The sequence below is a fragment of the Clytia hemisphaerica genome, unplaced genomic scaffold (assembly GCF_902728285.1).
Source record: "Clytia hemisphaerica strain Z4C2 unplaced genomic scaffold, Clytia hemisphaerica genome assembly, whole genome shotgun sequence".
Classification (NCBI taxonomy): Eukaryota; Metazoa; Cnidaria; class Hydrozoa; order Leptothecata; family Clytiidae; genus Clytia; species Clytia hemisphaerica.
Window position 1 is genome coordinate 449,783 of NW_027103260.1, and position 70,895 is coordinate 520,677.

Below are 70,895 nucleotides of genomic sequence, written 5' to 3' on the forward strand. Positions count from 1 at the left end.
TAAATAAGTCAATTTATAAGAGATTTTCTAATTGATTGCATTAATTTAATACCTCTTTTTTACGTGTTTTTTACACTTTCCGAAAAGTGAATTTTGAGTTTAAAAGGTCATAAGTAGAGAACTAGTAGGTCAAATTTAAAAAGTGATAGCTCAAATTTTAAGTTAGGATATCTACTTTTTAAATACCAAAACTCCGAGCACTTTGGGACATTTGTTCGGCCTCAAGACGCCGAGAAAGGTCCGAACTTTTTCGTGGGTCACCCGGTAGTAGATCGTAGATGCAGCCTTTCTAATTCAGATTTATTTGCGTGGGCAAAAAATTCTGGGTTCTATAGTACAGTAAGCACTTTTACGTCGGCAATAGCCAAATTTACGTCGGCAATAGCCAAATTTACGTCAGCATTTGTGTCAGCAATAGCCCAATGCCAACGCAAATTAAAATGGCTGAGATGTAGTAGTGTGCTAAGTGACAAAGACTTTTTAGGAGTTAATTTAGGTATCAATTTGACTTTTTAAAACATATACCTCTAATTAATCGTGCAGGCATTTTTCACAGATAATTTTGATGTGTATTTCACAGGTTTCCATGTAGTCCTTCTTACAAAATTTTCTTAAATTGAAGTATAGAGTTAAGCTCAAGAACTACCTCTCACTTTCCATAGGCAACATTTGTCTTTCTCTTTCATGTTTTAATTTTACTTAAGGTTAAGAAATTTGGGATAGAACAGGATAAAAATATATTTCAATCAATGGGTAGATTAACCTTGGCAGGATTGAAAGCGTGCAATTGGACACAGGCATAAATATTGACTTGCAGTCTATGGAGTTAGGCGGGTGATTAGGAGGATCTCACAGGTTGAATTGAAGTTAACAGTAAACTTCTTTATTCTTTGACTATTTTCTTTTCTTTCATACTGTAACTTGGTTTATAATTTTGTCATCCCTCATCCAATTCAATACCCTTTTTTAGAGCTAAAAATAATAGACATGTTGAAACTATGGGGAAGTTTTATATATAGGAAAACAAAAGTGAACAATATTCTTCAAAAGAACTGAATAAGAATGCCAAAAACAAGACCACCGAGAACACAGGTTCAGTTTGTGAGAGAAAAATGATTAGTACTAAGCCAACTAATACTTATATGTAACAGCTCAGAAGGTTATTATGTACAAAAAATGGTATTTGCAGCCACAAAATGTACACTTTTTCTTAAAATAACACTGTATTGTGTCAGATTGTGTTTGTTTTGCATTAGGCTTTGCAAATATTCATGTTTCGAAAACAAAACCCAATCCTGGAATGTGTAAATTGATAAATTAGTGATTGAAGCCACATTTTAAGTCCATTGAAAACCCTGCATTCACAGTTTAAACCCATAAGTATCTTTATCAGACCTTAAACTACCAATTTCAAGAAAAACGATTAAAAAATATTGAAGTCTTAAAGCAGGACAGCACATATAAGCCAACCCGTTGAGTGAGCCACAGTGACATACAGCCACAAAACCTGCCCTCACTTTGCCATCTTATATTTCAAGACTGAATCACTCAACTTCAAAGGGAGCCACATTTTTGGAAAGCTCATCAATTTCCTTATTTTATGGAACACAGCAGCCACAAGAATGTCAACGCTGTGGGCTAAAAAGTGACTGTGATTGAAAACCTCACTTTTTGGGGTTCTATTTTTGAATGCAATCAGTATTGTTCCAATCTTTCCTTTCTTAAGGGGGATGACACGTCCTTCTGAGGGTCAGAAACTTTCCTGAAAAAGGGGGATAGCAAGGAGGGGGTTGTTTAAGATGGGGGTTGATGAGTCCCAGGAAGGAATAAATACACCTGCTCCGCCACAAGAAAGTTTCAGGTTTGTACAAAATTGTTAGTCCACAGGTTTTGATATTATAGTAATAATCATGGGAATTAGGGTCTAACATCCAATTGAAACATTGTTTAATACTACCATTTTTTTATGATAGATGTTTAATAACGAAAATTAACAAAATTAGATGAGAAAACAATGACATGATGAACAATAACAATAAACTTGCAAACAAAAATTCTAAAGACAGGACAAGGTCCCCAACAACTCCAAAAGCAACAGGTATTTTCTCTTTTTATTAAATCAAGCTATATAAAGGGTGCACTGTTTTGAACAAAATTCCTATTGTACTGTATAAAGGCAATTCAAAACCAGTTACTAAAAAATATTCTAGCCAAATAACATTTCAAAAGTGTTCTTGCTGTTTCTTCACCACCAGGGTTGAAATTGTAATTATCTTTCAAAAAAGGGCACAGGAAATATAAATTACAGGTTCTAAATTATGCAAATTTACTTTAAAATTTTGCATTTGTGCTAAAAATGTCTTCCGCATCTCAAAAAGGAATGTAAACTGCCATAATTTGTCCAAAGATCCTGAAAAATACTGGAACGAGACTTGTTGTTAACAAGGCTTTCTTTTTTGTTGAAAAGATATCTAAGATAATTGTGACTTTTTTGAGACAGATTTCTTTTTGCTATTGTTTCCCTGGAGCCCCATCAGAAATGGGCTTTTCCAGAAAAAAACCGTGCACCCCATGTTGAGGAGGTCCAACCTTTTGTGACCTACCCCCTTGGAATTCCAGGCAATTTTAGGATTATACTCCTCTGGAATTCCGAATTTTTACAAATTTTCAATCATTCCCCTTGGAATTCCGCTTATTTTTGACGGATTTTCGTCTACCCTTATGGAATTCCACTGCATTTCAAACCTTACCCCCTTGGAACGAAAAATGGACCTCCTCAACAGGGGGTGCACGATTTTTTTCTGGAAAAGCCCAATGTGAAACCTCAAATCAATCAACCTTTCCCATTATAGCTAGAAATAATGATAATAAACATTATACTAGCTATGACATAAAGGGGTAAGATGTTGAAAATGGTTGAAATATTGTCCAAAAAATGAATTTTTATTTTTGGTTACACTTCTCATGGATTTTTAAGTTAAACTTATTTCTTATTTGCAATATATATTGGACAGGAAAATTTGCAAATTTTATTTATTATGACTTCAGTGAGTAACTAGTGACCTCCCTTTACCCTGGCCTCCACTTGTTACATACGGTTTATAGTCGTTTTGAATAAAGCAACGTACAATTCATTTATTATTTTTCATTTCAGCCATAACAACCTATTGCGCAGTTAGTCTTGATAGTAAGATCTTTTAGCTTTGTTTATTCAAGCTCTTTGTTTATTTTGTATTATTATAGTGTCTAGTGAAGTTATTTTTCAGTTTTAACAGCTTATTCAGATCACCTAAAATGGAGCCATTTTCATTTTAAAGCCCTGAGTTCTAATCTGAATGAAGGGTTTTATCACAACATACAACCTGACCTTTAAAAAATAATGAGTGACATTAAAGTTGGCACATGCTTCAGGTTAATTGATTGACCCTCCAGTCAGCCCTAATAATTTAAAAAGAAATCTAATCAGTCTATACTTTTGTTTTCTCTTTTAGAAAGAGGGAAAAAAGGGAAGTCTGTGGAAAATACTGCTGGTGATGTATCAGATGAATTAGAAAATATTGAAAGTTGTGTGAACGTCCGCGGTGAAAATGATGAATTGAAAATTAATCAAACTTATCTACAAAGTGTATAATAACTTTTTTGTCTAAATCTACTAAGATTCTTATATTTTATTTCCCCCCTAGTAGGCAATGTGCTCAACCTCCTATTTTCTAAGAAGCCGCCTCGGACCTACGTCAGGGTGAAATTCAGTTATTTTTTTCTCACGTTTTGCCAAAAAGCTATAGAAGATTCTTCTCGAGCTAAAAACCAATTAAAACATGTTTCTCTGCTGTTAAAAATTATTTCAAGGAAAATATTTTTCATCCAATAGAGTCTGAACTTTTTAACTGAAAATATAATACCCATTTTAGAACCATTCACCGCAACCACCAAAAGATCGCCCAAAAGAGTCTATTTTGATACGGAGACCTCTTCCTTCTTCAAAGTACAAACAAAGTAAACCAAAAGAAAAGTAAGTTATGATATAAACAATCTCAAAGCCATTTTATATTTTTTGGACCTACCTGTAGGTGCTATAAATTAACATTAGTTCATTCATTTGTTCGTTCATCTGTCTGTTACCAGCTTTTCTCGATATTGGCTCATTGGCTTTTTTTGATTCTCACATTCGCACAAAGATGCAAATTGGCCGAAGAAAAAAAACTTCTGGCCAAAAATGCTGGAAATATGCAAGAAAATCCGCATCATTTTTTCAAAACTTTTCACACGTAGATGTGTATTAGCAATGCCCGGAAAACATGACCTAGTCTGAATTTTGAGGAAAATTCTTTTCCAACCAAAAATGCTGCAAATATGCTGAAAATTGCTGTTTTTTTTTAGTTTTCATTGGACTTTTTCCTTATATTTCTTCTTTTTTTCACACAAAAACATTATTGATAACAGTATCCATGATTCAATCGTCAATTTTTGGTAATTTCTTGAATCTCTCGAACTGCAGTTATTTGTTGTCATTTTCTCCTTATTTCTATCTAACCTCCATCATCAGGTAGATCCAATCAGCATCCAGCTTGTTTTTTATTCATAGTTTTTAACTTTTTTCTCTAAAAGATTAGTAAACTTTGTGAATTTATCCCATCAACCACCACCTATGTTCAGCAGATGCTTTGGTCGAATTTGATTTAAATTTGAAACATACTTAACTATGTTACTTATATTATTCTTTCTCAGGGTGTTCATTGCAAAACAAGTACAATCAGAAGAATCATTAGATATTTCTGAACTTATTAATTCTGAACCTTGTGAGTAAAAAAAACATTTTGCTGGGACCAATGAGTGCAGGGTAGGGAAATGATCCCTACTTTTCTATATTTATATCACTTTAACTTTTTTTAAATAGTTAGTAGCACACTGTTTTCCCTCTTCACTTTTTACCAGAACCTTATTTCAGCAAATAGGAGGGGCGGGGACTTGCTTCACTTTACCTTTGTCCAGCCATCACACTATAATAGTTAAAACATATATATGGTCGATTATGCTAAAATGGTTCAAGAAAGCCTTAATTTTACCTACTATTTGCTATAAATTTACCATCATATTCTCGTTTCATTTTACTTGATTCTAGTAGTGGACACTGCAGAAGTTAAACCCTTCAATATACTTGGTTCCTTCAATGACTTCAAACAGCAAGCAGCTAGAGAGCGTCAAATTCAACTTCTCAGTGCGAAAAGTAGTTTCAATGCAACTGCCAATAAAAAGGATAACAAAGAAAAGACTTTCAAAACAACTGATGACAGCAAAAATGTAAGGCTTCTTCATGTTGTTAACCAAAACTAGGTTTCTTGTGATGACCTGTAGTTTGATATTGATGATTGCAATTATTGCATGGTAAATCATCAATCTGCCAGACTTTTGGATTAACTTTGTTTTCTCAACTTCAGTTGAGCTAGAATCTGAGAATGTCTGTGTGTGTGTGTGTGTCTGTCTGTGTGTGTGTCTGTCACCAAAACTTTGGGGCAGGCTGGAGACTTCAAAAATGGTCCGATTGGGTTGAAATTTTGCACACTTGATCCTTGGGCAAATCCCCGGGGGTGTTTTTTTCATTTTTTCAAAATTTTAATTTTTGGGGCCTGGGGACGAGTTTTTCGCCAAAACGAGGCTAAAACTTTGGGGCAGGCTGGAGACTTCAAAAATGGTCCCATTTGGCTGAAATTTTGCGCACTTGATCCTTGGGCAAATCCCTGGGGGTGTTTTTTTCATTTTTTCAAAATTTTAATTTTTGGGGCCTGGGGACGAGTTTTTCGCCAAAACGAGGCTAAAACTTTGGGGCAGGCTGGAGACTTCAAAAATGGTCCGATTTGGCTGAAATTTTGCGCACTTGATCCTTGGGCAAATCCCTGGGGGTGTTTTTTTCATTTTTTCAAAATTTTAATTTTTGGGGCCTGGGACGAGTTTTTCGCCAAAACGAGGCTTAAACTTTGGGGCAGGCTGGAGACTTCAAAAATGGTCCGATTTGGCTGAAATTTTGCGCACTTGATCCTTGGGCAAATCCCTGGGAGTGGTTTTTTCATTTTTTCAAAATTTTAATTTTTGGGGCCTGGGGACGAGTTTTTCGCCAAAACGAGGCTAAAACTTTGGGGCAGGCTGGAGACTTCAAAAATGGTCCGATTTGGCTGAAATTTTGCGCACTTGATCCTTGGGCAAATCCCTGGGAGTGTTTTTTTCATTTTTTCAATTTTAAAACTATAACCTTTTCTGTCCCTCAATTTATCGAAATTGAACCTTTCTATTTAATTTCATCCCCTATTCCCTAGTCCCATTGATTTCAATTGTTTGTTATTTTTATATAGAAAAATACGAAATTTAAAGGCGCATGAAAACTGAATTAAGGTATATTTTAAACTAAGTGGTGTATATGAAGTATTTGTAGCCGCATTGCTTATTAGTTTTTTATATATTTTTTTCTTCAGATCAACCAGAGCAATGCTTTACGTCATTGGGAAAAACAAATGGCATCTAGAAGAAAACAACAGCAACATCTTGCTAGTAAAGTTTTATATCATTTAGAGCTTTGATGATTTCTACAGTGTTCAAACTTCTTCTGTCTCAGACGGATTTTCGTCTTCGCGAAGTAAATAAAGAGGGATTTCTGTTTTAAAATTTAGTATAAGTCTCCGAAATTTCAAGATTATATTCTAAAATTGCTATGTAAAATCCGTTTTCGGTCTCAGACGAAAAACTTTGATTCGACCAATGTTTCTAACCTTTCAACTTTAGTTTTGGATTTTTGATTTACTCCCAATCAGAAATTTTGATCCATTCACAGAGACCTGAAACATGTGTTTATTTTTATTGTTTTAGAGAAAATGGGTACATCACAAGAAGCATTGATTATGAACCAAAGTGATTCTTATAGATCAGTCCAAGAGGAAAGGTAACTTTGATTTTCATAGGTTTCATGTTTTCAACTTTCCATGAAACTGAAGGGAAAATAACTATTACTTCACCATTTTGACTTTTTGCTAAATTTTCATTTTTAGAACTTTGATTGATCGTTCAATGCCATTGAAAGATTATGGTAAAGGGTGTAAGTGATTTTGATTTTTGTGTGAATTTGATTTACCAAATCAGTGGATCTCACCCGATTTCACAAGTCATTGGTGGTTTCACCCAATATTGTGAGATTTCTTTTTGCCAAAATTAGAATAAGGTATCGACTATGCATTTCGTACAGGAGGGCTCAATTCCTATCTAGTGTGATTCTGGATGATTTACCTCTCCGGGCAATTATTTTCCATCAGATATAGACTGCAAGGAATATTTTCTTTGTCATTGGAGTGTTCCTATAATGATTTTTGTCTGTTCAGATATGCATAAGGTTAAAATTTCTCCTTCTTCCTATTTATAAACATCATTACAAAATATTCCACCATTATAGATCGAGTTGGAAGTGAATTTTGGAAACAAGCTGAAGAAATTGGTGGCAATCAAGGAGTTAGGTAATGTTTTTTCTAATGATGATAATATTTAAGAATCTTTGTTCAATTTCTATGCTCCTTGGGCAGTGATACATGGGTTCTGTTTGTTGTTTTGTTGAAAATAAAAAACGTTAAAAAACTCTGTTCATTCACCATTTAAAATTGATTGCTATATCTTCCTTTCAGTGTAACACTCAGTGAAACAGAAAAGGGCAATGTTCCCTCTATCGAACATGTCGGTCATCCAGCCAACATCAAATCAGAGATGGGAAATACATGGTCAGCAACCCATCGAATGAAAAATGTACATTTCAACTGGTGGAATTCATCATATTTAAATGAGAGAAGAGAATATCTGAAAGATGTGATGGATGAATTAGATCCACATAAACCTGTAAGAGAACCTAGCTTCGAAATCCATCCTTCTCCATTCTCCTATTTCATGATATGCAACTTTGCAATTTCTTCCAAATTTCTTCCTGCTAATTTTTACAAAGGTTTATACCCGCGTATCTTAAACAGTGAAAAAAGCAACGTTTTGGTTGGACAAGATTATAAAAGTTACATTTATTGTCAATAAGAGATATCTCTCAAGTTGTTGCAATGGCACATATTTTGAAGTTAGGAAAATTTTTTCTTTGGTCAAAGGAATTGTTACCGCTCCTGATTTTGTTTATCTGTAACATGTGTATTTGTGTCTCGTTACAGTATATGGACGGCTTGGAAGTGATTGGTCATGGTTTACAACTACCACAGAATGTTCGAATGAACCAAGGAGATGCGCTGGCATGTTTCGGTAATAATGAGCACTTGGATGAAGACGTCATTGATGATGAAGAAGTTGTGGATGGGGACTTTCAAGATGATTGTGATGTGAGAAATATTGAAGGGGAACGACGGTAAATTGAAGGCTTTTTAATTTCACTATTCACTGAATACACCTTTCAACCCTTCAAAAAGCGTGAGTAGACCTGGGTTTGAGTTTACCAGTAAGGATTGCAATGATGTCTGAATTCTATGTTTATGAGTAAATCAACGCAATGACTTCAGACATTTGACATAAATCCTGGAGGCTGGGTTTCCCAGGAAAGATGTCAATATTTTTCGTCATCTCTTTCCTAAATTTTGTTAAATGGGGCTATGTGAATATGGTTTTTGTAACAATGAGCGAACGTTGGAACTTTTGATCTAACTGGACTTTGATAATAATACAATAAAGCTATAGCATTAATTTGTAATACATTGATTTTCATTATAGTGATCCACTTTCCTGTTACGATGACGTCATTCCAGAGCCTATCTTTGGTCCATCACTTCTCATTAATGGACAACCAGCTTCGTGGGAAGGCTCTCCTGTGGAAGATTGTAACAGGTTGGTATTTATTTAAAAAGTAGTAAAACTGCCAAAAGGGACATAGAAATAGGTATAGGAGAAATAGGTATAGGCCAGACCCGATCAATCGAACTTGTCGAACCAATCGAACAATCAAACTAATCGAACTCCATCGAACGATTAAAGTTCGATTAAAAAAATTAATCGAACTCTAAGATTTTTTAAAAGATTGTGAGTGTTCGATTAAATTCGATCAATCAATGGGTTTCAGTTCGATCAGTTCGATAAACCAATTTTGTTCGACAAGTTTGTGCTGCTCCGCCACCGTATATTATCTTCTTTTCAAAGCCAAATTCGGAATGTAAGTCGGGAAATTACTTCCGATAACGGATTACACACTTTCCCTGTATCCTTTTAGCGCCAGAGGCGGTTTGTTGGGGTGTAGTATTCCGCCACTCGGCCGCGCGCGAAATCGCAACAGATGGGCTACGGACTTTATTCCGGATAGACAAATATCCAGGTACAATAAACGTCAAGCTGTTAAGTCCGGGAACTGTCGAAATGGCAATCGCGTGCCAGGACAAAGTTTTTGCAAACGAGGGTAGATAAGAGGATTTAATATCATGGAACTAATCGAACTTTTTACTGACCGAACTAATCGAACTGCTATTGCTTCAAAAATTGCGAGTGTTCGATTAGGTTCGATTAATTTTTTTAATCGAACCTTAATCGTTTGATGGAGTTCGATTAGTTCGACTGTTCGATTGGCTCGACAAGTTCGATTGATCGGGTCTGGTATAGGAGAGCATGTTTTTATGATAATTTACAGTGCTGCTAGCTGTGGTTTTCGGATGATGGGTATTTATCTCTTTAAAACCTATTTTTGGGAAATTTTCCTATTGTACTTATCTTGGAAATGAATTATGCCATATATTTTTAGCACCGCCTCAAAGCTCTTCCCAATCTTGTCTGACTTTTTAAATTATGTCCGTAATAGAAAGTATTCGCAGCCCAAATTATTGTGCTGTGAAAAAATACCAGTTAAGACAGCCGACTTTTGTGCTCCCCTTCCTTTACTTGTTAGATTAGGCTGAATGCTGGCAAACAACATTTTCGCATGGAATGTATTAAAAAAGTCGTTTTCAACGACTTGACAATGTTATAAATTAAAAGTCATTGTATTGATTTAGCAAGATGTTGTTGTAATGATTTTAGACTTTTCTTCGCAATTAGAAAAGAAGAGTAGAAAGTCTGGTGTCTACATTATCGCGGTTGAAAAAGAGTTCCAGAAGATTGCTTTCCGCGGGAATTAATTTTCGCGTTTTTGCTGTATATGGGATACATTTCTTTGCTTTGATGAAAAATGGTCAAATTTGTAACTCTTGCTTTTCTATTTGCGAATAAAAGTCTAATATACTAGAATTAAGACTGTTTATATATCTTCAAACCAAAAACTTCATCTTATTCGTATATCTGTTGTTTTTTTTCAGTCAAGTTGGCGTCGAGACAAGATTGTCATTTGAAGCGAACATCGGTGAATTGGGTGAATCGGTTATAGCGCTGACTAATGATGGAACAACTGTACTCAAGTTCTCATGGAAGGTAAGGATGAGATATTCCTTTTTGCTATATTTTTCACCCATGAGATACCCATCATACAACCTATAGTACTTTCTGCTGCACTAATTTGTCAAAAGGAAAAAAAAGTAAATCCCCCGGTAGGTACTAGGGTTGCGAGCTGACGGGGAGGGGGGGTGCCGCCCGACTTTCGAATTATGGACCCTTACCGGGACTAAAAAGGAGAAAACAAAGGAAAATTTTGTGAACTTTACGAACCTTATCGGGACAAATTTGACCAAAATTCGATCTTTCCGTAATAAAAAGTACTGCCCCCCCCCCCCGGAGGTAAATCCATTGACGCAAGGATTGAAAAAAGATGAAATGCACTCAACTTTATTATGATGTAATTCATTCTCAAATTAAAAAAGAACTAGCCGTATGCGCAGCGTGTCCCAATCCAGTGAATCACTACACATCTACATCTAAAAAATTCTAACGGAAGAAAGATAGCCTCCGATTGATGATTAGATTTTGATTTTAGGAAATAAAGGAATAAAAAGATAACACTGCATTGTAATTTTTAACCACAATTAAATAAATGGCTTGGCAAAAGTATATTTCAGATCTTCTTAGCCATCGCGTGGTTGGACATTCGAGGGTGACTTTGAAAGACTTTTGAAAGTGATAGGGAGCTATGGCGCGCCAAAGCGGAAATAAATACTATCTTTCATTTCGCGGCACCATCTTTCATTTCGCGGCACTATCTTTCATTTCGCGACACTATCTTTCATCTCGCGACACTATCTTTCATCTCGCGACACTATCTTTCATTTCGCGACACTATCTTTCATTTCGCGACACTATCTTTCATTTTCGCGACACTATTTTTTTCATCTCGCGACACATCTCGCGACACTATCTTTCATCTCGCGACACTATCTTTTATTTCACGACACATTTCGCGACACTATCTTTATTAAAACGACACTATCTTTTTTAAAACGATACTATCTTTTTTTAAACGATACTATCTTTCCAAAAAAACATTATCTTAATTGAAACGATACTATCTTTTTTACGGGATACTATCTTTTTTTATGGAAGCCGAGAAGTGCCATCGACAAAAAATATTTCATTTTAGAAAAATAAATTTAAATCTATAAAAAAAATATTTAGTTTTAGAAAAAAGTATTCAATCTTAGTAACAAAAATTAAAATTAGAAAAGTTATCAAGTTAGAGAAAAAAATTTAATTTTAGAAAAAAAAATTCATACATTTCTTGAAGAGTTATTTAGTTAAGAACATTGAGTAGTTATGCTTATAAAAAGGGTAATAAAAAGAGTTTGTTATGTAGATTAATTTTTGTTACCGAAATCTAACTCAACCGTTACCTATGATATGATACTCTACTTTTTTATGCAAAAAATCAGAAAACATTTTACCTACTGTACTATATTCAATATTGAGCAAATCCTCGTTTTTGGCCCAAATTTGCCCAAAATAATTTTTTTTTCTTCAACAAAATTTGGTTCTGTCAACTTTGCATTATTTGTGGATTGACATCTATGTGCAAAAAATCATCTGATGGTCTTCACAAAGTCACAAATCCAGGAAGCATAGAAACGAAAGTTGCAAGTGTGCACGGGAGGAATCGGGCCAAAAAAGTTTTTCTCTTTTAGAATTTTTTTTTCGAATCGGGCAAAAAAAATTTCTCTTTTTTCTCTAAAACTAAATTTGTCTCTAAATGTAATTTTTTTTTTTAAATGAAATATTTTTTGTCGATGGCACTTCTCGACTTCCACAATAAAGATAGTATCCTGTAAAAAAGATAGTATCGTTTCAATTAAGATAATGTTTTTTTGGGAAAATAGTGTCGCGAAATGAAAGATATTGTCGCGAAATGAAAGGTAGTTTCACGAAATGAAAGATAATGTCGTGAAATGAAAGATAGTGTCGCGAAATGGAAGATAGTATTTATTTCCGCTTTGGCGCGCCATAGGGAGCCGCTATTGTTAACAGAAAGTTTTAAAGAGCATCTGAATAAGAATTCTTTAAAATGACAAAATAAAATTGGGAAGAAGGTTGATTTTAACCCATCAAGCTCCAAACTTGGTGAATAGAAAATAGTATCTTGGGGTCTCAATGTTAGTCTAGTGGTAGGAAATCTGAAAATATGATGGTTCAACGCCATGAAGAGGAGGCTTTGTAGAGCTTTGTTAGATTTTCGAAAACTTTTTACAAAACGTTGTAAACACACACGTTTAAGCGTATTAATATATAGATTGAATGATTGATTGATTATAAAAGTTTGATTATTCTCGCTTGCTTTATTTATCGAGAATGGCTGCTTTTCCGGTCCACGATGACCAGAACTTCTAAACCCAGGGCTTTACTTGAGCAAATCTTCTCGCACTCTTTTGTAAAAATTTTTACATAATTTGTTTAATAGTAACTACTTTAGTGAATTAGTGAAATAAAGATTTACGAAACTACAGTACAGTCAACTCAATCGAATTCGAACTTCTATTATTCGAATCTTTTTATAATTCGAACTAATGTATTGGTCCCCTCAGCTGGAAAGTGGTTTTGTACTCTCTGTAATTCGAATCTTTCTCTAATTCGAAGAACATATTCGGTCCCATGAAGATCGAATTAGAGAGAGAGTCACCTGTATGTTTTCATCGCTCTGGTGCATCGAAATGGTTGTAAAGTTGCCACCAAAGTATCATCACTTTGCACAAGTTTTGTTTACCAACCTGTGATATTTTTTTTTCAAATGATATATAATTTATTTATCATCTCTCTCTATATATAGAAACTTCCAAAGTATGATCCGTTTGGTTTGAAGAAAGGAAAACCCCTTGAACGATTCTACTTCGATATCAGAGATGGTAAGGTCTTTGCGTTGGTGATATGCTATTGGTTAAAGTATGTTTCGTTGTCCACCCTGAGAGTAAGTAAACAGGGAGCAGATAAAGATCAGAAAACTACTTTGTGTAGGCTAATTCTTCATCAATTTAACTATCATATAACTTATGATATCATATTTTATGATCTGCCCCAAACTCTATTCACAAAATCAAATTATAACATGTAATAGAGAATTCAACATGTAATAAATGTTTCATACCTTGTGTGGTGAAATCAATAGCTTCTTTTATATGACGTAACAAATTTGTGAGTAATTCATTTTGAATTTGACCCACAGCTTAAAAAAAATTGTCGAAATTTGTTTAGTGAAATAAATCTATTTTGGACAGAAATCCCTGCAACAACACCGACTTACTAATTTCCAGTAACCCTTGTCAATCTTACTACATCATTCCTTGGGGGGGGTGGTACTTAAACAAAAATGGGTGCTGGGTATGTGCGGACGGTAAGGGTCGGTTTTTTCACCTTCCAAAGTCTCTCTAAGGATCGGAAAAATCAGAAAGTTTTCTCTCGAAGGGTCAGGAAATTTTTTTGATTTCGAGAGAAAAATTGTAAAAAAGTCTCTCCCTAAGGGTACCACTATTTTCAAAAATCGAAGAAAATTTTTCAAAAAATCTCTCTAAGGGTCACCTTTTCGGCAAAAATCAGTCTCTCTAAAGGTCGGTTTTCGGAGGTCTCGTCCGCACATTCCTCTCATCTGCCAACCCTAGTACCCCCCCCCCCCCCCGGAACTTCAATACATAAAATTATTATTGTGGACCTCAGACACTTTCGCTTCAAAATTTGTAACGGTCTCTTGGGATTGGGAAAACATTAAATGCTCAGTTGTCGAAGCAGTTTAAATCGAAAAACGAGTTGATTTTAGGTATCTTGAGAAGAAGGTATTCTCGTACATTTCTTAGTTTCCCACGTTTGCTGGGACATCTCTTTCCAAATGAACAGGCTCAATTTGCAATCCTCAGGACGTCAGAACGCATAAATAGTAGTGAGGTCATTGCCCTGACCAGACGATTGCTAAGCGCCTTCAAAAGCAACTAAAAACATATGTATCAGAACCAGAGGTTAATCCAAGGCCATTCCGATAGAGGTTGCATTTTATTTAGTGAAAAAAGTGATTTTCTTTTTCACCACAGAATTGGTTATTTATCAGTCTTCCCTATCTTTTTCTCTAGGAATTATTCTACCTGGCCAAACGATCAGTATTCCGGCGGTGTTTAAGTCTTCCAACGCTGGTATCTTCACTGAACAATGGTGCTTGGAAACACATCCTACATTGTGTGCTGGACGACGCTTGCTGGTCACCTTACACGGTGTTGCAACCCAACTGACCAATATGGACGAGCACAGAAGAATTCTAGAGGTAAGTTAGACAGGAGACCCGTCCTGTATTTTTATAATCTGATGTATACAGGACGGGTATGACCTGTGAGGCACAAATCTGCCTCAAAATATTTACAGTGGGTAATTCGAATTTAGCGCTGTCCTCACTTACTAAAATAAAAACCAAGTTTCGGAAGTTGCGCTTTCTCTAAGAATGTGTGAGTCACACATTGGTCACTGACCAGCAAAAGAATAACAAAATTAGGATCTAGGAAATTCAAACTGTCAGCCCATACCATGCTATATATTTCGTATATAAAATTAGAAATCATAGCATGGATCTCCAGGCTAGAGGTAAGTGGGAACAACAATAGTCGACTAATCTAAGGTGTCAGAGCCACAAAACAGGGATTCCTGGTTCGAATTCCTGCTACTAAAAGTTCTAAATTACTGAAAAGTTTCGATTACAAAGTAAAATTCTGCGACCGCAGTCGGAGGCGACTCGGAGGCTCCTCTTTCGATAGTTATCAACCCGAAGGTAGTGGAGGGCGCCACTCTTTCTCCCTGAATTGCTCCACTTACCCTTGATCCTTCTCTTTATTGCTGAGCATCAAGCCAAATCAAGCAGAGAGGCATCAAGTACCAATTTGGGAATCTTTAGTATGGCCTGGCTGGGGGTTGAACCCACAAACTTGCGCACCGTAGCCGGATGCTCTACCACTGCACTACGGTCGCTTTACACAATATATTTTACAGCGGGAGTTCTGCTAACCCTACTTTTCATTCTTATTTGTGAGATTGCTAGGTTTAGCCACGTTCTTTTTAATTTACACATTACGACATTTGAACCCGACTTGGATATCAAAGGTCGAATACAATTCCCCTCCAATAGGAATTTGACCAACGCCTTTAGAGCTGTAGATTTAAGGCGAGCGCCGTACCGCCACCGAAGTAAAAGATAGAGAAAGCTGCGATAGCGCTATTAAAAGAAAGAAAGCACCCCTGTTAGGTTATTTGCGTAAGGAAAAGTTCTATAAAAAGATAAACTGTTATAAAATAAAATTTCGATTCAATCTTATGTAAGATTGTTGTTGAAGTTGTTGAAGAATGACGTCATTTTAAAAATGCTTCTAAAGTAATATCATAGTTGATTTATTATTCTGGAGACGACTTTTAATTGCGGTTTTGCAAAAGAAAAACATTTCCAGACTTTTTTCAGAGAGCTCTAGGTCAAAGTGATTTTGTGACTTAAATTCACGTGTTAGCATTACATAATATCGGATTACTAATACAAGGTTGTAAATTTTTTTCAAAAAAGTTTGACTAGGTCACAGAGAGATGTTTTTATAAGAAATTACAGATTCTTGAACATAGAAATTGTGCATTGGGGCATGCACTTTAGACAAAGTATCGAAGCTTTTTAAAGTAAATCGACAATAGTCACAATAGTGTGTGCTAAAAAGTTGTTTTACATGCGGCTCTTCGGAAAAGGGATTTTTTAATTTGAGGTCAAACTTCTTGAATATGAGAACTCATTCGTGTTCTTATAACAAAAACTATAAAAAGAACAACAGAGGGAGAAACCCTATTGGTAACTTTTAAGGTTACCATAGCAATACCATTTCATTGACGATTGAGTTAAGCTTTCCTTCAATCTTAACTTGCATAAATTACATTGTTGAATAGCTTTTTTCAAATTATGGAAGTTGGTTATGATTATCTCTCTCTACTTTATTTCTCATATTTAGTTTCTTGTATTCTTTGCTCGAAGACACATTTAAAGAGCTTCATTCTTAACTCTGAATACGTGTCGAATGTGTCTGGAGACAGGCTTGTTAAATTTTACGGATTTCCTATTAGAAACATTTTGAGAGTCGTAGCTTATCGAAGTTTTGCGTTTAGTACTTTAGCTCTAGTTACTGTTAGTATAATAGCATTCTATCAGTAATAACAGCAAGTTAGTTTTACTTTAGGTGTACAAACTTTCGCGAGCAGAAACTTTCGCGATTTTCGCGAATTCCGGCTCTTTTCGCGAACAGTAAATGTCTTTAAAAATTCTAGGAAGGGTCATTCGCGAAAGTTTATGTCCGCGAAAAATTCTTGACAAAATAGAAAATCTGTTAAACTTCAAACTTTGATTAAAATGTAGCTTTTATGGCTTTTTTTAGCCTGCTAAAAGACTAACTAGCTGGGCCAATATGTAAGTCAAAGGATAAATGTTTCAAGCCAAACCTAGAACTATTTGTCCTTCTAAGCTATTTTTTCATGTGAAAATTCTCAATTTTACGTCTTGATTCGCGAAAGTTTATGCTCGCGAAAAATATCTTTCCGTTAAATTCGCAAAAGTAAATGTCGTGAATTTCGCGATTTTTCTTCCTCGTGAAAGTTTCTGTTCGCGAAAGTTTGTACGCCTGAAGTAATTGAAGATTTCTGGCATTTTTTATTAAGAACTCTAGTAGGTTTGTGTAAATAAAACTCTGGGGGGGGGCAGCTGGGCAAAAGGACCGACGGGTATGTGCGGGTCCTAAGGGTACCTTTTCCAATATGTTTAAAAAAATGTCGGAAAAACTAAAGATGCACTGTAAGGGTAGAAATCTCAGAAAATTCTTGAAAAATCGAGATATTTTGCCCAAAAATGCTAGAATTTTGACCATTTTTTGCACGAAAGGGATCGAAAATTTGGGGGAAAATGCACTCTAAGGGTATGATTTTCACTGATTTTTTGCTGCACTGTAAGGGTGCAATTTTAAAAGCCAATTTTTGGCCCGCACATACCGTCAGTCTGCAAACCCAGTGCCCCCCGGGATAAAACTGAACTTTTTTATATTTGTCACAAATATTTATTTTAAAATAGAATATTGAAATATTAAACTACAGTTATTAAAACAAAGAAACTTTGATTTTCTCCATAATGTATCCATAACTTCATATAAACTTTTTTTTTTCAGGAGGAATATGTACGCCGCCAAAACATCCAGATGGCGGCCAGGATTGTCCAGGAGATGGTCAGGGGTGTAAGCACGCCACCGAGGAGCCCGTCTCCACCACCCCTATTAACGGTAATGTTCAAAATCATTGTAATTTTAATCAGTTTTTGGAAATCCATGGCGAAAAACCTCTGTTATATTCACTTTTTGAACCAAATGCAACCGTACAGTGTTGAATATGGTAGAAGATCGACTGAAATCGTCAGCTCAAATCGTTGATTATTAAAAAATTCGTTGTATTGATGTCAAATCAAGCATTGTACATTCTCGTACTCAGTATAGTATCGGCTTTTCACTGAAAGAAGGAATTTCAGCAAAAGATTTGGGAATAACCCCGACCCTAGCGTTAGAAAATGATAGCTTTTGATGTTAAGCCCTCTATTCTCGAAATGCAAAATAGAAAAACTATTGTCTAGACTAGAATTTCACCAATTTTTACTCCTTAGGAAGAAGAAGAATTCAATGAGAGAAATCTGAACGTAAGATATTTAAACTTTTGTAAAATTTTTACAATTGCATTTATTCATACTTGATTTTTGACTCAAATATTCCACGTCATGGCTTTCTATTTTGTCCCATATGAGACCACCCATAAAAAAGCACTCGAGATATTTTCACTGTTGATTGCCCTAAGATCTCTTCGAATTGTTGTGAATGTCAGTGCAATGTGCAAAACAACAACATAGAGTTGTGGTGACTCGACAACATCCTCTCCTTCCATTGTTGTGGTCTTGTACCTTTTTCACACAATCAACGAAACATGTGCAAAGATTAACTGATTGTTTTCCTAACAAAAGCACCTTCAATGAACACGCTTACTAGTCTCGAATTTTTCCATATTTTTGAGGTTTTTTCTTCCGGTGCAGTGATTCCTGACTTTAGGTTAGAGCCTATTTTCACTAGTGAAGGGTCTTATCTTGTCTGTTCTTCTAACCAATGATATATGCTACAAAGCTAACACGAGCCTTTATTTCTAGAATACTTATACCCCTGCTTCTTACCCCTGTTTCCCATTTTAGTTACATTACAACAAGTCGGCTGCTGAAGACATGAAGAAGTTCTTCGTTGAACTCAATCCCCGTGAGAATTGGGATCTTTCCATCATGACCATGCTCAAAGTATGTTTTTGTTTTTGACGTACCTTCCTCCCTACCCTCCTCATCTCTATTCTTTGACTGTGTTTTGCGTCTCACTTTGACGAAAGCTTAATAAGCCTCTATATGGTTTGAGGCCGGGTAACTCGGTAGAGCGTACACCTTTCAACCCAAAAAGTTGTGGGTTTGATTCCCGGTCACCGTCAACTCGGCGAATGAGTAGTTTGGATTGGGTAATCTGATATCTAGGTGGTGAGTTACTGGGATCTGAGAGTAGGTGTAGCGCTCCACCTCAGCATTTGATCTCCCAGGGCTAGCGCAAACAGAAAAAGGAGATAGACTGCCTCACTTCCAGCTCTTCCGACAACCAATATTTCCTTACTTATATGGTTTGATTAGATCTTGTTTCTCCCGGCGACTTCATTCATTCATTCATTCATTCATTCATACATTCATTCTAAGAATATCGAGAACCTTGAGGAAGCGGATGTTATAAATGACGGCGAAGAAGAGAAGGATGTAGAAGAGACAAAAGAAGAAGCACTAAACCGTTTAAACAAAGAGCTGGTTTCATTTAACCATCCTGTACGCAAACCTGCTCATCGAAATACCTATGATAAGTGGTAAGCTCAACTATGAAGTTTAAACAATTCTGAAAGGGCTAGATAGGAATCTTCAATCTTTCACAGACGTAAGAAAATTGTGAAGCTCTAAGATTAGCACCATAAAGCTTTTTTTAAGCTCGATGAGATCTACTCTACGAAGCGAGGGGATGTGCCGATAAGGCAAGTTTCGAAATAATGACTCGTGAGAGTAGAAAATAAATTTATCGTTATCGTATTCTGTTACCCTCAAAAAGCACAAATTTGGCGTAAAAGCTATCAATTGCAAGAAACACTATTAGATCTATCAGGGTGCTAGCCTTCTGCGATGACTCTCTTTTTCTCTTTCTTTGTATGCTCTTTAATTCTTCCAACATTCACATTAAATTTTATACTGCGTGAAGCATTTTGGAGTATTCTAGACTTTGTTATGGTCGAGAAGGAAAAGGAATGGGATTTATTCATTGTTCAATTTGACATTTTTATCTTACTAGCTATAAGGTGATCTGTGAAGCAGTCGACAGATTCGTGTTACAGACCATGACCTCAAGACACCAACTTGGAATGCCTGAAAAAGAAATATACGTCAAACAAGAAAGTATGCTTTTAACCGAGTCACTTCTTGAAGCAAACCAAAATGGATTCTTTTTTTTTTGAAGTTTTGGTCTGGAAGTCTTCGAGTTAGTAGGGGAAGGAATTTGTAATAGTAATGATATGACATTGAAATTGTGGGCAAATAATAAGGATCTCTCCTTGAAAGAGGTAAAAAAGAAGGACATCTTAGCTTAATTTCGTGAAATTAGGGATTAATACCCCGACTTCAAACTCTCAAGACTTGTTTTCATTTTTTCAGTACCCGTCCACAGAGGGAAAAGCAGAAAAGTAGTGGATACACAGAAGAATACACGTAACGATGCCAAGAGTCCAAACAAAAAGAAAGAGGACGCTGGAAAAGCCAGAACACCCAATGCTAAAGAGAAAAAACAAGGTAAAGTGGGAGCAATTCTCCAGTGTATGATCTCATTTGATATCGGAAAATATTCTCTCTGTGGTTTGTTAAATTTTAAAAGTTTCTATAAAGGTCGATTTTCGAACTATGATCTAGACATAATTCTCATCTCGCAAACTTAATTCCCTCCTTCTCGATACTACACTTCTAAGCCTTGGAGAATTTCTTTTACACATTATTTATGAATGATTGTCTCATTTCAGCTGAGCCACTTCTAATTGCCAAAGAAGAATCAGCAGTGATACAAGAAACTAAAGACAATACGGTGAAGATTGATATTTTCTTCTTAACTTTCTACATTGCCAGAGAAGCTTCATTAACATGATATGTAAAATTGTTAGTAGGATAATGTTACTATCAAACAGCGGACTTTCGCTAATTCGATTTTCTATTATTCGAACTATTTCTCGGTTCCTGTCAAGGGGAAACCCTCGTAAAATACTTTCTATAATTTGAACAAATTAGACTCCCCGCTCGAGTCCGAATTAATTAAAACTGTAATTTGCCCATTTTTAAGAATGCTTGTTTAAATTGTGTGAAGTAGATATCTGTTCTTTCAAAAATAAATTCAACCTCTGGATATTGTAGTATTGTCCTTTTCAGACGCTCTGTTGAATTGTTATCAACCCGACAATTATTTCCTTTTGCTTCTCATCGGCTTTTTCAATTACCATTTACACATGAAACAAGAATCTTTCAATTTTTGGTTTCTCTCTCTCTCTTTATTATAGAACACAGCGGCATTTGTTGTTAATGAGACTCAACATGCTAATTATAATAAATATATGGACAAAATGTACAGCCAGGTAAGATCATTATATGTGAATGTGTCTGTTGACAAAACTGATAATGGGAGGACGTCCAAATAAGAGGTTACTTCTCTGAACTGTTGTTCTCGTTCTCAATGAGGATAAGATTTTAGATCCCAAGAAAATTTATTATTTTATATTTGGCCTTCATCTTGTGAAGTTATGTAACAGAGAGACCACTATTAATTTCTGAGCATTAAAATAATGGCTTTTTTTGTTTACGTTCCACTTTATGCCTTCTTCTCTTTACCTTGTTTTGTTTGTGAGAGATTTCTAAATATAAGCAACAGTTTAATAAAGTGTTTACTCTCTGTTGCTATACTGTATTTATTAAGCCCAAACTACATTAGCAGCTAGTTAGTGTTTTGTATGTTTTATTTGTTTGATGTTTGTTATCCAAGCTAGTAGATCAATGTGAAACATTGTAGAACTGTCATGGTTTACAAAATGACTATTCTTGTATGTTCTGAATGTTATCAATACTTATTGAATAAGGTTGCTGGTTTGTTTTTTTTCAATTGTTAGGTGTACAGTTGTCTGCAGGACTTGGCAGATGACATTGAAGCAATATTTGCGTTGCAAGAATGACTCCAAAGTTACATTCTGCTGACTCATTCACCTTCAAAGATAAGGGTTTGTACATACAAAGAGGAATTTTGCTAATTATTTTTATTTCTGTTCCCATAAGATTGTCTTTAATTTATTTTTAACTATAGCTTATTTTTGTATATGGTTTGATTAATATATATTGGGTGTGTTATACTGTATAAAATGCTTAGATAATTTATTATAGTATTAAGAAAAAAAGTAATGACAGAAGTTAGAGAATTAAAATACTCCTTTACAGCCTAGTTTGTTTTACAATTTGCAGCGGTCGAAATTAAGTCCAAGTAAGCTGGGATCCTATATTTACTATCAACACTCATTTGTTTCGAGCTATCAAGTTTCGAAACTTTTGATTTTATAGAAAGCATCTTTAAATAACTTGATTATATAGTTTGACAGCGCGATAATCTATGATATAGGCGAAGCTGTTTACTTGCTGGATGTAAATGCAATTTATATAAGGTTTGAATGATGTTTTTGTTATCTTTCTTTTATTAGATTAAATTAATAACTATACCGTTTCTTGTTTGACCTTGCTTTCTATGATGTAAGACAGCAGAAAAAAGGATTGAAAGGTCAACAGCCAATCGAACGTGTTTTGATGATTGACTCGGTTTGGTTATTATAAATTGTGTGGAGAACATACTACAGACTTTTGAAGGTACACATCTAAACTTCGTATAAATTGAAAACAGGATTCAGTCAATTTTAAAACAAGATTAAAGCTTTGGCCAACTTTGGAGAATCAAAGTATTTAACCATGTTCAAGAGCAAATCAACATTGGTCCATTTTGTAATTATTTTGATATGTTTGGTGTTATACTATCTAAATAAACCTTTACCGAATTTATCGCCACAAGTGAGAGATTGGTTTAACAAGGGACAAATCTTCAAATATAATGATACTTTTGATATCTTTTATTATGATAGTGGAGTTAATACTGAAAATAAGGATGGTCCTATTTTATTGGTTATTCATGGATTCCCAGCTAATTCATTCATCTGGCGTGACTTAGTTCCTGAGTTCAAAACTAAATTCTCTCGAGTTGTTATCCCCGATTTAATGGGATTGGGTTTCAGTGATAAACCGATCGGATATCGGTACACAATGATGGAACAATCACGGATGCTGGTGCAATTGTTGACACAGTTGAATTTGACCGATATCCATGTTGTTGCACATGATTATGGAGTCAGTATAGGTCAAGAATTGATACACCAAGTGAACCAGGGTTCACCAGAAATCATGGTCAAAAGTATTTGTTTTTTGAACGGTGGTTTAGTACCATCTCGTCATAACATTCTTTTCATACAGAAACTTTTCTCCTCGCCAACCTTCAAAAAGATTATGCCTTACCTGTTAACATACCCTATCTACAAGAACCGCTTGTCAAGTATATTTGGACCACACACACGTCCGTCCGACACCCAACTCGAAGATATTTGGGCCATTATGCTACACAAAAACGGACATATTGCTATACCTGATATTTTCACATATCTCTTTGAGCGAAAAGCAAACGAGATGAGATGGTTAAGTGCTTTACAAGAAACCAAAGTCCCAGTGCATTTAGTGTACGGGCCTGAAGACCCAGTTAATACACCTGATGGTTTTCTGAAAACATACAAAGAGTTGATACCGAATTCTTCGGTCACCGTTTTAGATAATGTCGGACATTATCCTCAAGTGGAGGACCCTGACGGTTTTATTGCATCCTATATGCGATTTTTAAAGAAAGTAAGGATGTAAGAATTTAGGTGTTGTTTTTTTTATATTTTATATTATTTTAGCACCAGACAGTTTTAAGCCGATGCTAATGGGCAGATAATCAATCTTTTTTTTGTAAAATGAATCGAAATGTTTCGATTATCTGCTTTGTACATAATTTTAGATGGACGCATGAGTGGCGTAAGTAGGGTTTTTGTTTGAAATGTTTTTGAATCGAAGTCCAAATGAAGGCATTCCTACCTTTATCATAGTTCGTATGAAAAAATATGATCTGGAAGTCTATCTGTCAAGAATATGTTCAAATAAGCCGATCATCGGTTCTTTAGATGATATTATTTTGGATACTAGACCTTTTCATAAATTACTTTACGAACATCACTTGCTTCGTTTTGAAATTATTGATTAAATCCCAGCGGATTTTATTAAAACAACTTCCTATTCATAAAAAAAATCAGTCTCTAGAGACATAATAACCATGGTAATTGTTTGAATACGAGGCTAGTGATGTTTGTGACGTAATTTATGAAAAGGTCTATTTAGTGTGGAATGTGTGTGCCGAACTTGACTCTGGCTTCTGAGATTTCCAAGATTCATTAAAGCGCATGTGTAAGAGCAGAGATTTTCACCACAGCCTGTATAACAGACTGTCGGCTCTTTAGACGATTTCAAACCAAACATTATCCCGATTCTTCATATCTTTTTCTTCGAAGTTGAAATTAACGAAATCTTGTCGGAAAATGCTCTTTTGACTTAAGGAAATTAAATTCAAGAAGAAAAAACGTTTGTTTTCCTTTAATCGCATTTTCTTGTTTTAATATAGGCTTAGGATCCCATAAATTATCTATTCAAAAACCGATGGTCGCATAATTTGAACAACATCGTAGACTGTCCTGACCCGTTCTTCCTTATTAAGATTTCATTATAAATATAGATCATTATAGATCGATCAGAGCTCTCCCTATACTTTCGTCGAATTCTTCAATAGATTTTTTTTACGTTTTTACGAATCATGTTGTATAATTTGAGAAAAGAAAAACTTTTGACACATTTTTTACTCGCTTTGAAATTCTCTGTCTAACACCCCCCTGACTAAAAGTAAAATGCTCCCCAGAGCACTTTTATTCGTGTATTGTATCTTGCAGGTACACGCCTTTATATACCCTGGACCAAGTTTCTCAATCCCGGCTAAGCCAAATCTTTGATCGGAGTTTTTTGAAAAGTGGTACTCTAATGGCGGCACTACTCAATAGCGGTGTAAATGCATCGAGAGCACAGCGCTAGATCTACTTTCCCTCGAAAACTTTTGAAGATATAGTGCCGTTAGACGTTAATTTTCAACACTGCAATGGCTTCTTTACGGGTACCAATTCACAAAAAACTTCGATCAAAGATGGAAGATATGGCTTGGTCCAGGGATATATAAAGGTCAGTGGTACATGCTTTATCGTATGAACCAGTAAATTTAGATTCTGTTCACGCAGTGTTCACAATAATCGTAGATTCTTTTTCACTACCTTATGGAAAATACTCTCATGGGAATTGATAATGTTATGTCATGGTTACCGAATACACACGCTTTAATATTCTTAAACACCCTCTGTATCACTGACCCATTTGAGAATAAGATCTAACAATTTTTGCAAACACCTCCTTCTCACAGACCCACTGGAAAAATTGACCAAAATATCGTCCCCATTGGAAAATTATCCTCCAATTTTTGCCCCCGCTGAAAATAATCAAATAAACTAATCCTCCCTGCAAAATATTATGCTAATTTCTCCACTGAATTTTCTGACTTGAAAACAAAAGAATTGAAATCCCCAGCCATAGAAAATATGGAAATATCAATCCCCATTGAGCTTCAGTCCGTTATTTTTATCCCCACTGCCTGAACAAATCCTACCGGGTCTGTCAAAACATTTAAGTCTTTGAACGAGAATCTTGAGGAGTTAATTTTCAGTGGGTCTAAGGAAAGTGTTTGTAATTTCAGCGAGTTTTGTTTTAGTTTTTTTTTCCGAGGGGTTAGGACCAAGCATCGTCTACCTATATTTTCTTTTTCCAGGGGAGAAATGAAAGTTAGTTAATATTCTAAGGGAGGGGCAAAGGAAAGTTCTGGAATTTCTAGGTACTTTAATTTAATTTTCCAGGGGTTTAAAAGTTATTTAAAAAATTTGAAGGGCGTAAAAGAGTCTCAATGGGCTTTTCCAGAAAAAAAACGTTTACCCCCTGTTGAGGAGGTCCATCCCTCTGGCTGGAAATGCTGTAACCACCCTGGAATTCTGAATTTTAGTAGGATTTAAAAAGCTACCCCCATGGAATTCCAGTTATTTTTGACCAATTTTTGTATCTCCCTATGGAATTCCGCCACATATCAAACCTTACCCCCTAGGAACGGAAATGGACCTCCTCAAGGGAGCCCAATTTACTTCGTTCACTCTCACTTTTAGCCATTGAGGAGAATTTTAGCAAAGGGAATAGAAAATTTCTGTCCAAACGTTCTTTCCATTTTTCCTGGGGAAATTGCTGCATTTTCGAGAATTTCTTTTGGATCGAAAAGGTCTGTCTACCCCATGTATGAATATAAAATTGAACTTATTACAGTTGCCACTCTTTAATTCGATTTTCATCGAATAGTAGAGTGTCTTTTATGGGAGTTTCTTGTTGACGGTGACTTTCAATATCATCGGATAATGGAGCGTATCGAATAGAAGAACGTCGAATTAGAGAGTGTCAACGGTAGATTACCTCTCTTGCAAAATGTGAAAGTTAAATATTTAGGCAAAGCAAGCTGCGCATCGTCTTTTTGACTGATTTTCATTGCCAATACAATTTGATTTGATAGCCATTGTCAAGGATCAGTATTATTTGAGCTTTACTTAAAGGGTTGTAATAAGCTAAAGCAATAGACAGGGTCGTTATTAATAGGTGGTTTTTAAAAAATAATGGCGGTTGAACGGCTTTTTTCCGTAGAAAATTCATTTTTGTTATCATTCGTAATACAGTTGACCACCTGAACCTACCTATAGAAAGGGATTGCGAATAAGTTTGAATCTTGGAAACTTAATAAGCCGGAGGGGGAATGTCCTGGCTAAAAAAATTTCGAAAAATTAATTAATGGGGCACGCTTATTAGGTACCCGAGAGTTAGTGTACTTAATTTGGCGGATGACGGATGGCAGACTTTGTATGATTTGGCGGGGATTTAATTTGGCGGAGCCATTAAAGTGTGAAGGCAGGCCTATATAGGGAGTATATCTATAGAGGTCGGTCATTTAGACTAACAGATACAATACCACGACTGAAAAAGCTGAGGACTGTATTAACCTTTCCAGCGCGCAACTTTTTAAATTTTCACGCTGTCATCGCGCAACATTTTTTCAGAAAATAGACATGTTCGGTTATTTTATCATAACTCAAGAACTAGGAATCTTTAGAAAAAAAGTAAGGTATCCCTGAAAAGCTAATTAAATTCTACAACTTTTAGACTAAGTACCAATCCAAATAAAATATTCCAACAAAAATGGTAGTATCACGTAAACCACAGTTTTTTTTCACGTTTTGCGGCAATGTCACTTTTTTTGCATTTTTCACTTCTAGAGCAAAAAAAAGTGGGTGGAAGTTAATTAAAAGATCTGTCTTTGGCTATTTATCAATCTATACATCATTTTGAAGTAATATACCAAAAATCAGCATCCAGAAAAATCTGTATGTGTCACACCAGCCACCCAAATATCGGTCACTTTTTACCAAAAATCACGATTTTCGACTAAAAAAATCCAATATATACAATTTTGAAGTATTTTGATGATAATGTGTTTCCAGAAGCAGCTACAACATCAAAAATGGTGTAAAAGTATTCCCCCACTATCTAAGCAACACTTTCAGTCAGTATTCTTAGCTCCTGAAGCTTTTGAAGGGTATCGGCTACCGTGAAACTAGATGGCATAGTCGGCGACAGTTGCAAAGTTCCAAAAACCGTAAGCCTTTTGAGGCAAACTCATTGCTATCAAATCTGGTCATAATAATTCCATGTGGCTGTTATGTGGTTCCTGCCATCATTTTGATCCATATTAGCTGTAATCAGGACATCGTTACGATAGCCAAGAATTTCGGGGATCGATCGACCGTCACTGGTGGAGTGGAAGAAGTAGTGCAATTCAACATAAATCCAGGCTTTTCAAATTCTTTGGTGCTCCTTTGAAATATATGAGGTGTAGAAAACACTTTTGCATTGAATTTGTCCACTTTCCATGTTCCAACCTGAAGAAAAAGTAAAAAGTACTGTAAGTTTGGGTCGACCCTGATGGTTTGTCGAGAAAAGTGGTCAAAATGACAAATAAATGGAATTTTTATGCTAAAAACAAAACAAAAAATATAAGATATACTTACTGGATGTTTTGCCATTGTAAAAACAATGTTACCATGAAGAAAAGTGGCCTAAAACAGTCAAAAAATCCAAGAACTTTAGCAGTAAGTTTGAAAAACCCATTTCTTGGTCGCCATCTTGATTCAGTGTTTTTCTCTACCTTTTCTCCTAAATCTGCTGCCTCACCACGTGATCAAAACATTACATCACCATATATCAAAAGAAAGCTTAGAACCTCTACTTTCCGTTTCTCTTCTTCTACGGCTAGCGAAGAAGCCAATGGGAGAAATATAGCTTAGAAGATCACTATGTCAAAAAAAACGACTATACACGTCTGCCGGAACGTATGCTCGACGTGTATGCACGTCTGCCGGGCTGAAAAGGTTAAGAGTTTTCATCCGTCCAAGTATTGGGATTGGCTTTTGATTTCACTTTGCGACGTAAGGTGGTCGTTAACAAACTTTTTGAAAATGTCAAAAAATATTCAAATTGAAATATCTCAAAATGTATAAATGATATATTGTTGAAATTTTGTATGATGATACTTCATTATTATCTTGATCTAAAAATAGAAAAAAAAGTTAGACATTTCAAAAACGGGGGTCATGACGTCATTTCTAAAATTAGATATCAAAATCTTGTGGCAGAAGAATCTCAACAACCAGATGGAGTTAGATTTTGATATTTGGCAGTTATGTTACAATATTGACCTACTGTGTTTTGAGTGAAAATTTTTTTTTTTTAAATCAAAAACCGGGGGTAAAAACGCAAAAAACTGTTTTTTTTAATTTTGAAATCAACAAAACATTTTTTGAAAAATCTGTTTCACTCAAAACACCCCTTGCACTAAGAGAAAGCTGTGTACAAAATTCCAAGTAAATCGGACCAGTCAATCCTGAGATTCTTCCGCCACAAGATTGAAAACCCCCGGTTTTGCTGTTTTGCGCAAACTGGCCTTAAAACTATTTTTTGCTGTAGAAAGAGGAAAAAAAGCTTTCAATATGGGATTTTTGACAGATTTCAGTTGAACTTGATGCACTGATCCAATTTTCACCTTAAGAAAGAAAGTAAAGCCATTTTCTTTTGCATGTCTCAGCAAATTTATGGTGTCGCGCAGAACCCTGATGAGATTACCGCAAACATACAAAAAAGTTGCGTAAACCTTACTTTTGCTTGCGAAAAAGCTTAAATTTGGTGAAAAGTGATTGAAAAGTATTCCCTAACCCTTTCATTGGTTAAAGTAACACATTTCACTGTAACAAAGCAAAATTTTTATCCCTATTACTTGAAATACAAGCTGCGCTCAAGTCTAATAAAGAGCACTTTCACTTTCACTTTTGCGAAAACCCCAAAATACACCAAAATCAACTATATCACTATCAAAATCCAACTAAATGTGTATGGATAGCTTCAAGAAGAAGTTATGGACGTTTTAAACAATAAATTATCAATTAAATAACTAAAAAGAGAGAGAAAACAGAAGAAACATATACACGTACCTGTCACACATTGTGTGGCGCTGAAATTTGATCCCAATGGGAAGGAAATTAGAAAGTTTATCAAGTAAAAATGTTCCTTGGAGTTTTGAGAAGCTCTTTATATAAAAAGGAAGCATCAAACCATCACTTACTACAAGAAAATAAGCCATGAAACAGCCATTTTCCCAGCCATTCCCTTTACCAAAAATCCACACTTGAAATTTGACAAGATTCAAGATGGCGGGTTTGTTTTGATTGTCATAAATCCGGAACTATTAACAGTACCGGTGTAAAATTTTCCGGGAATGTTCTTTGTGGCTCTAAGTAGCGACAGTAAAAATTTGGAGTCGCTCCAAGAACCAGAAGGGCTTATATTGCGATTTTCGTGACGGGCGACGGGGTGGGCGTTTGGGGCGGACCACAAAATCTGCTCAGGTACGTGTTCTAAAGACCTAAAGTTTTCGACTTTCCTCTTCTTTATATGAAATAAAACTTCGGGATATTGTTTAGCAAGGTTCAAACTTTAATTTAAACCCAAAATTGAAAAATCGACCCGAAAAAGATGATCCTATCTCAGAAGTGTTAACGACCACCGTAAAGACGGTTTCTATTTGAACGTGTCATGACAACAATTATTGTGAACGTTGATTAAATATTTACGGAAAGCCTTTTAGATGTCAGCACGAAACAGATATTTGTGAGAAGTGTTGTTGAAAATCTATGATATCTATGATTTATTTCTGGCACTTTTTAAACTGTCAGCGCATCGTACATCGCCTTTGCCTTTGAAAATGCCCTTGAATTTTGATTTTTTTCCTTTAATCATTATTTTGCTTATGATAGAAAATTCTTCTTTTTTTCTGGTGGGGGGGGTGGTTTGAATGATACTCTGTACCAGAGTATCTTACGTACAACGTAGCGTAGTGCAATGAATTTTTGAAATTTCTGTTCGCCCCAGGAAGCAAAATGGAACAATCTTAAAATTCAAACTCTAAACATAAATCGTTCTTAAATTTGTATTTTTTTTCTTCAGATCAAATCAATAACAAAAATAAAGAATAAAAAAAGTAAAACGAAAATATTCACTCAAACCAAGCCCATGTATCAAAGATGAACAACAATAGTAGCAGGCGTCGTAAAAATCCAAAATCACCTCAAAGACACGTCACCTTTGAAGATGGAGTCATTGAAAAAGACAAATCCACCTTCACGCCTCGTCAATTCTTTACACAACATTCACGAAAATTATTAGTTTTAATCTTATTCACTGGAATTGTATATCTTTTATTTGTACCGCCACCCAAGTTTTCACAAGAGGTGCAATTCTGGCATGATAGTAGTTATTTGTACAAATTCGGACAGTTCGATATTCATTTTCATGATATCCCGAGAATCAAGAAACCGGTTTCTTTAAATCCCGTTTTATTGATTTTACACGGATTTCCAACAAGCAGTTACGATTGGCGTGACTTGGTACCTAAATTTCACAAGAAATTTGGGCGAGTTATTATCCCCGATTTTCTTGGATTTGGTTTCAGTGATAAACCGAAAAAGCACGTTTATTCTATAATGGAACAAGCTGAAATGGTAGAAAGCTTACTTAAGTATTTAAACATCACTGAAGTTCATATGCTATCGCATGATTATGGTGATACAGTACTTCAAGAACTTTTAGCCCGAACCAATGATCCAAGTTACAATCTGAAATTCAAGATTCAAAGTATTTGCCTGACAAACGGTGGCATAATACCTTCCCAACATAAACCATTATTAATACAAAGCTTATTGGTGAAACCTGTTCTTCGTTCCATTTTACCGTACCTGACAACCCGCTTTATATTCGCTTCACGTTTTAGTTCAGTATTTGCACCAGATAGAACTCCCAGCAGCCGACTACTGGATGACTTCTACGCTATCATTTCGTACAAAGGTGGGAATCTCGTTTCGCCTGCTATTTTACGGTATATTGCCGAGAGACATGACCACGAAGAACGATGGGTTGGAGCCTTACAGGAAACAAAAATCCCGATTCATTTGATATACGGACCTTTAGATCCGATTAATACTCCGGACGGATTTCTAAAAACTTACGAAGAGTTAGTTCCGCATTCTACGGTATCCGTATTAGAGGGTATTGGACATTATCCTCAACTTGAGGCACCAACTGGTTTTGTTAAAGCTTACGAGAAATTTTTGAAACAAATTAATATCTAATGACAATATTTTACACGTATAATGTATTAATGTAAGAATTTTGAATTTGTAATTTTCGAGCTTGATTTTTGAATTAATAATTTGAAATTTTACAGAATTTTTTGGACCATTTGTTTTGTAACTATCAATAAGCTACTTAATATTTATGATTTTCTGTTTCTTTTTATATTTTATAGTCTTTATTTAGTCTGTGGGGATGATAATTTTATAGGGTTGAAATTCTTAATTTTTAATTTTCAATATTTAATGCAATTTATCTTCTAATATTTTCTTCGAATTTTCTGAATTTTTTTATAGCTAGTGAAATTTTTAAGTACGCTTCAAGGTAATCAATATACATCTTCAAGATAATACTAAATTATCCATTAAATAGTTTACCTTTGACACTGTCACATTATCCTCTTTTCATAACTTTTGAACTACTATAGGTGTACTTTCAGTTGTAACTTTCACGAGCAGAAACTTTCGCAAGATCGAAAATTCGCGAAATTTACGACATTTATTTTCGTGAATTTGAGAAAAAATATTTTTTGCGTCCATTAACTTTCACGAATTGGGTAATAAAAATGAGTATTTTCACACGAAATACGACTTAGAAGTAATAAATGCTTTCTGAATTTGATTAAAACTGGTATTCTATCACTTTAATGAGGCTTTTAAATGCTACAAATAATAGTTTTTATTTTGATTTCGAAGCTTTACAGATTTACTACTTTTTGGATAATTTTTCACGAGCATAAACTTTCGCGAATTACCTCCTAAAGAATTTTCAAAGGCATTTACTTTCACAAACAAGGCCAAAATTCGCAAAAGTCGCGAAAGTTTTTGCTCGGGACAGTTTGTACGCCTAAAGTAGTTCTCTATTGCCTTTATCCTCTTCCTATGTAGGTATTTCTTTCATCTACTCATGTATTTTATAGGCACCCTATTTTTGTTCGTCGTTTTTCAAAAAAGTTCCTTGGGTAAACTCATGACAGAAATTTTCTCTAAAAATATTGTATACAGTACACGAAATATAATCTTTACTTTTTTATTGTAGTTAAAGATTAAAAATTGAAATCAAATATATATCAACGGAAAAATATGTCCGCAACTCGAAGCTTACAATCCGCAAAGCAAGCACTTCGGAAAGATCTTAAAGCTCGATTACGAAAAATGACTAAAGAGGAGCGCATCAACCAATCAAAAACGATCTTCGAAAAACTCACTTCGACAGAGGTGTTCAAGAAAAGTCGAACACTTTCATTATACCTTAGTATGTCATCAGAAGTCCATACAAACGATATACTTATGCATTGTTTCGATACCGGTAAAAAATGTTATATTCCCCATTACACAGAAGATTATATGAAAATGGTTTTCATCAAAGACAAGGCTGATTATGATAGTTTGCCTTTAACAGCCTGGAACATCAAACAACCAGCCGACGATGATGATCAAAGACTAGATATTATGGATAAAGGCAATTTAGATTTAATTATAGTTCCTGGTCTGGGTTTTACACGCTCTGGTTTGAGACTTGGGCGTGGCAAGGGATATTATGATAATTATTTTCGAAAATATGAAGAGAAATTTGGACAGAAACCTTATCTTATTGGTTTAGCGTATTCATGTCAAATGGTTGAAGATTTGCCGGCAGACCAATTTGATATCCCGCTGGATCAAGTTTTATTTCCGTAATATTTCGCCTAAAACTCTAACCCGAAAGATGTAAAGACGAATCAAGGGAATAAATTTTTGTTGACCTAGAAAAATCTACCCTAGCAGTTGGGTTGGTCAAAATCAAAATTTACATTCATTTTAGATATTAAAAAGTCATCAACCACTAGGCCGCTAGCATCCTCTCGGCCTTCGGCCTCTGAAAATTTTGAAATTTTGAAATTTATGTATCTCTGAAAACCAGATGAATTCATTATGTCGTGCGGATGCAGTCTAGAGTGAGACGTTACTGGAGAATTCAGGCTGAGTACTTGTTTAAAGCTTATCCCTCAAAGAGTAAAGTTTGGTATCTTTCTGCAATGTTTTTGTTGTTTTTTGTGAAAGAGGCCAGTAGCGTAGACTTAAGGGGAGCGCAAAATATATGTAGGAGAGCACATTTTTATAACATAGTACTCTTAGGTTCCAAATAAAAAAATTTTCAAAGAATTAACAAGCGGGGGGGGCCGTTTATTTGGAACCTAAGAGTAATTATATTTTTATGTTATAAATAGATAATTACAGTGTCATAAAAATCTGCTCTCATACACAAATTTTGCGCCCCTCCTGTCTACGCCATAGCGTCAGCCCCCACCCTAAATTTTTCCCAAAAGAGGAGGGGGCTGGAAGTACACCACTTTTTTTGGGGGACCTATGTACTTGGGGGGAGCTAAAATCTTATCACTTAAAGTGGTGGCTAAAATAATTCAGCTTGATAGTTGGCTACAATTACTCAAATTGAAACTCATGAATCTGAAAAATTTTCCCCTGCGGCGCAATATTTTTGTAAAAAGTGTGCACAATTATTTATCTTAAACTTCTAACTGAATGCAATTTACATTGGAAAAACCTTCTTCACTGGATCAATTTTTTTAAAGTGTCTACGGTCAAAAGTCCTGGGGGCTAACGAAAAATTCATAAATCTTTGGGGGGGGCTTAAAATTCAGGGGGGACCTAATTTTTGCCTGGGATCTAAACCCAGGCTGACGCTATGTACGCTACTGGAGGCTGCTTTCAATTCCAAGATATTGATGTGCAACTCTCTCTACTTTCCACTGACCTCCTGTCGAAGCCTTCCCACATTTTGCTCCCCTCCCCTTGGAGGCCTTTAACTGCAGCGGAGCTGATTATTAGATCTGGGGGCTCGATTATTATGAGTTTCCCATTCAAGAGTTTCAGGTTTGCCCTCCACCATGTCAATTCCTTCTTTGCTAGGGGGAGTTACCAGGCCTCGTAATTCTGGACAGTTTAGGGTTTCAGTTAGCATTTTACCATGCATTGTGCAAATATCAGGCGAAATTTTCGACATACATGTTTTTTCTTTTATAAGCATTGCACTTATAAGCATATCTAGGCTCAGATATGGGGAAAAATTAAGCATATGGCCTGCATTACTTGAGCCTACGAAAAATGTTTTTTTCCTGATTTCGGCTTTTTTTGGCTGGAATTTTACGGATTTTCAGTATTTCCCTAAATTTATGTTTTAGATTTAAGCATCCCCTCAAGCATTTTTCAGCCTTATTAAGCTTTCGACCTAAGCATCTCTGAGCCTGTTTTCGGATTTTTGTATGCTTATAAAAAAAAACATGTAGTCGTTTTGTTTATTTCTGCTTTAGAAGTGAAAAAACATAGCCTGCGTTCCGTAGTCGTAAGTGTGATTCTCAGCGATATAAAATTCTGGTATAGAATGCTAAGCAACCCCAGGGCTGACCCGAAAATTGGAGTTGGAGTATTCTGGGAAACTTTATTTTGATACATTTTGTACTTTTTTTTAGAGTGTAGAAAAAGAGAGAAGATATTGATACTTTTAGATACTTGTACATAAAAAAAATTTGAAAAATATTTTCGCCAAACAAAGTTGTGCTACAAAGAAATTTTTGAAAACACCATTATTCAATTGGATAAATGCAGAATTTTGACTTTAACAAATTTAGTCTGCAGAAAGGAAAAAGGCCATGCCGCCTACCCCTCCCCCTTAACAGGGCTCATTTAGGCCAGTTGAAAGATTAGTTTACGCATAAACATAAAGTTCTACATTTCATATAATCGGTAATTTCCTAACACAATATGGCATCCAATTTTTTTTAATCCCCCCTTTTTAACTCACTAGAACACAAATCTATTATAGTTCGTATAGTAAAAAAAGTTGTTTGGGACAGGAACATGAATAAGGGAGTTCTATTTACTATATTTTCTCGTTCTTCTAATTTTAGCATTCAAACTCAAATAAAGATACCAAAAAGAATAATATAAACAAACATTTTGACGTACAACAGAATTAAAATGATAAAGCTGAAAATGGTGGCAGAAAAATGACCGAGAGAACCAATCCGCGATCATGTCTTCAAAAGCAAAGAAATTAAAGAAGTCTGGTGACAAAAGTGGCGATGAAAAAACAGCAGGTGTGAATGATGCAGATTTCAAAGGTGATGATGAATTAACAAGGTGATTGAATTTAGTTTCTCAATTGGTTTCATAAACTAGAACCTGCTCGCAATCAAAGGGGGGGGGTCGATACTATAATCTAAGACGTCATGATATTAGTGTCATGGGGATACCCAAAGAACTTAAAAATCCTTTTAGTACCATGGGGTCGGGTATATCGATCGGACATGTGCTAAATAAGAGGGCGAAGCCCTATGCCAAGTTTGAGTTAGAAATCATCATTTTTGGTCTAACTCGTAGGGATTGGATTGGGCTTCATGGTCAAAAAAACATAAAATCAAAAGTGAGTCTTTCCAGCGAGATTTTAAGCCAAAAAGTCAAAAAGTTATTTAATTCACCCTAACCTACTCCTTCTCCTTAGCCGACGCCCATCCCACCCTTCCTGAATTAGGCGGCCCCGAAGGCGCCCAAAAGAAAGAGGAGACTATAATCTCTCCAACGAACTATGAACGAGCTTCTATAATCCTTCTAGATCCGGAGATATAAGCATTCGAAGTTTGAACTAGCGATTTTCTTAAAAAAAGTATCAATTTTTGAGAAAAATGAATAGTATGTGGCAAAAATCAGCACTCTTCTTCCCAGAGCACAAAATTTGTCCCGAAAGATCAGAATTGGGTGGTCTCTGTGTCTAAATGTCCCTAAAAATTTTAGTACATGGGTACTAAAATACCACTTCCCTAAAATGGGGTGGTGGTATGCGAAAGATTCTCTAAAACCCTTTTAGTACTCATTATGTCTGAGATTTTAGTACTGACCCTCCTGTCGCAATATGTGACTACTTAGTAGACTAACCCTTGTTTTTCTCGAAGTATATTTTCCAATTCCTCCAGTAATTTAAGTCTTTTCCATAAAAAATAGCAGTCCACAAACTAGACCCACTCACCCCTCGTTTGAAAATTTTGGAAATACAGTCAACTCTCTCTCTAATTCGAACCTCTTTTATTCAAATTTTTCTGTAATTCGAACTAAAGCATTTTTCCCTTTAGCTTAAGAAGTTGTATAAATTACTTTCTGTTATTCGAACTTTTTCTCTAATTTGAAGAAAATTTTTGGTCCCTTGAAGATCGAATTAGAGAGAGTCAACTGTTTTACCTTTTACTTTATGGACATTTTTTTTGTTGAAAACCGATTTCCCCTATCAACACAGTTAATACAACCGATACAAACTCGATCTTATATAGTAGCACTATTTGACATTTCAATTTGAAGACATGTCTTTTATTTCCTTATGTGTTCGCAGATTAGCACTTGAAGAGTTAAGTAGAGGAGCCAAACGAGCAAAAGAACGAAGTCAAACTATGGGATCTCTGGGATGGTGAGCTAAAAAAATTTCAATTACGATACAAGAACAAATTGGTCTTAGGTTTCATCGTCACAACTCAGGGGCTCTCGGTTCGAGACCCCGCTTCTTCCAACGATCTTTTTAGTTCATAGATAGCTAAGCTGGCTGGCACCGCGTTTAAAAAATGTTTAAAAAACCTATAGATCACAAGGATATCCACATAAAATATTGACACTTTCTATAGAACTTCAGTTAACTGTTATGGTCAGATCGATAAATTTTTGATGTAGTGTACCGGGCGTGTCCCAATGAATACGGTCTCCCCCACAGTAATTTTTTTACGGCTCGGCTATTTTCATTTCTTTGAGCACTTTGAGACTCAAATTATTATTCTCCTGTTTTCAACTTATCCTTTGAACAAAACTGATCTATTTAGGCTTTCATAACCAATTTTAACTAAGTCTAACTCTAAGATTGTTCAAGGGAATGAATGTGAATCAGGGTACTAGCTTTATTTTTTTCTGACAAATAAACTTCGTCAAATTCTTATCGAAAAATCCCAATGGGAATATCTAGTAAGAATTTCCTTGGAATTGTCAAATCCTCATCATAGCCAGCTTTCAGAATTCGAGACTTAACCAGCACTCTCGTTAAAACGATTCCCTGTCTTTAGGAAGAACAGTCCAATTCCATCAGCCAACAAAAGATATCTTCAAAACACACTTCGTTCAACCATACAAACAAATAAACGTTTGGACGAGAAATCATCAAAAAAGGAGAAAGCTCATTCGTCGAAAAGGGAAAGAGCTGATTGTGATTGGTCGAGAGAAAAATCACGTGATGATCAACGTCGTGATGACTTCAGTTGTAAAAGACGCTGTGATGATGACGATATAAACAGATATAGAGATAGAAATGAAAAATCAAGAAGTGAAAAAGAACGTTCCTCGAAGTCCTCAAAATAGTGAACAATGTTTTGTGGTTTGTCAGTCGAAGGTAATAAAGCCCGGGGGGGGGAGCACTGACGATGACGGCCGACGGTGACGTGCCGCTGGAGTTCGAAAAGTTGACCCTGTCAGATATGAATTTTTGGTAAAATGGTGACCCTGTCAGAACGAAAAATTTAAAATATTCTCGATTTCCACCCTAACAAGTGGCAAAAATGACTAAAAGTAGACGAAAAACTGAAAGATTTTTACCCTGAAAAATCGTCCAAATTATCAAAAGTGGACCTTGTCAGATACACATCTTGAAAATTAGTAGATTTGGGACCCTGTTGGATATCTTCAGAGCCTGAAAAAGGGACCCAGCAGCACGTCCCGTACCCACTTTTGCCTAAGCCCCCTCCTCCCGGGTAATAAAGCTCTCATAGGATGAAAAAAAAGGAAAAATAATTTCGCTAAGTCATTGTATATGAACATATCATGAAAATTTACCTTAGAATGGGAGCGCTTATACCCAGGCTTGTACTTAGTTCGATTTTGATACCGATTGCACCACATCCATCAGGAAGAAAAACTGCGTGACTGGCTACAATATTAAACTGCACCAACACATTTTTTTTACAAACAACTCCGATTTTTGGGTCAGGGCTAAGGTTGCTTTGCATTCTTGCCCATTTTCTGAAAAATTTGTATTAACCACCCCTGATATTATATACCTTATCGGGGGAAAGTGACGAAAATTTTGAGGGGATGACGATTTTATCACCTGACCAAAACTTTTACTAGATTTTTCCTCCCCCAACTATGCCTCTAGGTGACGAAATTTTTCCCCGACGAAAAAAAGCCCCAACTAAATAAAACTTTTTCCCCGATAAGGTATATTTATTCTTATTGAGGGCTATCGTTTGCTGTGCTTAGATTATCTAAAAAGCTTTTACCTTACGAGATAGTGAAAGGTTGCTAATAAAAAATGTGTACCATGTGGATGACCCATTTTTACCGTGCAAAAGCTGTTACTTATAAAAATTCTGTTACACTTTTTTTCGGACTGTAAATATTCGATAATATTCTAATTTAATTTAAATAAATGAGTAAACTTGAACTTTGAAATACTTTATTTTATCAACAAATGAATAAAAACATTATACTGAAATCATCGATGCTGAAATTCTTAGACATAGTGAAAAAACAATATGAACAATAAAAATAAATACCTTAAGGGAACTTATTTTGGCGGTAACTAATTTTGGCGAATTTGGCGAATTTAGACGAAATTCGCCAAATTTAGTTCCCGCCAAAATTAAATATTTTGTTTCCTTGCCTAAATAACCCCTGAAATTCATCAAAATTGCTCAAAATAAGGCAAAATAGAACAGATTTACGCAGTCATTCGCCAAAATTAGTTCCCGCCAAAATTAAAAAAATTCACTTTTCGCCAAAATTAGTTCCCGCCAAAATCAATTTTTTTTAAGATTTTCGTTGCTCGCCAAAATTAGTTCCCGCCAAAATAAGTTCCCTTAAGGTAGCAGTAAGTAAGTAAGGAGATATATATGCACCAAAAAAGACACTTGCCCCATGAACCAGAACTCTCTCGTTTCCAACATCTTAGATGAGGCAACGCTGACATCGGAGTTACCCAACCGCGAAGAAAAGAAGGGAACTTATTTTGGCGGGGACTAATTTTGACGAGCGGCAAAAATCCTGAAAATTTTTAATTAATTTGGCGAGAACTTATTTTGGCGAGTGAGCAAAATATTTAATTTTGGCGGGAACTAATTTTGGCGAATTTTTGTCTAAATTTGCCGAATTCGCCAAAATTAGTTCCCTTAAGGGCTCTGACCATAGTGAATTTTTCATAATTGCCGTCTTTAAAATGTGTTTTCTGACTGATGTAACCAACAAAACTATGGCATGTTATACATTTTCTGTTAGGTAAACTATTCCTGAATCTGAAAATTCAAAAATTGCATTGAAAAAATTTGACAAAGAAGAAAATGAAGACTTTTGCGATGAAGAGTATTTCAACTTTGAAGAGCTTAGTTTCGGCGAAGAAAAAACATTTTGAAAAATTTTTCGCAGTAGATGGTGTATCTTTTACTGAACAATAAAAATTTTTGCGGAAAATTTTTGTAAATGCTTCTTTGTCTCGAAATCTTCAAAATAGTGGTTTTTCATCAATTTTTCATCTAGATTTTGCTTAAAAAACAGTGATAACTTTTGACACATCGTTTTAGAAAAATTTTCCGCAAAATTTAAAATAGTTTAATTCTTTGCGGACAGTGTAAAGAAATTTTGAAACAAAAAAGTTAATTACCCATTAAAACTAAGCACTTTTTGTAAAAGAGGGTGATGCAACATATTATTAACATCTTTTCAAAGTTCATAACGTCATTTTTGCAATTAAATTCTTAATTACTCTTAAGGGATTCGATTAAAAAGCAATTTATAAAGGCAATTCTTTGTTAAAAGTGTTTAGGAACCTGAAATATAACTTCTATGTTCAAATACCAAAATCAATTTTTGGACTATGGTCAGAGCCCTTAAGGTAACTTCATTCAACCTGGAGAGATTTCGGAATAAGACAACATTATCCACGAAGGTTTGGCAAGTGAAAGATAGCAGAGAAGTTTTTTTTCGCGTTTGTGCAATGCAACATGCTCCATCCCACCAACACAAGAAAAAAGTGCGTGTCCCATGGTTTCTTTTTTTGTTTCATGGGACAAAAAGTGAGGGAAATACCCATAAGACACGCTGAATTTGTCCCTGGTCGATTTCACTTTTATTGGTAAAAAGAAAAATGGGGTGGAGACACAAGAAAGCGTTTCAGGTTGGTGGGATGGAGCATGTTACATTGCACCAACGCGAAAAAAACTTCTTGTGTCCCCAAGCCTTTACTGGCCTTTACTGTTTTTTTGTTTTTTTGGTTGAAGAGTTGGCGGTCTACTCGGTAGATACTTCATTTCTATGAATATGTTAGTGTTTTACGTCAACCTAACAGATTCTCAGGCCAAGAACAAACATGTGTTGAATTGGAAGTTGGACCTGTAAAATTCGTCATTTTCAAACACCAGCATTCTGAACCATTATACATAGCACTACGATAGCTCGTGTTACTTCTATTAATATAACGACATAATATAAAGCATTCTTCGCGTGTGTACAAATAGTCTTTCAATTCACCTTGAGTACTATTAGTTATGGTGATATCAATATTCTCCCAACCTTCACATTCTAAAAAACAAATGGTAAATAAAAATCTAACTAGACGGGTTTATTTGAACACAATTCTAATTTCTTTCCCTCCCAAGATTATTCGTGTATCCAAAAAAGATTACATTTTGGTTAAAAGAAAGTCTTTCGGATTTTTTGCCGCGTCTTTTATTTTGTGGGCTTTGTTCTATATTTTGAATAGTTGAAGGTTTCATACTTCATGACAATATTTTATATCTGAAGAAATTCATATAATTTCTGTCCAAATATCTTCTTTCAGGAGATTTGGGTGGCAGAGCAGCATATGCGTTTCGTCCTTATTAGGACTTTTCAGCACAGCATACTGCACCCTGGCTAGGAAGACCGAATTGCCTAGCATCTCACGCGCAGATTGAAAGAAGAAGTGAATAGAAGGGAAATTCCCTGGGGAATTCTGTGAATGACTCCTCTATTTATCATCACAAACATAAGTAGTAGACTAAGACAAATCACTATCTAAGAGGTAAGCCCAAAAGTCGATTTGCGAACAACGTTTTGGCCGAAAAGCTGGTAGAGTTTGCCACTTTGCAAAACCGTTTTTATGCCAAAGATATATCGCGTCCGTGGTAATTCAAAAAACGGGTTCAGTATCAAGATGGTGCCACTCAAGAAAAAATCATCGATGAAGAAATCACCAACAGAGAAGAATGTCTCCTTCTCCGAAAACCTAACAGAGACAAACATCGTCAAAGAATAGGGGCAAAAACCGCTCCAAAACATATAATAAAAGATATGAAGATTCTTTATACAAATCCAGATCAGTTAACATCGTTTAAGAAAAAAGAATTACAGTCCATGGCCCGGGAAGAAAAGCCCCATATAATTGCAATCTGCGAAGCTAAGACAAAAGCAGGTGCCTTGAAGGAGCTACATGAATATGAATTCGATGACTATAAAATCGCTAGCCAAGTTAACCTAGATACAGATCAAGGGCGTGGCATTGTCATATTTGTCCATATATCCATTAAACACTTGGTAATCGATGTCAAGCTTCAAGTGACTTTCAATGAAGTTTGCATGATTGAAGTACAACTATCAGGAAAAGATTTGCTCGCTGTTGCATGCATTTATCGAAGCCCAACTAGATCTACGCCCTCCAACGAAAACAACAACAACCTAAACTTATTGATCAAGTCCATTGCATTAAACAAGAAATATTCGCACAAATGTTTGTTAGGTGATTTCAACTTTCCAACAATCAATTGGGAAAACTGGACCACCCCGCATCTGGAGGATAGCAAAGAAGAGAAATTCTTAAATGCTTTGAGAGACGCATATCTTCATCAACATGTTAATGAACCAACTCGATGTAGAGGAACTAATGACCCATCCCTCATCGACTTGATCTTACTTTAATGGGATAAATTTTCGCGGGGATTAATTTTCGCGGATTTCGCGGATTTGGGTGTCATCCGCGAAAATAAGTCCCATTGGAAATTTGAAAAAGGCCCATCCGCGAAATATTTCTAAACAAAACTCAAAATATGTCAAATAAATACTATTTGAATGGTTACTTGCATCAAAGAGGCGCAAATAATGTGTATTTCAACAACCAATATGCATGATTTGACAGTAAAAGTCACAAAATCGAGAAAATAATGCCCCCCAATAGTGCCATCCGCGAAAATTAATCCCCGCGAAATCTTAAAATTTCGCGGATGAGCTCAACCGCGAAATTTAATCCCCGCGAAAATTTATCCCATTAAAGTAACAGGCGAAGAAAACCAAATTAGGAATCTCGACTACCTAAGACCACTAGGAAAAAGTGACCATAGTTCGTTGGCTTTCAATTTCATTTGCTACGCATACTCCAAACCTACGCAAACAAGGTTCATCTATGCTTCGGCCAATTTCAAATTAATGAAAAATGACCCGACGTTGAGGGAATGGAAAGAAGGTTTCAAAAATTCATCCGTGAATAAATCAGTGGAAGATCTTTGGGAATCATTCAAGAAAGTTGTCATTGATCTCAGAAATCGATTTGTCCCTTTGAAAAAAGTTGGAAACGATTTTTGGAGGAAAAAAGGTAAAGTTCCAATTAATAAGAATCTTCAAGATGAAATCAAGTTAAAGAAAACGCTCCATAGAAGGTGGTTAAGATCTGCACCTCTCGACAGAGATCGTCATCGTGCCAATTACACTATTGTAAGAAACAGAGTTAATCGTTTGATGTCAAAGGCCCACAGGACTTATGAAAAAAGCATTTGTGATAAATCCAAGGAAAAGCCAAAGATATTTTGGTCTCATGTAAGATCTAAACTTAAGTCATCAAGCGGAGTCTCACCACTACTTGAAAACCCTGATGACAAATCATCGATTAAACACGACGATCTCGACAAGGCTAACATCCTACAAAAACAGTTTTGCAGCGTCTTTACCAATGAGCCCCCAGGAACGATTCCCGACTTTCCTACACGAACGGAGATTCAAGTTGAGAACATCATCATAACAGAAGATATGATGAGAAAACAGATAAAATTGCTGGACGTGAGTAAATCCTTCGGTCCGGATGATGTACAACAAACCCGAAAATGTTAGTTGAACTGATTGACCATCTAGCCGAACCCCTGTCTATCATCATGAATAAGACCTTGTCTGAGGGAACAATACCAAAAGATTGGAAGATGGCACAAGTGACTCCAATTTATAAAAACAAGGGTGCCCAAAACCTTGCGATAAATTACAGACCTGTTAGTTTGATTTCAGTAGTCTGTAAGTTAATGGAATCATTTATAAGAAAGCACATTATGAAGCATCTAACTGACGAAAAGCTTCTAACCAACAAGCAATACGGTTTCATTAGTCGCCGCTCCACCGTCACACAACTCCTAAATTATTTGGACAAGTGCTGTGAAAGTATAGCTAACGGAAGTGTTGTTGACACTATATATTTCAATTTTGCGAAAGCTTTTGATACTGTTCCCTATCGCCTATCTGGAAACATCTTGAGATGGGTAGAGTCTTTTCTGACTGACAGAAAACGATTGGTTAAGGTTAACAAAACTCGATCTAAGACGGACGATGTTATCAGTGGTATTCCCCAAGGAAGTGTTTTGGGACCACTTCTCTTCGTTATCTACATCAACGACCTCCCTGACAATGTGCTGTCTTCGATTCTCCTATTTGCTGACGACACGAAGATTTTCAGAGAAGTCAACTCGATTGAGGACTCATTGGCTATCCAACACGACATACACAAACTTGAAAAGTGGTCAAATGATTGGCTATCAAGATTTCACCCAGATAAGTGCCACGTTCTCACTCTCGGTAAATATTGGAATATTGTCCACGCGCACCCTTATTCACTTAGAGGTGAACAACTTGAACATGTTTTCGTTGAAAAAGATCTCGGTGTTCTGATAGACTCTGACTTATCCTTTGAAGAACACATATCAAAGCAAGTGAAAAAAGCTAATTCCATTCTAGGTCATCAGAAGAGGTTTCGAAGACCTTAGCCTTAAAACTTTCTTCACTCTGTACACAACCTTTGTCCGGCCTCATCTCGAGTATGCCCAATCTGTATGGTCACCAAAACTACGTAAGGACATCAACTTAATTGAGGGCGTTCAACGACGTGCCACTAGGATGGTCAGAAGGTTAAGTAATCTACCATACGAGCAGCGCCTACGAAAACTTGACTTGCCTTCTCTCGAATTCAGAAGACACTTCGGAGACATGGTTCAGATCTACAAACACTTCCACTTCTACGATAAGGACACCACAGTTGGAAAGTTTATTCGCAGGGTGCGTCCATCTCTAACTCACGATTACGAACTGATACCAAACTTTGCAGACGATGGATTTAGAGGTGTCCAGACCAAGTCGTTTTACTATCGATGTGTCACAGCATGGAACCAGCTACCAAAAGAGACTGTTAACGCTACTAGCATCAAAGCGTTCAAAGAAGAACTAACCAAGGCATGGATGGAACATCCATTCGCTACGAATCAAGATCTTTGTAATTGTAGACGATAGATCGGTTTAGAGGCCCTCGTGTGCCTGGACTGTAAATCTTCATAAAAAAAAAAAAAAATACTTTCCTGCCTTTATTATCACTCATAATTGAGTTGAATTTTTGTCGAAATTAATAAACGTGTTTGCACTTTATTAGGAGTCTGCTAAATCAAGCGCCTTTTGCGCCTCCGCGCCCTTAAATTTTCACGCGCCTTGAAATTTCGCGTACACTGAAAATTTGGAAAATGTTCATATCAATTAAGGTATTATGTTATTATTTATCTATATATTAATAGTGGTAGTCTGTATGTGTGTTTGTCTGTGTTTTCTACTTTCGTTTTCGCTTTGTTTGTGTTTTAAAATTATGACTTTTAGTCTCTTGCTCCACAAATTTGTTTTATTGGATTCGCGCCATTTGCAAAAGATCGGATAGAGCTTGGTTTAGACTTTATTAAGCCTTTGTTTTGAAATTTAAGGCCCATCTACATTTAGTAATTTTAACTTCTGCCCAGACTTGCCTTTTTCTCTCTTCTTTTGTTTTAAATGTTTTCGAATGTATTTAACGATCGTATTTATTAATGACATTCGAATTCTTTTCAAAACAAAACAATTTCATTTCATAGAAAAGAATATTTCAAAAGTAAATCAAAACATAAAAAAGTTTGTGGACAACAACAGCATTCAAAGGGCGATATAAAGCATAAGAAAAAAATCAGTTCACTTTCTTTTTTCTTATAAAAATATTCAAGCCGTCGTTACCATTGAGTTTAAAGCCCGAAAGGCTAAAGTTCAATCTCTAACCTTTCTCAGGCAAGAAAAAGTGAAGCTTAAAAAATGCGCCGCATTTTTGACGACAGATTGAATCTAGCAATTCCTTTGTTTACGATTGATATTTTTTCCGAAATTTAGAGGTAAATTTTATAGTATTAATCTGTCATTTGTGTAAAAACCAGGCGAGCCGCTCAAGGCCGCGCTACTTTGGTAGGATTTGTTGGCTTCAAATCCTACCAAGTAGATTGACTTCTAGCCCTTCGGGCTTATACTTCATTGGTCGTTACTGCTAAAAAGTGTGTACGTCATTTTCCCGGGGGGGGGGACTAGGGCTTTATGTCTCGGGAGGGGGGCGGGGAGGGGGGCAGTAAACGATCCAAATATGGTTAAAAGATAAGACACCCGGGGAAGGTTAGAGTTAAACGTTGTACAGATTTCTTTTTTTTATTTGATCGCTTTTTTAAGCCAGCTTCAACATCCAAAGGACTTTTAGTGCGTTCAGCTACGGCTTAACCGGCGTGCGACGCCGGGTACCGGCTAGTTTTATTTTATTTCTAAAAAACTTCTTAACAGTATACGATAAGAGAATTTAATTAAAGAAGAGAAATTAAAGATTGTGTTAATCAAATATTCAGAGTGAATAAATAAAAAGATCAAACATTTTTTTGGACCTACTTCCGGGTGCCCCGGTGGGAAAAAAAATATGCCGTATTCGCAATGCTCAAAACATGGCCGAGTTCGATTTTTGAGAACAAACCTTTTCCGGTTGAAAATGCCGGAAATCGCCGTTTTTGCAGATTTTCGTTGGATTTTTTCCTTATATTTCTATGTTTTTCACACAAAAACATTATTGATAACAATGCTCACCATCAAACATGATTCAATTGTCAATAAAACTGATTTTTGCGACCAGAACTTTCTATTTATTTTTTCCCTACAACCCTTCCCTCTCCCCCATCAACAATCAATGATGAATTTATTATGTTTTGCATTTTTGCTAAACGCTATATTTTCTGACTGATTTTTTTCATTTTTCTCCTCGCATTGCTATCTAACTTTCATCATCAGGTAGGTCCATTCAGCATCTAGCTTGTTCTTTCTTTGTTATTTTATCTTTTTGCCACCGCAGGGAGCTTAAAGCTCCCGAGGATGGCATTCATAGCTTCACGCATAAGGAAGTTGGGCAAACATCTCATAATTTTGCGCGCGTTTTTCAGTATTTTAGTTTCTTATCTTACGGTCTCCCTTTTGTTTTATCAGCATCAAAAACACTTTTCTGGAGTTATTTTAATCTGATTACTCATTTTGAAATCTCAGTTTGTCTTTTTCTTATCCCTGGAGAGTTAATAAATCTAAGGAAATTCCCTTTTCTGGGAAATTCCCTTTTTATACCACAAGTAGCTCTCTTCATAGGTTAAAAATATTACTCTACTCAAAGTATTCGAACAGTTATGTTGCTAAACGTGTACATTAGTAAAATGACATATGAAGAGCAGTATCTTCAGATATACGCTTTTTACAGGAAAAACCAGTAAGTCATATGATTCTGGCTGGTCTGCTCTTAACTCTATATTTAAGTTTTTCAGGCTTAAATGTCAATATCAATGAAAATGGAAACCTGCACTTCTCAGTAGTTTCTGAAATCTGAGGCTCAGATTCTTCTAAATTTGTTCTTAGGTTTTGGCCAAATTTCAGCCTCGTATTCTTATGAAATTGTTCTTGTAAGACAAGGGACGGATGTCACTCTAAGTAGATTGTAAATCACTCCTTTGACACATTTGTTAGCATTTGAAAGAATTTTGTCTCAGATGAGAGGTCACTCTTAACAAAAATTACTGGCTAAGATCATTCCTTTTGAAAGCAAATTCAACTCTATGTGTTCGTTTTGCTGCGGTGGCACCTTAATGAAAGTTATGGCTAGTATAGTATAATACTGTAAGCAACAAAGTCCAATACAATGAGCATCTTTCTGATCTTTTTGTCAAAATTCAAGAAAGAAAAACAATGTTTAGTTAAGTAATGTAATGTTTATGTTTAATGTAATGTTGTGTTTTTTATGATAATATACCTTTTTAAAAGGAAGAAATTTTGGCGGAAAGAAAATTTGGCGGATTTGGCGGACTTGGCTAGAATCCGCCAAATTAAGTTCCCGCCAAAATTTCTTTTTTCCGCCATCCGCCAAATTAAATTCCCGCCAAATTAAACTTTTTGAAAATATGATCTCTTGCATTTTTTGTGCTGTTTTTACGCCATTTTAAGGATAAAATTTTCAGCAAACGCCAACTTAAATTCCCGCCAAATTTAGTTTTTTCGTCCATCCGCCAAATTAAATTCCATCTAAAAAACTTTTTCGGGCATCCGTCAAATTAAATTCCCGCCAAAATTTCTTCCTTTAAGGTAAATATAACACAATCTTATACGCATGTGCTGGCCATTTACGGTCATCCTTTAACCGGGGGAAGGGGGGGATGCACTCAAGGTAAGTGACCTACCGTATGTGCGGCCCTTAAGGCTAGATTTTCAGGCTTCTCAAAGTGCACTGTAAGAGAGAGAGGGAGTGCACTGTAAGAGTCTAAAAATTGAGAAAATACGAGATTTTTGAGTCACTTTGGTAAAATTTCAAAAAATTGCACCATAAGGGTCGATGTCGATTTTTAGCCTTTTTTAGGGTGCGCGAGAAAAACTCACAAAGATAATAAAATTCTAGAATGCTACTTACTAATGGATGGATTCAGTCGTATGTATGACGCCTCTCTAAAAATACACGAAACATGGTCTTGAAAGGAAGTTGCGTTACTGGTCACAGTAGCTTCAGCTCCACATCTACACTCACCCAATGAATCATCTGAAAAAAAAAACACGGTAATAAACCAAAGACTTTTTCAGTGTTTCATTTGGAAAAAAATTTGGCGGGAAGAAAATTTGGCAGATTTGGTCAAAAATCCTCCTAACTAAAGGCCAGTCCACTTTCGCGCGCTGCGATCGCACCTTTTGGCTTCAATCCTTTTTTCTTGGAAAAAAGATTACCAGGTATCCCAGGTTTCCTCTCCTTGCACATCTCCCCATCTCTGTTAGGAATAGGGATACAGTAAATTTATCAGGGAAAACTTCGTCGGGGAAAAGTGACAAAATTTTGACCAAGTGACGAATATTTTTCCCCGACGAAAATTTTCCCGATAAAGAACGTCATAAAAATGTATCACGCGCTCGAAAAAAAAGTTGAACACATTTTTCAACCGTTACATCAGATCGCGCTAATGGAGTTGCTTCATTTTTCTTTTGACCAATACAGGGTGTCTCTAATAAAAGTATCGAGTTTGAACATGCGATTGAGTAAAAAAGTTTGTGTGCGTTATCGCTAAAATATAAGAACGTTCTCCATCACATAGGCTCATTACAAAAGGTATTACAACGTACAAATTAATCGTAATGACAAAGAAAAAAGAGGGAGAGCTTAAAATACAATTTTGTGAATACACACTTAAAACTTTCTACTCAATCGCATGTTCAAACTCGATACTTTTATTAGGGACACCCTGTATAGCGTGGAAGCTTTGCTTGAAAAAGTGCGATCGAAGCTCGCGCGAGTGGAGACCGGCCTTAAGGGCTCTGATCATAGTCGAAAAATTGATTTAAGTATTTGAACATAAAAGTTATGTTTTAGGTTCTTTAACACTTTTAACAAAGAATTGCCTATATAAATTGCTTTTTAATCAAATCCCTTAAGAGTAATTAATAATTTAATTGCAAAAATGACGTTATGAACTTTAAAAAGACGTTAATAATATGTTGCATCGCCTTCCTCTATAAAAAGTGCTAAGTTTAATGGGTAATTAAGCTTTTTGTTTCGAATCTTTTTCAAACTGTCCGCAAAGAATTAAACTGTTCTAAATTTTTCGGAAAATTTTTCTAAATTAATGCATCAAAAGTTATGGCTGTTTTTCTATGAAAAATTGGGATGGAAAATTATAGGCAAAAAGCACTATTTTCAAGATTTTGAAGCAAATAAGCTTTTAGAAAAATTTTTCGAAAAAATGTTTTTAGTTCGATAAAAGATACACCATCTACTGCAAAAAAATTTTCAAAATGTTTTTTCTTCGCCGAAACTAAGCTCTTCAAAGTTGAAAATAATTCTTTGCAAAAGTCTTCATTTTCTTCTTCATCCAATTTTTTTCATTGCGACTCTTAAATTTTCAGACTTACGGATAATTGGCTTTTAACAGAAAATGTATAGCATGCCACAGTTTTGTGTGCTACATCAAGTAGAACTTTTTATTTTGTAAGCGGCAAATATTAAAAATTCACTATGGTCAGAGCCCTTAAGTTTCCGCTAAACTTAAATTTCCCCGCCATCCGTCAAATTTAAATTATCTACATAGACTAAAAGTCTAATTCTGAATGAGCTGCGAAGGAGCCATTATGGATTTTTGAGATGTGGGTTAGAGGGTGGGTGGTTGAAAACGAAAGCGAAAGTGGTCAGGGGAAGAGTGTGGTAATTAGCGTTTTTGTGAAGAAGTCGTTGCAGTGCAAGTCTTTCGCAAACTTAAAAAACCCACTTTAAGGGAAAATAATTTTTTTTTTTTTTTTTTTTTCCGAGTTTTCATGCAATATTATATTATGCATTATATACAAATTTTACCTCATAAATAACTTCCAAGATGTTTAAAAAATAAAAGAAAGTTTATGTAAAAAAAAATACTAGTCCGGAGCCAGTCCCGGTATGGATCTTGATATTATCTCAAACATTAGTAGTCAATAGTAATAATTTAGAAATTTTTCAATAAAGGAATTAAAAAGCGCAAATAACCTCACAGTCACTCGAACTTTTCGTGAGTGAAGAGGAGAGGTGGTCTTTGTTCCATGGAGTTCTGCTGCCGCGGAGGCACAAGAGGACCGAACTCAATAGTGCAAAGTTCACCTTTCTTCTTACCCAAGTCGTTGTGACTGACAGGTTTTCGTCACGCTTTTCAGACAGAAGTTCACTAAGTCTCTTATAAAAACATTTTGTCTCTCTTCCCATGCCGCCCATGGCGGTGAAAACGATTGGCGTGAATGATCCGTGTTCAATTTGTAGGATACGGGAGCCGTACGTGCGTTTCTTTTCCCTTTCGTTGACATCGCATGCTTGGGAGATGCTGGAGTTCCTGAACCGTTTGGCGATTGGGTTGAAAACCCTTACGTCAAAAAATGCCTTTTGGCCAGGAATCCAAAATCCCCTAGCAGCAATATCAAGACGGGCATTGTCTTGAGTGTTGGTAGATTTCATTTCAAAGTTCTCTCCTGACAGTGGAGTCAACGCTGGCTCGACTTTCACGTCTTTGCAGACTTGCGCCAGGAGGGACGCAGTAATGTCACGAATTTGGTTGTGGCGAAGAGTGACAAAGCCACCCTTCTTGCACGTCAGCGCGTGCTCCAAGTTGAACGAAGATCCACATACACAAACGTCTGGTAAACGATTTACTTGGTGACCGTATCGAATCTTGATCAGGTCCCAAAATGATTGCTTGTCGAGCTGGAAACCTTCGTCTTGAATGGGGAGTGTGGATAGCCAGAGGGATGATCCAGGCTCGCGGTTGATTTCGAGGAGCTTTTTCATGCCGTCTTGTGATTGGTTCTTGATGTTTTCCAACTTCTGTCGATGAGACTGTGTGCGTTTGAGTTTGAATGACGCTTTCAATTTCTTGATTTCATCTTTGTCGATTTCGTTTTCTTCTTGTTTGATGATGTTCTTACGGAGCTGTTCGGTGAGCAATTCTGAGTTTCGGAATTCGGATTCGGCCAGATCGCTGAACTTCGGAATTCCCAAACCACCCAGGCTTGGAGGGAGGGTAAACAACTCGCGCTCTACGTTATTTGGATGAATTCCTCCTGTGATCGCTGGGATGAACTTGGTGGTGATGGTTTCATCTAGCTTTGAGAGGTGGTGTTGAATGTTGGGGATGGTTCTCATGGTGAAGTTTAATTTGTGTTTGTAACCTGCCGTGAAGCAAGTGTAGGCTTCTTGAGGGGCGATTTTGGCGATCTCCGACAATAGCTCAATTTCGCCGATCCAGGTGCTGATCTTCTCAGTGACAAACTCATCGCGGTAGTCGTCTGAACCGATGGCAGCTCCGAGGTGTTTTTTTCCTTCGGTAGTGATGCGGATATTTGTGTCTTTGAATTCTTGTTGGGCTTGTTCTAGGTGTTGTGGTTTGACGATAATCCAAGTTTTATCTGCGCGCTGGAAGTAGCCATATTTGGGGCCCCAGCGAAGTATCGTATCCCACATTCGTTTGAGCCCACGAATCGTACCGCCTCCGAATATGTCGTCGGCATATCCTGCTGCTCGGGTGTTGGTGTTACGTATCTCGCTAGCGGCGAAGAGAATCAAAGGGATTGTTGCGATAGCGTACAGCAGGCTGGCAATGGGATCACCCTGCGTGGTGCCTTCGGATGAACGGATTTCGACACCACCGAGGACGAAGAGTCTGGAGGGCGTATTGTAGCAGTTGGAGGCAAATGTTGCAATTGAGGGGCAGATGACTTTTATGTTGTGCAAAAATGCTTCACGGTTGACTGCGTTGAAGGCGTTTGATGCGTCGACTAACATCACGGCTTCACACTCCACCATTAAGAGAAAAAATGAAAGAAAACCTGGAGTGACGAGTCCTTAAAATAGACATTTTTACTTCCGGTAAGAATGTCAGGACTTTTTTCTTGTTTGACACAAAGGGAAAATAATTGACGTTTTTTTGGTTTTTTGGAACCCTTAGGGTACAAGGTACAGTAACCAATGACCGCAAAGATTCCAAAATTTGCGAATTGACTGTTGACAACAATAGGGGTAGCGGGACCCTATGACGTCACAGACCTCAAACTGAAAAACTTCAAAATGCGATATCTCGATGGGGAGGGTTTATAAGGCTTGAGTGTGAATTTGAAAATTGGCTAAATTTTCAGGCGTTTTCAGTTGATGAGGTCATCAAAACAGGAAAAAAGTGATATCTCGAGATTGGATAAGGGTTGGGAGAAAAAATTTAATGGAGTAATTTAAGAATGGGTATAAATGGACTTTTGAGCCCAATGACGTCATCAAAACCTGAAAAAGCGATATCTTGAGTTTAACAAGGATTTAAACAATATGATTTCCCCTCATTGGAAACCATCAAGAGAATCTATTTGGTCAATGAAGAAATAGTTCCCGTCGAGTGAAAATTTTATTACACTTTCGACTGACGTCGTTTAGGGCCCAAATGACGTCACAAAAGATTATTTTTAGCTTTTAACCATTTAAAGTGGTAGTTTTTCGTTCTTTGGGCTGACAAATCAGACCTCTTTACCCTCCCCACTATCCAAAGGGCTTATGATGCGTTCAGCTTATCTACTCCTCTCAGCGAGTGCGATGCCGGGTGACGGCTAGTAGCATCTATTTCCCAAAATTGTGTGCTACTTCTCGGCCTTAGAATACGTTTTTTCTTATTAAATGGCGTTTTTTGGACAAAAATATCCTTTATCCGCCAAATTTAATTCCCTCTGAAAAAACTTTTTCGATCATGCGCCAAAAAATTTCTTCCCTTAAAGTATTCATTAAGAGTATAGTATATATTGAAAAGGCTACTTTAAGGGCATAAAGTTTCACGAACAGAAAGTTTCGCTAATTTTACTTTCTGAACAAAATTTACGGTAAAAACTTCTTTTATGTAAGTTAGTTTTTTAAATAACTTTTGCAAATGGTTAGGAAAAGCTTAAATTTTTGCCTACAAACGAAATTTCGATACCCCTCTACCATGAGCTCTTTTTTATTTTCGGCTTTTTGGCTTTTAAAACTGAGGGAAAACTTTTGCAATTTTCTTTAAAAATGTTGTTTTCGCTGGTAGGCTGTTAGAATAAGCGGCACCCTCCCCTGCTTATTAATATTTGGGAAAATGTTTTTGAAAGTTCCCTCTTTTGTCCTTATTCTGCTGTATTAGCCTCCTTTAAAAATTTTCTACCCAGAACATTTTTATTCCAACCCCCCCCCCCCGCTTATTAAGTTTTGAGATTTTGTCCAACCCCCCACCCCCCTTTTTCTTACAGCCTATTAGGTACCCAAGAGAAAGCGAAAACAACATTTTTAAAGAAAATTAAATAAATGTTCTGGGTGAAAAAATTAATCATTTAATTATCGGGAGGGGACGGCTATTAGGTACCCGAAAGTAACTTGGCATAAACTTTCGCGAAAGTTCTTGTTCACGTAACTTTCGCGAAAGTTCTTGTTCGCGTAGCTTTCGCGAAATTTCTTGTTCACGTAACTTTTTACCCACTATACAATGGGACAAGTACAAAAAAGAAGCAATAGAATAATTATCTCACATGATTGATTCCGTAAAATATTTTGATGGGCTTCATGAAAGTTTCTTTCTTTTAAGAATTTCACAAAAACTGTACCTTATATATCTTTATATACATAGTTACTCCTCCCCTCCCAGGCAAAAAAGGTTTTACCATTATTTATTCGGTGAAATGTGAAACTAGTGTACTCAGGCAGGTCATTTTTAATAGCCTTTTCCAAGCACAGCTCATGACAGCTCTCTGCATTGGGTGTATCTTCGAACTTCGTATTCCCAATAAAACCATTAAAACCATAAGCAAATCCAATTTTATAATCGCAACCTGCAGAAACAAAAAAATAATAAAGATTCATAATAAGTACTAATATTAGTTTCATTATCGAAAAAAATCTCCAAAAGGCTGATGGGATTTTCACGTGGCGTTCTAAGTTCAAGGCCTAGCAAGCATGCGTTGACGTCAAAATCCTGTGAATTTAGAACGCCATCAAAACGGTTTTAAAAAGTGATTTGTTGTTTATATATTTTAATTTGATGGAAAAAAAGTCAGGTTAAGTCCTCTATTGCACATGAAAATCTTGATCAAAGTCAACAAATCGCCAAAATTTTATCTCGCAAACTATTTTGAACAGATCAATTTGTATTATTATGATACTGTAGTCAACGAATCAGTCGTGAGAATAGAGTGTAGAGTTGATAATATTAAAGAATTAACGAAAAAAGAAACTTACCATCATAGTATGGTGGTATAACAACTTTTTTAAATAAACATGCCTCATAACCAGTAGACCCGGATTGAACCTTTATCATATTCTTCTCACAGTAACAATTTCCATTATTTGGGTCCAATGTAACTCCATTATAATCATCTTCGTGGTGAATGCTAGAATTTAGACAAGTCTGGAAACAAGTAGTTCTGTTGAAAATTTGTCCAAGTTTTCGATCTTCTACATCCCCAACACCAAGCCCGTCACCAGTTTTCCACCGGCCTGATTCTCCATTGCAATCTAAAGATTAAATTTGTATTACAGTCACCTCCGAGTCACCTTTGAAATTCTTGAAACTATGAAAAACTCTCAAAAAAATTTCATCCAGAATCCTGACATATCTTGCGGTAAAGATTAGAACCTCACAGAATTTTATAAACGCATCCTTTCAATTGGGATATTCAAGAAAAAGTCTGAACCCCCTTTGTCGAGGAGGGATGACGTCCAGGTTGAACTGGAAACTTAAAAAATCCAAGGGGTCTACTTCTTGAGTGTAAAAATCCAGGGTGGTCAGTAAAACGAGGTTGAAAATACAGAGTGGTCCAAAAAAGAGAAAAATAAATTTCAAAGGGGGTACTGGAAATTGAAAATAATAAAATCCAGGTTTCCTTTCCCAAAAAAGACCTCCTCGACATGAGATGAAATTTAACTTTTTTAATTACAAACTCGTGAAATTTGGATTTCCTCTTAGCCAATGATTCTGCTGCTGCATTTATCGTTCAAGTCGGTATGTCTGATTATGGAAAAAATTTCAAGTCAATTGAAACAATATTTGTCAAAATATTTACATCCTAAAACTTTAAAGAGAAATCATGAAAGCTTCTCAAATTCATAACACACGCTGATAAAAATAGATTTCATTTAACAAGGAAGCTTTTGGGGTATCTTCTACAAATATTATTTTGATGAAAAGTGGGAACATCATAGCATAATATGTGCAATCGTACTGCATGAATACTTTGTCTGCTTCATTTTTCTTATAAAAACAGAACACTCAAGGGGACAGAGATGGATTTCTATTATCAACAGTTTACAATAGAAAAGACAAAGAAGCAATCCGCTAAGGAATTCTCGTCCTTCATCCAGCTCCGCTATAACATATCCCTGAGAAGACTTTTTCCTTTTTATCGATGGGCAACTTTCGTGCCATTCTCATTATTATATTTTAAACGCATCTAAGTTCTAGGATGAATTTACATTCCAAAAAACTTATAAAGTTCATCCTCCAACTTTGCAAATTCAATATTATTATTTTTTCAACTTTGGGAACAAGTATATGGTTGGTCGGGCCTGTAGAACAATAAATTAATTTGGTCTCGCCTAAAACGAACAAGAAAATCTGGTTACTAAAGTCAATTCGCTTTCAAATATTGGGGCATTTACGGTGGTATTGCAAGTTCTTCTCACACTTTTTAGTCACAATTTTAAGTATGTCTTTTTGAGCTAAGGTAACTTTTTTTTAAAAGCTAGCCATAACTTTCATTGAAGTGCCACCGCAGCAAAACGAACACATAGAGTTGAATTTGCTTTCAAAAGGAATAGTATTAGTCCTACAGTAATTTTTGACTTCTCATCTGATCTGAGACAAAATTCAGTCTTCAAACGCTAACAAATGTGTCAAGGGAGTGATTTACAGTTATAGAGTGACATCCGTGCCTTGCCTTACAGGCTTTTTTATAAGAACAATTTTATAAAAATACTGAATGAAATTTGGCCAAAACCTAAGAACAATCTGAGCCTCAGATTTCAGAAATTACTGAGAAGTAAAGATTTCCATTTTAATTAATATGACAAGAACATTTAAGTCTGAAAAACTCATAAAATTCAGGGCAGCCCAACCAGAGCCATAACTTATTGGTTTTCTATAAAAACCATTTATCTAAGGATACCTATTCTTGTATGCGTAAGTCAAGATGACGTCATATTTTTTAATGGAAGCATCGAAAAAAACCGGTTTTTGACCTCCGTGTTTCTATTTTTAGTAACAGAGAGGGGTCAAATCCCGGCTTTTTTAGGGTGTTTCCGCTAGAAAAATGACTTATGCATATTAAGAATAACTATTCATATACTTCATGTTGAGTGAATTTTAAACCTACGCGGAGCGCTTAATAACTATTTGTGGTATAAATAAGGAAATTTCCAAAAAAAGGGAATTTCTTAGATTCATTAATTCTCTAGGGGTAAGAAAAAGACAAACTGAGCTTTCAAAATGGCTGATTGCCCATCAATCAACTCTGGAAAATTCTTTTTGATGATGATGATATTATTGCAAAAAAACCCTCATTCTATAAAAAAAAGACTTGCTCTGACCTAAAATTGGTATTGCTGTTGTTGTAGTTGTAGTGGTGGCGGTAGTTGTTGTAGTTGTTGTGGTAGGCTGAGGCGTGGTTGTTGTAGTTGTTTGTGGTAGGCTGAGGGGTGGTTGTTGTAGTTGTTGTGGTAGGCTGAGGGGTGGGGGTGGTTTGTAGTGTTGTGTGGTAGGCTGAGGGGTGGTTGTTTAGTTGTTGTGGTAGGCTGAGGGGGTTGTTTGTAGTTGTTTGGTGCGGCTGAGGGATGGTTGTGTGTTGTTGTGGTAGGCTGGGGGGGTGTTGTGTAGTTGTGGTGGTAGGCTGAGGGGTGGTTGTTGTAGTGTGTGTGGTAGGCTGAGGGGTGGTTGTTGTAGTTGTTGTGGTAGGCTGAGGGGTGGTTGTTGTAGTTGTTGTGGTAGGCTGAGGGGTGGTTGTTGTAGTTGTTGTGGTAGGCTGAGGGGTGGTTGTTGTAGTTGTTGTGGTAGGCTGAGGCGTGGTTGTTGTAGTTGTTGTGGTAGGCTGAGGGGTGGTTGTTGTAGTTGTTGTGGTAGGCTGAGGCGTGGTTGTCGAAGTTTTGGTTGATTTGAGGGTAGTAGTTTTGGTTGTTATTGTAGTCGCTACTTCTGCTGTAGGATTAGTTACAGGTGTGACTGTAAATATGATTTTTGTTGTGGAACCTGATATTGATGCCATGGTTGTTACCACCTTTGACTGCGAAGTTGTGGTTACACATATCAGTGGAAAGTAGATTAGTAGACTGTGGACTAAAAGTCCTAGGTATCTATTGAAATAGTTTTGATGACTCATTCTAAAAAGAACAATAAATGTTTACAAGGATATGATTGTTATGATTGATCTGATTGTTAAAACCACTCAAAATCAAGAAGAAATTTATTTCATCTGATTTCATCAAAATGGACATGGAATCATGCTTATGGGCCAAATAAAATAGCAATAACACCCCTGTGTCGCAGACCCGCTGGGATCCTCTACCCACCTTGTTTTCATCCCATCCCCATTTGAACTTCAATGGAAAGAAATTGCACCTCAAAACTATCCCCCACTGGATTTTTTCGATTTTCGACTGTGGGAATCAATTTATAAGCCGGAAGGGCTAGAATCAAATCTCCTAGGTAGGATTTGAAGCCTACCAAATCCTACCAAAGTGCACGGCCTAGCGTGGTCCGCCTGGTTTTTACACAAATGACAGGTTGAAACTAAAATTTACACCTAAATTTCGAAAAAGATATCACTCGAAAACAAAAGAATCGCTAGATTCATTCTGTGGTCAAAAATACGACGCATATTTTAAGGTTTCACTTTTTCTTGCCTGAGAAAGGTTGAAGATTCGATTCTAGCCCTTCAGGCTTATACTTCTCTGGTGGGAATAAGTTCCACCGGGGCTGTGAGACAGAGGTGTGCCAAATTAGAGTCTAGTTCCTCATGATAATATATTTATTAGAAAGTAGAAATAAAAAAGCTGACATCAGCTGTTGTGAATGCTATTCTCGGCCCCCAGCTCCTTGCAATATAAACAGAAGTCTTAAAGTCTATACCCTGCGTTTCATGTAAATATAGCTGGGAGACCCGTCTAATCTGTTTGTCGATGTTTCGAAGTATATTATTTAGTTAAAACGAATAATAATATAGAAATAACAGAGAAGCCGGGTATTTTTGTAGATGCCAAATCTGGTCGCATAATTCTATTGGCTGTTAAACAATTTTTGAAATCACGTGATATTATTTTTTTGATTTGAAGTGCGTGACCCTGCTTTTTTGGCACAAAATTCAAACCAAATGTAAACAAATTCAGGTCAAAAACACCATACTCTAGTCTAAATAATTGACAGCTCCAGGCTTTTAGGCCTTACTCTTGGTCTATAGGCACTGCTATAGACGCCCATTAGTAACCCCCATCGGGAATTGCTTATTAATAGGTTTAAACATAATAGACAACTTTCACAAAATATGTTTATCAATAGAGATTTCAAATAAAAGAATGTTTATAACACCGCTGATTGGCTTAGGTTTCGAAAGTCTCTATTGTCTCATTAAAACCTTAGTGCGCATGCGAATTATCCGGAGAATTTCAATATTCAAAACAAGAGCAGTGCTCATAGCCCGAAGAGTAGGAGTTTTACGCTCGAAACGAAGGAAGATATGATGTAGCCTACCATACTCTCAATGAGTAGCTTCTGATGGGATTTTTGCTTAAATGATGTAAGTTTGCATCATCATCATTGCTCGACAGCAGTCGAGACAATGGATTCCACTCGCTGGCGCCAGGAGTCGCGGTTGCGCGTAGCAGTGCCCAGGTCGCTAAGATCAAGGCCTGTATCCCTGCTCACCACATCTGGAAAGGTAAGTTTTCTCGATCTCTGAGCCACACGTTTAGGTTTCCAAAGCAATAGGGAGGAAATAACCTCAGATGAGGCACGGAAACCATGACCAGCAAATTGAACGCGCTTGGCTTTAAGGAGGAGAGAGATTGGTTTCAAGGAACCGCATTATGGTGCGTTTTGTTGGATGGTCACGCCAAGAGAGATTTTTAACCCTTCTCAGAAGTCTGGTATAGGTACCGTCTAGTTGCTTTTTAAACTTTTTGGTAAGGGACCAGGTTTCTGAACCATACATAAGAATTGGCTCAATAGTTGACTTGAAAATTTTAACTTTGAGACTAGAGTCGATGAAGGAAGATGACCAAATACTATGTAGCTTATTGCATGCACTCCAAGCTAAACCTTTGCGAATTTTAAAGTCTTTTTCAGAAGAAGAGATGTAAGAACCAAGATATTTGTAGTCTTCTACCTTTCGTAGGTTTGTACCAGATATTGTTTTAATATTGTCTGATAATTCGTTAACATTAAGAGTCAAATATTCGGTTCTGGACTCATTGAGGTATAGGCCTGTACAGTTTGCAGCGAGCAATTAAAAGATTTTGTGCACCCTCTAGGGTAGAGCTGATAAGTGCTATGTCGTCAGCAAAGTCTGTATCTGTTAAATGAACGGCAGGATTACGTGGACCAAGCCTACGTTGAAGAACAAAACCGCAGCTAGATATTTTATCAACAGAAACGCGCATAAGGTAATCGACAACTAGAATAAAGAGAAATGGTGCAAGGGTATCACCCTGGAGAATACCATCTAAAATAGAAAAAGTTGAAGTCTCACCATCAGGTGTTTGTACTGAAGATTTTGAAAGTTTGAATAGAGAGTACGAATTTCCAGATAAATAAAGACCAAAGAGTAAGGGTCCCATAAGTCGTTCTTTAAATCTGTCGTTCATTTTGTCTATATTTAGTACTCGGTAGGTACAAAATGCATAAAACATAAGTGTAATTTACAGAACGATTTTATATTTTCTAAAACTCTCCTTTGTAGAGGCTAAAACGGCGAAAACCTCTTTAGAAGAGTTTCTTAAATAAACATTCCAATCAGAGGGATTTCCCGAGACATGATATTATACTTTTCGAATCCGAACGAAAGAGAAAACATTCGAATCATAACAACAAAGGGTCAGCATAAATGATAAGAAGATGCAACAGATCAGAGAGGTTTCCCCCTTCTTCTTTCTCACTCAAAAAAAGGTAAACACATAAACATTCGAATCCAGCTTTCGCATGAAGCTTTTTAATTTATATTGGCTGGATTGGCTTATCTAACAAGTAAGAAGGAAAACCCGTTGAAATTTATTAGCAATTGTTCGAAAAGATCTCTGAGAAAACCCAAAATAAAGATCTTGCTATAAAATTTACGTTTTCAAGTTAGAAAAGTAATATACGGAGGAGATATTTTTGTGTTTTTCTACACTATACTAGTGAAATACAACTATGAAAATCAAAATGGCGACAAACATTTTCAGTGGATCATGGATTTCTTTCACTATCCAAAATTCAAATTTACAGATTTCTACCCTTTATTTTCTGGCAGAAAGTGGTATATTTGTTTTGTTGAAAGTATTATCCCTCAAATTCTCCTTATTATAGCCTCTAAAATTGACTCTAAAATTTTCATTTTTCAAATATTATGCATGCATCTTGCATTAAATGCATTATGTTTTATGCATTTTGGACCTGCCGATTTAGTAATACAGGATTTGCTCTAGATAGTCAACACGTTGGATAGGTAGTCAATACATTGACCCGAAAATAAAATGATAACTTAAGTTTTGAGAGAGTTTCACAGCGATTTTTGTTTCAACTGTGATTTTTATGTAAAGTATCCCTAGTTTAGAGCAAAGTTGTTTCTGGGCCTGTTGAGAGTCATTCTTACAGTCTAAAAACTAAAAAGTTTTTCTCAAAACAAAAGTATGTGGACACTTGAGGGTTTTGACATTTTCCCCGACATTTTCTCATCAGCCATTTTAATATATTATGCTAGAAAGTTATACACCGTTAGAAAGATATACCTTGGGGAAGTGACGCCGAGGATTTGTTAGATAAATGCGAAAAAAATCGAAATCATCAACCGGAACATTCCATTTTATTCCATAAAATATTTATTTGCTGTCTTCTTCGAAATATTTCCAAACAATATTGTCACATGCATGAAACTTTTCGAACGATTTCAAAACATTCGAAAGCTTCGAATCTGAATAAAGGCCTGTCTACACTGTCCTGTGGGTATTCCGCTCTGGACATTTTACAGAAGCAACCGCCGAGGCAAAAACACAAAAAAGCCGTTCCCTTTTGCCAGCCAGGAGAAAATTTCTATAAAATGAACATAATCGGGTTGTCTACCCTGAGTATCAGAGGTTAAGTTTTCAAAGAATATATTAACCTCTGAAGACAAATAATAGAAATTTTATCGCGCATGTGTCAATCTAATAACTGTAGAAAAAATCAAAGATGAAGAGCAAAGATTACCATATTAATGTCTAGCAGACTATATCAGTATGCAGTTTACTATTAACGAATTCCCCAGAAACCTCCAAGTGTAGTTGAAATGAGTTTATTTCGAAAGAAATCTTTTACATGATCCCCAAATGTATAACAGTAATTACTAAACTTTTAATCATGGAAATGTCACTTTAACTGAATCGAAATAATAGACAGACTTTATGTTATGATTCTCTATCACTGACTCTTTTTACAAAGCATTGATGACTTTTTGTAAGTTGTGTTTTCAACGACGGGAATAAAAATATCGACTATGACGCTCATCCAAGATCTTGGATGGTCGTCATGGTTACTTTTGTCTTCGCTGATTGCGCGATGAATAGAATCTCGATTCGTCGGCACAGCGTAAATATATGATTTTGAGCTGTGCTTTTCACGGTACGGGTTGTCCGGAACGGCTTCGAATTTCTAGCTGGCTAACTCAAGAAACGGCTCAGAAAAAAAGAAAAGAAGCTAGAAAGCGTCCCGGGAAATGTAATAGATTCCGTACGTAATACGGGGAAAAGTGACGAATTTTTCCCCGACGAAAATTTTCCCCGGCCTTAATGCATTTACCAACTACCAGCAAGTGACGAATTTTTCCCCGACGAAAATTTTCCCCGACGAAGTTTTCCCCGATAAGGCTTCTTGCTTAACCTCGCTATGCAAACAAAATTCCACGTTTAGTTATAAAAAAAATCAATACAGCGTCTTCACATAAGAAAAATTTTTGTTTTGTTTTTTATTATAATTTATTGACAAATATTCTTCAATATATACTGTAGGATATACTGTTAAATTTCACAATGGTTTTGGACAAATTTTAAAGATATTAGATTGTTGTCACCTAACAAAATTCGTTATATCTTATATATTCAATAAATTCAAATAGAACATAAATGTTCACAGTCGCTTGAACTTTTGGAGAGTGAAGGAAGGTTTGCTCCATGGAGTTCGACTGTCCCGGAGGCACAAGAGAACTGAACTCAAAAGAGCAAAGACCACCTTTCTTCTAACCCAAGTTGTTGTGACTGACAAAGGTTCATCTCGTTTTTCAGATAAAAGTTCACTGAGTCTTTTATAGAAGCACTTAGTCTCTCTTCCCATGCCGCCCATAGCGGTAAAAACAATAGGAGATAATGAGCCGTGCTCAATTTGTAAAATTCTCGAATTGTATACGCGCTTCTTTTCTTTCTCGTTCGAGTCACATGCTTTGGAAATAGTGAAATTCGAGGACCGTTTGGCGATTGGGTTGAAAACCCTTACGTAAAAAAATGCCTTCTGTCCTGGAATCCAAAATCCCCTAGCAGCGATATCGAGACTTGTGTCTAAACTCTCTCCTGACAAGGGGGTCAAAAATGGTTCGACCTTAACGTCTTTACAAACTTGTACCAAGAGAGTTGCCATGGTGTCACGGATTGAGTTGTGTCTCTGTGTGATAAATGCACCTTTTTTGCATGATAGCGCGTGGTCCAAGTTGAATTGTACACCACATGCACAAGTGGTTGGTAGACGACTGAGTTGATGACCATATCGTATCTTAATCAAGTCCCAGAATGATTGTTTGTCGATATGGAAACCTTCATCTCTGATCGGGAGTGTCGATAGCCAGAGGGATGCTCCAGGTTCTTGATTGATTTCGATCAGTCTCTTCAATTCGTCAGATGATTGGCTTTTGATGGTGTCTAGCTTTTGACGGTTTATTTGATTTCGTTGTTTCTTGAAAGACGACTTCAGTTTTTTGATCTCGTCATTGTCGATATCGTTCAGATGGTTTTGTGTTTTAATGTTAGTCTGGAGCTGTTGTGTGAGCGCTTGTGAGTTGGAGAACTCTTGTTTCGAAAGGTCGCTGAATTTCGGGATACCTAGACCACCGAGACTTGGTGGTAAGATGAATAGCTCACGTTCGAGTAGATTTGGTTGAATTCCTCCCGTTACGGCTGGGATGAATTTGGTGGTAACAATTTCGTCCAGCCTTTTGAGTTGTTCTTGGATGTTAGGAATCGTCCTCAGGGTGAAGCTTAGCTTGTGCTTGTACCGTGATGTGAAGCATGTGTAAGCCTCTTGTGGAGCAATCTTTGCAATCTCCGAAAGAGTCTCGATCTCTCTAATCCAGGTGTCGACTTTTTCGTTGACGAATTCTTTGCGGTGATTTTCTGAACCAATGGCTGCCCCGAGGTGTTTCTTTCCCTCGGTGGTGATTTGAATGTTGCGATTGCGTATATTAAGCCGGCTATAGGATCGCCTTGAGTGGTACCTTCTGAAGACGGGATTTCTAGTCCCCCAATGACGAAGAGACGGGATGGTGAACTGTAGCAGTTTATGGTGAACGTAGCAATGGATGGGCAAACGATCTTGACGTTATAAAGAAATGCTTCTCTATTGACTGAGTTGAATGCGTTTGAGGCGTCTACCAGCATTACGGATTTACATTCGTCTTGTTGGAAGATTTCTCTTAGGGAGTGGTCAGAAAGTATCTACTAGGGGGGAGTGGAGGATATTTTGAAAAATCCCAAAATACTTTCGCACCCCCTCCCCTAGCCTGGAAAAAAATTTCGAACCCCCCTCATAAGGCCCAATATTTTTTCGCACCCCCCCCCCCACTAGAAAAATTTTTACGCAAAAAAAGAATTCATACAGATGCGGTACAAAGAGTATTATTTGTTTGTATGACAGTTTTTTATGTCAAAATTAGGTAAGGGAGATAGTTTAGCCCTGTAAAGTTGAGTATAGTCCTTTAGGAGATCTACCATTTTGATTGACGTTTACACCACGGGATTTTTTCCGTCGATTTCCATGGTTACGACGGAATTTCTCTGAAGTAAACAAAAGAAAAAAACCCGTGGTGTAAACGTCAATCAAAATGGTAGATCTCCTATAGGAATAGTCCAGGGTTAAAATAAGAATCAACGAGTTATATTGTCTGAGTTTCCCAAAGTTTTGGGAGAAAATTACGGCTTATTTTCCCTAATACATAATCTCCCTACATTACAGAGGCATTACTCAATTACTCAAAATATCCTGAGGGGCCACCATGGTTGGCCCCGAAGGGAGAAAATTTTGAAGATCAGGTACTCGAGAAATAAAATACAAGCTATTCTGTTGTTAAAAGGAGTCTGAAAAATAAAATTCTCTGAGTTCGAAATTTCCCTATAAACCTATATTTTCAGGTTTTCCAGGGTCTGTCAAAGCTTTGTGTATATAATTTAAAAGATATTAGTAGAGACTAAGGAGGCACAACCATGGTTTGCGCCGACGGGAGAAAATGTCGATGTTTTTCACCACCATTTTAGCTAAAAGACACTTTGTTTTGACAAATTTCTTTCTAAAAAGTACTTTTTCAAACCACTCTGATGAGCTGTGAAAGCCACTAATCTACTTCCCTAAATTTAGCTCAATGCTACAAACCAAAAGGGTTAGTCGATGATGCCCAAATAATGTTAGTATGACATGTACATATATGAAATAAAATAAATTCTGAGTTGTCGGCCGTGAGGCCGAAAATTTTTTGAAATCTTGAAACGTAAAACTATGAAATTAGACTTCCTACATTTTCTCTTGAGTTGCCCAAAAGATTTGGAACCCCCCCTAGAATCCTCCCCCCCCCCCCCCTAGTAGATACTTTCTGACCACTCCCTTAGAGCGTGTATGGCGGCTTCACAACCTGCATCTTGTCCGGCACATACTTGTAATGAACCAATTGAATCAGTGATGTCTTGTTTGAGGAGCCTTGCTACGGTCTTACCAACAATTCTACGTAACGTTTCACCAATTCCAACTGGACGTAAGCCAGGATTTTTGTTTAGTGGGATAAGGCGGCTTGCAAGGAAGGTTTCTAGTGATAAGTTATTTTTGATGTTGGTACACAGGTGTTTTGTCATTTTTGCGAGTGATGCACATAGGTCGTTTGATTCAGTTTTGAAATTGTTCGAGCAAAGGATACGCCTCCAACTATCACCATCAAGTCCCGAGAGGCCGGCTCCTCCTTTCGTCCTCAATGCTGACTGTCGGATCATTTCGCCGTCAATATCGTCAAATCTGACCGGGTGAAGTTTGATTGGTGAGTCATTGAGGAGAATTTCTGGTCGGTCGTGGCTGGATAATGGATGCTTTTGCTTTAGTGCGTTTAGCGTATCAGAATCGAGGGGAAGGATTCCATTGCTCATGTTCTTGCTTAACAGCTTTATTGCACCGTTGACGTTACCTTTTGACATCTTCTTCACGAACTCTTTCGATATCTTTTTGATCGACACACGTTTGACTTTTGACGATTGAAAGTGCCTTTGTTTTGTTTCGCCTTCGTGGAGCAGTCCGAATAGATCACCTTTCTCCTATAAGTCGAAACGTCTCTTTAATGCATCAGCATGATCTTTAGATTTCGATTTTTGGGAAGGTTTTTGTAACAGAAGGGCTAGCATGACTATCATTGCTTTAAGGGAGATTGTTTTGATGGACGAGTCTTCTATTCAGATGTTGACGAGTCGATTAAGCTCCCGGATGAATTTCTTACCACTGTTTCCGGATGGTAGACGAAATAGGTTTTGGCGCCAGAAAACTATCTTTCCGTAGACGGTGTTCAACGTTTGAGAGTACTCCGATCCTTTGACGTCGCCCCAATAGAAGGTTTCGGATTCTTCGGCTGGGTTGAACACTGGGATGTTGGTGCCACTTTCTCTATTGGGAATTTTATCGTTCAAGCATTGGAGGTGGATGCCGGCCGGTGGGTGTTCGTCTTGTTTGTATGGTGGATCAGGAGGCTTTGGGTCCGGTTGTTCTGGTAGAGTCCAATCGACAAGTGAATGGATATCGGGGACAGTGTCTTCTGACAGGGTCCTGTTTTTACAGTTTTTTGATTGCATGTGTCTCTTCACTACCCGGTAGTTTTGCATACTTGTCCACATCTTTGGTATGTGGAAGGTGTCGTGGAGTTTTGACTTTCCATCATTCTTTTTCAGTACTAGCTCCAGAGCCTAATTTCTCCTACCCCTTTACTAGACTGATGGAACAATTTGAGCACAAAACTTTCTTCTTCCAAAGTGAATAATCGGTTCGGTCAACACTTCTTTACAATTTTATGTGTGATTGACAGCTTTCTGCATCACTTCTTTCGTGTTCCGCTTAAATTCGGTTTTTTTAATGACGGTTTGACGTCCGCCATCTTTGGTATTAGCGTAAAATAGCCTATGCTTCATTAGAAAATTGACGTCAATTATTAGAATCGAAGTTTTCGAGTAAGTGTTTGTTGATGTGCAGGTATTTTGAGATGATTATATTTTATAATAGGTAAATAATTCAAATTTGATACATAATACTGTTATTCTTACTTTAAGTATATTTTCTCATTTATCTACCCTACTTTACTTCAAAAAAGATTTTTCGCGATTATCTTGACTTTTGGCAGTCCCCCGGTAGGGAGGGGGCACTCAAGGTTACGACCAGCCCTTAAGGGTTTTTTTTCAAGCTTCCCAAAATGCACTGTAAGGGTCAAAATGAGCAAAGATGGTAAAAATTGCACTCTAAGGGATGTAAAATTTGTAAAATAGGACCATATTTTGCCTTTAAATGGTTAAAGGTTTTCACGAAAATGCACCGTGGTAAGGGTAGATTTTTCGCCCAAACTTACTCAAAATTGGCTAAATTTCCTCTGCACTGTAAGGGTCGGATTTCAAAGGCCTTTAGTTTGGGCCGCACTCACGATCATTTTTGAATAGATTGTCCCCGGGTGGCAGTCAAGCCCACACTATACTAAGTCTGGCCGTAAGGAACAAAATGATAAACTTTTAAACCATACAAAATTGTAAATTGTTAAATTAAGTCCAAATTTAATTATTCTTTGTTGAATTGTTGACCAAAGGTAAAGGGTGGGTTCTTGGTGGTGATCCTTTCACCACCTGATCGATAAAGGTTTTCCGTAGATTCTCAAAAGGAGTTACGCCTTTGTTTAAAGGTTTCCGAGAATGTCTCGACTGCAGTGCCCAGGAAATCAGATTTTATTCGACAAATTAAGTGTACCGCGTCACAAAGTTAACCTCTTCGTCAGAAATGTTTACAAATGTCCTGTTCCGCTTGTAGATCATAACAAGCACTTTTACAAGCATTACAAAAAACATAGATATGAGAATCAAAAGCACACTCAACGGTACAAGCGAAGTGACGAAAACCGCATAATCGATACCACGCATGCACTCTGAGTCAAACGGTGTTTGTAAAAGTCTTCCTTCTGTAATTTCGAAACAAGAGCGTCTCAATTTCTTGGTGATGTATTGATATAAAGAACCAGCCACACGCAGGATAGAGGATAATACCGAGAAAAGAACTATGACATTTATTATCAATATCTGAATTGCATGATTACGTTCTTTATACTCTCTTAAACAGTAAGCCATCGTTTTGATAGCAGTTTGCACCAATAAAAAAGTGATCATACAATCTTTTGCAACCATAAGCGTAGTATAAGATGTGATATATTTTTCGACGTAGAAATATTCCAAGATCAATTCGGGGCCATCTTCAAATAGAAACCCAACCAAAACAATGATATTTTTAGCATAGCTTAAATATTCTCCTTCTGTGCTTTGCTTTGCTAAAGATTGATATAATTTCCAGGCAAGGATTTTCGGTAGGCAACCAAGAATGGCAAAAGCATAGATCGAGTCATTGACATGATCATTTCGATGTATAACAGCATCTAAAATGTCACCTCTCTCAAGTCGGTAGAAAATGTAGACATCTAAAGTTAAATCAATTGCATCCCAAAAATATTTCACCAAAACAAGAACGACTAACGAAAAATAAGATTTAGCACGAAGGATAAATCCTACTTCATTAGATCGTCGGAGAGAGGCTAAAAGGTTACTAATATAATTCTTAAAATAATATCTACATGAGCAGTTTACTCCATCAGCCCATTTCTCTTCTTTATAAAGCAATTCGACTCCCTCAAGATATTGGTATGGATTTTGAGCCCAGTATTCCTCTGTGGTTTCGTCAATGTGCTTCTGCCATGATTCGATGATTGTTTTGTAAAGTTTCTTAATCATCTTGAAGAGAATAATCCAGTAGATAAGCACTGGAATGCTTGTCATTGCCAATAATCTCCCTTCAGAGAAACGTGGACTCCATTTTTCTGTCAATCCACAAAAAGTCGAGTTGCCAACTGCAATCGGTAAATCGTAACAAAAAGTATTGTTTTTTGTTGATGAACTATTCATACCTTAGCCAAATTTTAAATTATTTTTCTCTCGTAAAGATTGAAACTAGCAAACCAGATTCACCGTGAAATGACTTCAAAATTTGTAGAAACGTAAATTTTTGGTTATGCAATGTTTTAGCAAATGCTAATCACACAGTGTCTTCACAATCATAATTGCTAAGCTGAATTTTATACTTATGTAAATACGACCAAAGCGTTTCATTTACTCCTTAATAATGTCAATAATGCCAGTAATAGAAAAATCAAAGCCTTTCATCGGGAAAGGAAAACAATAAGCAACCTTGTACGTGTAATTTATTTTCAATAAAGAGTCCTTGACAGGAAGATAATTAGAAATACAAGTAATTATCTTCTTAACATCATTCCATAAGGCGCTTCCAAAAAAAACAGACAGCTAATTTTCTTAAATCTATTGTTTAAAAACTCATGTTTTGCCATTCGTCTTGGTGGAGTTTTCTTTCTCAGGATGTTTAAAAACCTTTTCAATTACGCCAGTGAGACTTTTTTGAGAAAAACCATGGCGGCGAATTTAGAACGTCGTGAGAAAAACACATTTCATCTATTTTTTCGTAACGTCTTATACTTATTAATGATTGAGTAATGACTGTTACGCACTTTGGAGTCAGATAAAAGGGGTTTTTAAGGAAACTCATTTTATTGATTATTGTAAGTCTCAGAAGAATAGACGATACCGGCTTATAACGTGAAAACTCAGATTTGACCTCCGAAAATTGCCAACAATACTTTGCACAAAGCATTGTGGGGAATTCTTAAAATAAAAGCACGATCAAATATAAAAAGGGAAATATCAAAGTCTGCATATAAAATCTTCAAAGTTTGACTGACTCTATTCCTCCCCTGGGTGGCTTATCTTTTCGTCTTTTAACCATATTTGGATTGTGTACTGTCCCCGTGACTTAAAATTTTTTTTTTAAATCTGCAAGTAGATTTTTGTCTCGCTTCGCTTGCGTTAAATATGCCGTCCAGGAAATTGCTTTTTATAAGTAGGTTAACAAGATCTTGGATGGTCTTTATGTTCATGACTGTTACGTTAGTTTTTCTCTTCGTTGGATTGCGCGGCTGAATAGAATTGTTATTCACCGTCACAGGTCAGAATATGGTCGAGGATATTATTTCGGCATGTGATTTTTAACAGTAATTTCTAGCTTTGCAAGATGACTAGTATGTGCAAGAAAAAAGTTCAAAAATCGACCCTTAGAGAGACAGAATTACGAAAACTTTGTCCATTTTATGAAGTTTTTGCCACCCTTAGAGAGACTATTTTCACAAATTTTCAGCCAAAGTTTACAAATTTTAATCCAAAGGGAATTTATGACTCTTCTTTGAGGAAGTCGATTTTTTATTTTCGTAATTTTGGAACCACCCTTACAGAAACTCGTTTGCTTTTTAATGGTTTTTGTACCCCTTTAAGAGAGAAATTAGAAAAAGCTGAACCAGGGGAATTGATAGGTGAACCGGGGCGAACCGATGTGAACCGGTTGAACTCATCTAGTGAACCGGGTGAATCAAGGTGAACCCAGTGAACCTAGCTTCGACGGTCATGATTTATTACACTGTCAAAAAATTGTTTC

General features: G+C 36.5%; 6 protein-coding genes and 1 pseudogene across 9 annotated transcripts; 6 read left to right on the plus strand and 1 right to left on the minus strand.

Moving 5' to 3' along the window:
- The first annotated feature begins 1,971 nt into the window (after positions 1-1,971).
- Positions 1,972-21,830, plus strand: LOC136798975 (MYCBP-associated protein-like). Of its 4 annotated transcripts, none has more exons than XM_067055662.1 (25): positions 1,972-2,098; positions 3,155-3,187; positions 3,492-3,625; positions 3,912-4,012; positions 4,729-4,799; positions 5,123-5,301; positions 6,468-6,543; positions 6,859-6,931; positions 7,038-7,084; positions 7,436-7,496; positions 7,662-7,869; positions 8,184-8,374; positions 8,734-8,847; positions 10,299-10,410; positions 13,184-13,259; positions 14,472-14,659; positions 17,568-17,678; positions 18,053-18,085; positions 18,626-18,724; positions 19,163-19,323; positions 19,797-19,900; positions 20,156-20,290; positions 20,515-20,576; positions 21,043-21,117; positions 21,646-21,830. In XM_067055662.1, exons 1-25 carry the CDS (start codon positions 2,020-2,022, stop codon positions 21,706-21,708), a joined length of 2,586 nt encoding a protein of 861 aa, XP_066911763.1. In that variant the 5' UTR covers positions 1,972-2,019; the 3' UTR covers positions 21,709-21,830. The 4 variants fall into 4 exon arrangements, with proteins under 4 accessions (XP_066911763.1, XP_066911771.1, XP_066911777.1 ...); XM_067055670.1 differs by having other exon boundaries at positions 5,126-5,301; XM_067055676.1 differs by lacking the exon at positions 3,155-3,187.
- Positions 21,831-22,399: 569 nt separating this feature from the next.
- On the plus strand, positions 22,400-23,547 carry LOC136799002 (mesoderm-specific transcript protein pseudogene; annotated as a pseudogene).
- A 6,752-nt stretch (positions 23,548-30,299) lies between these two features.
- Positions 30,300-31,871, plus strand: LOC136799015 (mesoderm-specific transcript protein-like). Its single transcript, XM_067055698.1, has one exon. It carries the CDS (start codon positions 30,409-30,411, stop codon positions 31,510-31,512), a length of 1,104 nt encoding a protein of 367 aa, XP_066911799.1. The 5' UTR covers positions 30,300-30,408; the 3' UTR covers positions 31,513-31,871.
- Positions 31,872-32,530: 659 nt separating this feature from the next.
- On the plus strand, positions 32,531-34,026 carry LOC136799027 (5-formyltetrahydrofolate cyclo-ligase-like). The gene has a single exon (XM_067055709.1). The coding sequence runs from the start codon at positions 32,596-32,598 to the stop codon at positions 33,190-33,192; it is 597 nt and encodes a 198-aa protein (XP_066911810.1). The 5' UTR covers positions 32,531-32,595; the 3' UTR covers positions 33,193-34,026.
- Positions 34,027-35,420: 1,394 nt separating this feature from the next.
- On the plus strand, positions 35,421-38,980 carry LOC136799037 (protein POLR1D-like). The gene is made up of 3 exons (XM_067055719.1): positions 35,421-35,652; positions 36,893-36,967; positions 37,608-38,980. The coding sequence occupies exons 1-3, from the start codon at positions 35,546-35,548 to the stop codon at positions 37,897-37,899; spliced, it is 474 nt and encodes a 157-aa protein (XP_066911820.1). The 5' UTR covers positions 35,421-35,545; the 3' UTR covers positions 37,900-38,980.
- Positions 38,981-44,712: 5,732 nt separating this feature from the next.
- On the plus strand, positions 44,713-45,102 carry LOC136799139 (uncharacterized). Its single transcript, XM_067055836.1, has one exon. It carries the CDS (start codon positions 44,713-44,715, stop codon positions 45,100-45,102), a length of 390 nt encoding a protein of 129 aa, XP_066911937.1.
- A 3,461-nt stretch (positions 45,103-48,563) lies between these two features.
- Positions 48,564-57,380, minus strand: LOC136799142 (uncharacterized). Its single transcript, XM_067055852.1, has 4 exons — positions 57,236-57,380; positions 54,890-55,165; positions 54,316-54,483; positions 48,564-48,697 (listed from the first exon to the last, which is right to left on the minus strand). Exons 2-4 carry the CDS (start codon positions 54,966-54,968, stop codon positions 48,564-48,566), a joined length of 381 nt encoding a protein of 126 aa, XP_066911953.1. The 5' UTR covers positions 54,969-55,165; positions 57,236-57,380.
- Between the last annotated feature and the right edge of the window lie 13,515 nt (positions 57,381-70,895).

Bases quoted from the DNA above. Each gene is read 5' to 3' on its own strand.
- LOC136799037 (XM_067055719.1), top strand. From the start codon at position 35,546: ATGTCTTCAAAAGCAAAGAAATTAAAGAAGTCTGGTGACAAAAGTGGC. The intron at 35,653-36,892 runs GTGATTGAATTT...ATGTGTTCGCAG, and splicing joins GGTGATGATGAATTAACAAG to ATTAGCACTTGAAGAGTTAA. The intron at 36,968-37,607 runs GTGAGCTAAAAA...CCCTGTCTTTAG, and splicing joins ACTATGGGATCTCTGGGATG to GAAGAACAGTCCAATTCCAT.
- LOC136798975 (XM_067055662.1), top strand. From the start codon at position 2,020: ATGATGAACAATAACAATAAACTTGCAAACAAAAATTCTAAAGACAGG. The intron at 7,085-7,435 runs GTAAGTGATTTT...CCACCATTATAG, and splicing joins GAAAGATTATGGTAAAGGGT to ATCGAGTTGGAAGTGAATTT. The intron at 21,118-21,645 runs GTAAGATCATTA...TTCAATTGTTAG, and splicing joins TGGACAAAATGTACAGCCAG to GTGTACAGTTGTCTGCAGGA.
- LOC136799027 (XM_067055709.1), top strand. From the start codon at position 32,596: ATGTCCGCAACTCGAAGCTTACAATCCGCAAAGCAAGCACTTCGGAAA.
- LOC136799139 (XM_067055836.1), top strand. From the start codon at position 44,713: ATGGTCAGAAGGTTAAGTAATCTACCATACGAGCAGCGCCTACGAAAA.
- LOC136799015 (XM_067055698.1), top strand. From the start codon at position 30,409: ATGAACAACAATAGTAGCAGGCGTCGTAAAAATCCAAAATCACCTCAA.
- LOC136799142 (XM_067055852.1), bottom strand. From the start codon at position 54,968: ATGATAAAGGTTCAATCCGGGTCTACTGGTTATGAGGCATGTTTATTT. The intron at 54,484-54,889 runs GTAAGTTTCTTT...TTGTTTCTGCAG, and splicing joins TATACCACCATACTATGATG to GTTGCGATTATAAAATTGGA. The intron at 48,698-54,315 runs GTAAAACCTTTT...TTTTTTTTTCAG, and splicing joins ATTTCACCGAATAAATAATG to ATGATTCATTGGGTGAGTGT.